The following is a 52,028-nucleotide window of genomic DNA, read 5'->3' as shown; positions in this document are numbered from 1 at the left end:
CTTCCGGCTGCCCTTGGTTCCCTTCCCTCATCTACACGGGCCAGCCTTGCCCAGAACCTGCCTTGCAACACTCCCAATTGGAGAGGGTCAGCTCTGGCTCTGGCCCTAGTTGAGTCCGGGACAGGGTCCTCTCCAGGCTCCTAGCAGACAACTATTTCCAGACATGCACCTGCTCTCCAGACGTGGCTCTGGGGCTGCTGGCCAGAGCCCTGTGACTCTGCCCTGCCCCTCCAGCCCCTCCACCTTCCCCTTCCCTTGGGATCTCCTCTCTGGCCGCCAGGAGGCGCTGTTCCCTCTCAGACCCGATGAGACCACAGGCCAGCACCATCAGAGACCAAACTCATTCTAAAAGAGAACAGAAGGCAAGTCATTGTGAGGAGTGCAAGGGGAAGAAAATGACCTTTGTCTGATTACTGTTATAAATCTGACACTTCCCACACAGGACCTTACCTCATACTCCTGCCACAACAACGGGTATGGGCTCAGGGTGACTGCGGAGGGTTCTAGGTGACAAACGGAAACTGACCTCTGGCTCACATAAGCAAAAAATAAAAGTACTGTTCACAAAAGTAGCAGAAGAGACAGAACACGCAGGGGAAATGGCAGTCATCCAAGGAAGACGGCCACAAGGAGACAGCTAAGATCAGGCTCTCAGTGCGGTTTGAACAGGATGCTGCCCCCGGCCTCTCGGCTCCCAGCTGCCACTGAAAATAATCTCCAAGGGTTGCTGGTGTTTGTGGCACTGCATCCTTCTGTCACACACCCTCACCCTAGCTGACATGAGGTCTGGTGTTCTCTGCACCACAGCTCAGGGGAGCAACCAGCTCCTGCCAAGCTTTGGTCACTTTCACCCCAAGCTTAATCCTTCACTCATTCAACCACCACTAGGTCCCTTGTCAACATCAAGCACCAAGGACCTTGGCTCCCAGACTCAGGCAGGCCTGACTTCTCTCTAAAGCTGCCACTCTCACTGCTGACTGGCCAGTGGAGCTGGGCACTGAGGTCTGGCGACACCCTAGCTGCTGAGGAACTGGAGTCGCATGGCCCCCTGGGGCGGGGGGAGGTCTTTGGGGAATAAGAGGGCCATCTTTCCAACCAGAACTGGCCTGCCATGGGCCCTGTGCCCCCCCCCCATGGACAGACAGAGGGAAAGAAGCCAGCTCCTGTCCTTAGAGAGCTCACCCGTCCCCAAGACACCCACAACCCAGAACTCAACTCTGGGGGGCTTAACAACCGGAGGGAAGGAATACTTTCCTCCGGGCTCCCTGAAGCCCACTGAAGAAGGGCCCTCCAGGCCTCATTCCTGACTCAGGTGGCTTCTAGAGCCTCCTTCAGCTCAAGGAGGGTCTCCTCCCTGCCCAGCTCCACTCCACTCCCAACCAAAAGAGGGGTCTTTTCAAAGCTCCCCTAATCTCCCACAGGGACAGGTGTTGACACACAGGTGTATTCACAGGTGCAACAGGGCAGGAGGATTTGCATGTGATTTGCAAAACCTTGACCCCCAGCTGCTCTCACCTTGCTGCCCAAGCCAGGCAAACCTCCTGCTCCTTCTCCTTGCCAGTCCCCACCCTGGGCCACGTTTCCAACCTTTGCACCTCAGAGAACCCCAGGATGCTTTTTCTTGCTTTCCCCCAAACAGTTCCCATGAAGAAGCCCCAACAGCACCAACTGGGGCTTCCAATCTGCGAGGCAGAGCCTGGGCACTTCTGGGTGGGGGTTGGTTCAGCTCAAAGATGACCCCTGGCAGGTGAAGCTCTCCGGGCAGCACTGAGGGTAGGCATCAACCTGTAAGAGGGTTTGTGAGGCCAGCACTCCAGGAAGCTTTGGCCCTGCCCAACCCCAGGGGCTCTAGGGCCTGGAGAGGAGTAAATACACCCTCAATATTTGGTGAATGGATGAAGGAGGGTTTGAATGTGTCAGCCACTCTGTAGCCAACCGTAGGGACAGGCACAGACAAAAGCCTCAGGGAGGTGCACTGAATACTCACAGGACAACAGGAGAGGGCCAGGACTACACAGCCTGTTTTGGGACTCAGAGCAAAAACTCTCTTCTGCCTGCCAGTGAGCGAAAGCATGCTTTGTGCCAAAGCACTGTGCTAAATGATCAGCTTTACATCGTCTCCCGTTAGCATCACAAGTACCCTGTGAGGTGGGCCTCTCATCCCCATTTTAGAGATGAGGAAACTGAGGCTAGGAAAGGTTAAGTGACCTTTGCTTACAGTCACACAGCTGGGCAGGAGTGAGGCCAGGACTCTAACCCAGACTTGTTAAAATAAATTGGGTGATAATGATGCGGTGGCATTCTGGGTCCTTCCTCCCCTACCCAGGATCTGGTGACTGAGTTCCCTGACAGAATCCCTCTTAAGTTTCTGTATCTGCAAAACAGAGATAATGATGATACTTACTTCAAGAGTATATTGCAAGGATTAAATGACTATTAGGACACGTAAAGTGCTTAGGATATTGTCTGGCACATTGTCAGCCCCATATGAGTGTTGCCTCATTATTGGTTTTTTTAATTATTATTGATTGAAATTCACGTTATTCATCCCACCAACATCTGAGAACACTGCATTTCAGCCTCCAAGAGCAGATCAGGAAATCCCCACCGAGGGGCAGTCAGTGAGTGCTGACAGGGCCTGTTGAGGGGCCCAGCAGAGGGGAGTGGTCTAGCCTCGGGATCTGGAGAAGGTCATTGCAGGACAGAAAGCAAATTCTCCACCTGTAAGCAGGAGTATCTCTCTCTTTTTTTTTTTTAAGTTTATTTACTTATTTATTTGGAGAGATCAAGAGTGCACGTGAGAGCAGGGGAGGGGGCAGAGAGAGAGGGAGAAAGAGAGAATCCCAAGTAAACTCTACACTGACAGTGCAGATGTGTGGTTTGAACTCACGAACCATGAACCATGAGATCACAACATGAGCCGAAACCAAGAGTCAGAAGTTTAACTGACTGAGCCACCCAGGCACCCCAGGAGTGTCGTTTAAAAATTCAAATGCAGGGGTGCCTGGGTGGCTCAGTGGGTTGAGCGTCTGACTTTGGTTCGAGTCATGATCTCGTGGCTTGTGGGTTCCAACCCCGCATCGGGCTCTGCTGACAGCTCGGAGCCTGGAGCCTACTTTGGATTCTGTGTCTCCTTCTCTCTCTCCACCTCTCCCCTGCTCACGCTCTCTCTAGACTTCAAAAATAAGTAAACATTTAAAAAATGTAATAAGTAAATTTTAAAAAATTCAAAGGCAGAGAGGCGCCTGGGTGGCTCAGTGGGCTAAGTGCCCGACTCTTGATCTCTGCTCAGGTCTTGATCTCAGGGTTGGGAGTTCGAGCCCCACACTGGGCTCCGCACTGGGCCTGAAGTGTACTTAAAAATAATAATAGGGGCGCCTGGGTGGCGCAGTCGGTTAAGCGTCCGACTTCAGCCAGGTCACGATCTCGCGGTCCGTGAGTTCCAGCCCCGCGTCGGGCTCTGGGCTGATGGCTCAGAGCCTGGAGCCTGTTTCCGATTCTGTGTCTCCCTCTCTCTCTGCCCCTCCCCCGTTCATGCTCTGTCTCTCTCTGTCCCAAAAATAAATAAACGTTGAAAAAAAAAAAAAAAGAAAAAATAATAATAATAATAACAATAGGGGCACCTGGGTGGCTTGGTTGAGTGTCCGACTTCAGCTCAGGACACGATCTCACAGCTTCTGGGTTTGAGCCCTGAGTCAGGCTCTGTGCTGACAGCTGACAGCTCAGAGCCTGGAGCCTGCTTCGGATCTGTGTCTCCTTCTCTCTCTGCCCCTCCCATGCTCACACTCTATCACTCTCTCTCTCTCTCAAAAATAAACATTAAAAAAAATTTTTTTAAGAACAATAAATAAATAAATAAATAAATAAATAATAAAATATTCAGAAACACACAAATGCACAGCTGGACCATGGTAAAACCCTCAAAGAGCCCAGTGTCTCTACCTGGGGAGGAGCTGCACAGACTCTCAAGGTCTGCTCTGCTTCAGGGCTCGGCCACCCTGCCCTGCCCCTCACGCCATCCTGGCCTCCTTCCCCTCCTCTCAAGTTCAATTCCTTCCAGCTCCAGTGCCTTTGCTCCTGTCATCCCCTCTGTCTCCCCCCAGGCTGGGTCTGAACACAGGTGAGGAGGGCTCCTCTGCGCTGAACCCACGGCACACCTGCACATCCTCTTGGTAACGCTCATCACCTTGCTCAACATGTGTGCCCCCCCAACCAGAACATTCCAAGAAGACAGGGACCGAGGAGGAGAGAAATCTGTGCCATGAGGGCGGCACCAAGACGGCTTGCAGGGATGACAGGTATCTTGACCAGTTCATGTCATGGACTTAGCTCTGCATTCTCCCACTTCAGGGAGGTTCTAAATCAGGCAGCCCAGGGGCGCCTGGGTGGCTCAGTCGGTTGAGCGTCTGACTTCAGCCAGGTCACGATCTCGCGGTCTGTGAGTTCAAGCCCCGCGTCGGGCTCTGGGCTGATGGCTCGGAGCCTGGAGCCTGTTTCCGATTCTGTGTCTCCCTCTCTCTCTGCCCCTGCCCCGTTCATGCTCTGTCTCTCTCTGTCTCAAAAATAAATAAAACATTAAAAAAAAATTTTAAATCAGGCAGCCCAGTACCTGTGACCTTTGCGGTCAGGGGACTGGCCAGTTAACCCCTGTATAGCGGGGGAGGACCTGTGTGTGGGTGGACTCAGGTCACAAGAGTGGGGTCCTCCAACTCCCCAGCGGCCTTTCAGTTGGCCAAAGCCACAAAGCCACCAAACTGCCACCACCAAGACTTCTACCACCATCATGTCAGAAACAAAGACTAACTTCCTAGGACATTTCCCTTGAGCAAACTGGTACCGTGAAAGGAAGAGACCTTAATCTGACATCAGCAATGCTTGTGCATAGTAAGTGCTCAGTAAATTTTAGCTGTCATCATCAGTAATGATAATGAAGTGCCTGGCACATAGTAGGTGCTCGGTAGTTCTCTGGTCCCAGGGGGTCACCAGTTGGAGGCAATCGGCAGCCACCTCCCCTCATCCTCAGGGCCTACACTTTTGCACAAGGAGTCAGACCTGTAGGAGACCCCCAAATGTAGCCCTTCAGCACATAGGTGGGGAAACTGAGGCCTAGACAGGGAGGACTTGCCCAAAGTCGCAAGCAAGATCTGTCCCTAGAGCCTGGGTTTCCCAGGCCAGCACCTCATCCTCATGATAAACTCTGCAGCCCAAGGATGGAGGTTTTCAACGTGTGACACCTCTAGATTCAAGTGGACACTGCTTACTCTCAAGGACAGCTTTGTAAGGGTGGGAGTTCAGGTTCAGGCACAAGGGCTTATCTGGAAAGCCAAGGCTTCAGGCCTACATGAGGCAGGTGCAGCTTTGTGACTTGATGGAGCCCATGGAAGCCTGCTCCCCTGTGGGTCAGGAAGGGAAAGAGGCCACAGGAGAGGCCCATCCTGGTCCCTGGTTCCCTGAGCTTCTAGCAGCTATGGATATCAGCTTGGCCATCCGGCCAAGCAGCCCCTGGCTTTGAGATATCAGAGGCCACTGTGGCTTCTTGCTTTCTCCTGGTTTCTGCCCTTCTCTAGGTACTCCCAGCCGCTGCCATTGGTCTGGTCTCCCTGGTCACTTTCCCTCAAGCCCCCCGTCTACTGCTTCCACCCCTCAACCCAGCCCTCGGGTCTGCGAGACCCTGCAGCAGGGCAGTGGCATTCACACCAGGCCTGAGTGACCCCAAAGCCATGCCTTTTCCACCTGGTCTCATTGCTGCCCAGGTGTCCCCAGGTGCTATTTCCTGTTGGTGCCACTCGGCCTCTTTCCCAGTGACCTCCCCTTCCACCTTCCACAGCCTCCTTCTGGAGGAGGCTCATTCCCCAAGGGCCTAGCAGGACCTCCCCAGTGGGGGTGGTGATGACAAGGCCGAAGCATATTCCCGAAGCAGGAGGCCACCTGAGGTGCTGTCAAGCAAGGGCAGCTGCTCACAGTCAGCTTGGCCTGAGCACCTGCTCCGCAGGAAGTGCAAGGGGACTTTGCTGGAAATCTGCCTTTAATCTTGGCTTCCTGTTTTCTGCCCTGTGGGACCGCCCAGAAGTTCTGAGTTTCAAACTATTTCACACCAGCTTCTCTAAACTGTCATCTCAGAGCAAAGAGGCTGGGGGAGGGGAGGAGGCAGGACGGAGGGAAGAGAGACCCTTCCCTTCCCAAGGGACCGACCCTGGGAACACAGCAAAGTCCGCCCATAAAGGTGGTTAAGCTCTGGACTTCTGGCAACCAATGACCTACCCATCTGTGCATAGCGCTGGTCTAGCTCATACTGTTCAGTGCAGCCCGAAGTCCTGACCTCCACCCTCCACATCCAGGAGTCTCCAGCCTCTCTTCTCTGGACTCCCTCCAGGGTGGCAACAAGTAGCCCATCCTGGGACAGCTAGCAGGAGCCTCCCTGGCTATTTGCCCAGATGCTCCAGCCACACCCAAAGATCAGGCCTGCTTTCTCCTGTGGCCTTACTCCCCACAAACAGCACCTAAACAAGAGCTGTCCCATGGCTCACCTTTGTCCACAGGAGCCCAAGCCCATCACCACTGGCTCCCCATTGGCCATATAATAAAATCCAAACTCATGTCATAAAACACCTGGCCCCCAAGGGCCCCCAGGATCTGACCCCTTCCCTGAATACCTCCCTCCCCGACCTGCAGGCCTCACCACCTTGGCCTCCTGACTGTTCCTGAAGCTGCCGAGCCTGTGTGCCTGGCTCCCGTAGCCTGCGCTCCTCCATCCAGAATTCACTGCCTTCCTGCCACAGTGTCTGATCGCCCTGTTTGTTTATCCTGCTGGGCAAGAACCGCGGTGGCCTTGCCTACACCTTCATCTCCAGCATCCAGGACGGCGGCTAGCACTTAGTAGGTGCTCAATAAGTGTTTGTTGAGTGAGTCTGTGAATGAATAAGTGACTGAACATTGACTGGCTCTTCCACTAGAGAGGACACCTAGTAGGGCAGAGTACTTATTGATCTGCCTCCTGGGCCTAGGGTTCAGGGAAGTTAAAACACGTATTTCACTGTGCTATGGAGAGGTGGAGCCAGGATTCAAATGCAACTCTGTTTGACTCCAAAGTTCACACTCCTTGCCACAGCAAACCAGGGGAAGAAGTCAAATGTGTTGGAGGCAAACGAAGATGGGTCGGTAACCAAACTGGGACAGGAATTAGAGCATTTCCCCCAAATGCCCACAGTCCCTTCCCCTTTTGCCAGCCGACTCCATCAGAGGAGGGGAGATGTCAACTTCTCCCTTTCAGAAGCCTTTGCAGAGCTATTGAAGGGCCTTCCTTTAGGCTGAGAGAAGGCCCCATCAGGCACTATTTTATCATTCCATCTTGACCTCAGAGGAAAGAAAGGGAAACCAACTGAGCTGAGAACCCTCCCCAACCCCACCCCTAGAGCTGTTATCTTGCTGAATCTGCAGCATCTCTCATGAGCAGAAGTATATTTTGAGCCTGATGTTACAAAAGAGGAAACTGAGCTCAGAGACCTTAAGTAACTAGCCCAAGGTCACACAGCTAGTAAGTGGCCCAGCTGAGATTGAACTTTGAGATCTGAACCCCCAATCCATGCTTTTTTTTGCATTACACCATAGCAATCTCTGGGACCTGATGTCTCCTCAAAGGGTAGGAGTGGGACTACTTCTTCCCTCCTTTGAGGAGCTAGTCCCTCACTGGGAAGCTGGCCCAGGGGTGCACTGCGTCACAGAGCCAGCCTGTGGTTTGTCTGGGGAGTCACACCCAACTCCTGCTCCTGACATTTGAGGCTCTATGCAAACTGCAGCCACACTCTCTCCAGCCCACTCTCCGACGGGCCCGTTACTGTCCCTCCCATTCCGTAGGTCTGGGTGGACTAGCCTTTGTCAGGATACCTCATTTCCCCCACCAGACAGTGCCCCTCCTCTCTGCCCACCCAGCCCCGTCCCTAAGAAGTGCCTCGATGCCTCCGACCTACACCCGAGTCTCTGGTCTCTCCTCCATCACTAACCTCCCCCACACCACCGCCACACACACACACACACACACACACACACACACACACACACACACGGTCTGCTCCTGCAGCTGAGAGCAGACCACTTCCCTGCTCCTCATTAACCATGATATGTAACAGTGATACTTAACTGAGGGCTGATCAGGTGCCAGCCGCTGCATACTAAGCACCTTAGATGAATTAACTCATTTCCTCATCACAGAACCTTAAGAAATTGGTGCTATTATTTTCCCCATTTGGTAACCATAGGACAGAGTTTAAATAGCTTTCCCAAGGTCACAAAGCTACTGACGACTTCCTCATTGCCTCCAGGCTGAAAACAAAGCGCAAGAAAGTCCCACAAAGTTCTTTGGATCTCTCTCGTCCCTGCACCTTGCAGGGACCCCGTCTCCCACCACTCTCCTGAGGCCACACCGCAATTTGCAGCCATACTGAGCTATTTTCAGTTCCCAGAGCCGTCAAGGCTCTCACCATTCTCTGCCTTTGTTCATGCAGTTCTCCTGCCTGGGGTCCCAGTTCTATGAAGTCTTCCCATTAGCCCTCTCCTCTTTTCTGCTTTCTGTGGACCTTGTACACCATGTCTCCACGTTTATCAGTTGTTTCTTTGCACTTGTGTGTTGGCCTGTGAGTTATCCCACGGAGAACTCCCTGACAGTAACCAAGTGGCCCAACTCGTAGACTTCAGAGCCCGTCACGCTGTCAGAGCCAGGAAATGTTTTTGAATGAATGCTTACTGCTGCGAAGGAGGCCCACTCTCCACAAAGAGATCCGAGGAGACAGGCCCAGGTCAGGCCTCAATTGCTGCTACATCGGGGGAGTCTGCGCCCAGAGAAAGCTCGGAGCAGGCTCCACGGCGGCCGGGTCAGCCCTCTGGGAGGGACCTTGGGGAGACTTCAGCGCTGGCCGGCAGGTGGGGGCAGGGCGTGGGCGCGGACACACCCCCCGCAGTGCCCCCGGCGCCCGGCAGGGGGCGCCGCTCCTCCGGCCCACGCCCCGCCGCGCGCCGGGCAGGCCCCCCTCGCGCAGGCGCGCTGCCGCGGGCGGAGGATCCGGGCCGCGCTTCCTCTCGCCAGGCCTGCGAGCTTCCTCCCAGCGGAGCCCCGGGCAAACGGAGCTTGGCCGCCGCCGCAGACACCGCCGCCGTCCTCCCGCTCCCGCCCCACCCCGCACCCTGCCCGGGGGGCCTGCCGGGGTGGGGTCCGAGCGGGGCGACTGCCCGGCCGCGCCGCCGTCGGGGCCGTCCCCCGGCCAGCCGTCCCTCCCGCCCCAGCCAGCCTGTGGCCGCCAGAGCCTCCGGGGCGTGGAGCTCGGGGAGCCCCCGCGGCCCCCGATCCAGCGTCCGGGGCAGCCCCCCGGCAGCCGGCGCGACGTTCCAAACTCGAACCTCGGTGGCGGCGTTCGGAAGCGGAACTCTGCCGGGGCCGCGCCGGCTACATTGTTTCCTCCCCCCGACTCCCTCCCGCCCCCCTTCCCCCGCCTTTCTTCCCTCCCCGACCCGGGCCGCGCGGCCATCCCCCTGCCTCTGTCTGGCCGTCCCTCCTCCCCCTCTTTTCGCACCAATACCTCTTTGTACCGCACCCCCCGGGGACCCCTGCGCCCCTCCCCTCCCCCCTGGCCGCATGGACCGTCCCGCAGGCCGCTGATGCTGCCCGCAGCGAGGTGGCCCGGACCGCAGTGCCCCGAGAGAGGTGAGTGCCTGGAGGGCCTGGAGGAGGTGGGCGTCCAAGTGCTTCTCGAGGGGATGAGGGTGGAGGTCGCGCGTCCCGCTTCTGTTGCTTCCGTTGCAGCTGCGGTCACGTCCACTCCCATCCCCCACCTCCCTTACCCCCTCCTTCCCGGGTTCGAATTCTCCCGGGAGTCGATGTCAGCCCGACTGGGAGGGGAGCTCACCAGGGAGGTACTGCCCTGTGAGCCCCACAGACTTGTCTCAGGCCACTCCGAGTCTGTCCCCTCCTTTCCCCGCCGTGTTGGGGCTGGCTGGAGCCTGGAAGGAGGGGCAGCATGGGCCAGGGCCCTGGAGAGTGGGCACTTTGCCATTCCCTGCCCGGGCCCTCCCTGCAGGTTCCCTGGCCTGCCTTATCCTGCACCTTCCCTCATCCCCCCACTGAGAGGAGCCGGCTGGCTCTATGAAGTCCAGGGCCCAGCCACCTCCCTGGAGCCAGCCAGAGGTTGAGCCTGTCTGCCTCCCAGAAGACAAGGCCTAAGCCAAGGGACCTGTGACCCTTGGGTGGGGAGACTGGGCAGGGCCTCTGTGTGGGTGGACGTGACACTGGGCATCAGGACCATGCTCCCACCTCCTGGCAGCCTAGTCAACTCATTCTCCCAGGCTTCTCAGGGCCCAGGCCAGGTGTCAGGAAGAGGCGTGTCCAGCCACCAGATTCTTGGAGCTTAACTGGGGGTTCACCTCCCCTCCCATTTTGTGGACCAGGGTACTGAAGCTCAAAGGGGGAAGTTGCTACCTTAGGCCTCTAGCAGGGCCGGGCTGTCTGTCCTCTGCTCTACAGAGCTGGACTCCTGTGGATGGAGGGAAACCAAGCAGGGACCTTCACCCACCAAGGACCCAGGCCCCCAGCCTGACCCAAGGGACTTTGTGGGGTGAACACGTGCTTCCCTGCAGAGGGCTTCCGGCCCCAGCTCTGCCTGGGTCTGGGCTCAGGCAGCATCAGCACTGCCCATGGGATTTCCCCTTGGTGCCTGAGGCTGGGTCCCACTGACAGGATGTGGTGGGAGAGGGGCACCTTGTCTGGTGTGGCCCTGGCGCTAAGTTGAAACAACCTGGTAGTCAGTCCTGACCCAAGCCTCCCACACATGTGGTCTAGCTGGCACAGAAGCAGCCAAGTTCAGAACATGAATGGGATCCAGATGGGGAAGGTGAGAGCCCTGTTTCCACAGCCTTGGCATAGGAGCATTGTCAGAGTGGGGACACCCAGGGGGCCTGTTCGAGCCCCCCACACTTTGGTGATCCCAGTGTCTTTTCTTGGAGGGGCCCCAGCAGGAACAGGGCAAAGGCAGCAGGAGGAAGGTTGGGAGTGTGGCAGGATCCTCTTGCTCCCTGGAGGGATAGGAGGTTCCTTGGAGGATGCTGAGCTGTGTCTGGGCCCCCTTGGGGCCGCTGGTGGTTTCGTCCTGTTCAGGACGCTGCTCTTGATGTAGGGTTTTTTAACGGTTGCCCCAACATGCTTGGTGGAAGGGACCCAGATGTGGTGGGCCTGAGAGACTCCCGTCACCCAGCCCCCCACCCAGCCCTAACTTCCTTTGCAGCCTGAGGGCCTGGGGGCCTGGGGCTGAGGCCTGACTGTTGGGCACTTTATACCAACCGTGAGCTGTGTGGGTGCAGCTCCAGGGTCCCAAGGCCTTTGTAGAAAAGGGTTCTGGCTTCAGGCTAGCACATGTGCAGAGATGTGTTTTTTATCTGGTGAGCCTAGTGCCTTCCTCCCTCTCAGAAGTGGCTGCTCTTTTCTCTGTGTTGGGTCAGGGGCAAGGAAGGACCAGATGACAGTCTCCGGGGCCACTGCCGAGGGCACCAGGCCCCAAGAGGTTGAGCTACCATTGAGCAGCCCAGAGTACAGGCAGGGGCTGAGGCCCAGGATACACAGTGTGATCCAGCCACCCAAACAAGCTGCCAGCTGGCCTGATTGGGCAGAACGGCCTGCGTCCAGTTCTGGGCCCTACCTTTTGAGGCATTTGAAAGCCTTGACACATAGTCCCCAAAGAAAGAGGTGTTCGGTCTGGGAAAGAGAAGGTAGGGAGAGACCCTGAGGTGCCTGAGGGGCTGTTCCATATCAGAAAGGCCATCCCACGGTAGATGATGTTCCAGACATCAGGGCCAGAGCTGGGGGCCACATGGGTCCCAGGGAACCAAGTCTGATCTCATGGGAAAACTACATACGGATTACTTTCTTAATGCATAAAGTAACAAAGCAGCACTATAGGAAGACTTAGAAAACAAAACAGAAATCACAATTTCTTCACCAGCAGTGACCGTTTGCATTTTAGAGTTCCCTGCCTGTCTCTTCCTGATTCCACCCCCCCCCCCCACTTCATCTCTGTTGTCATTTGAGTATGCGCGCCATGACACCTTTTTTCGCTCATTCTGTGTTTCTGGGCATTTTCTCAGTCTGTGTAACTTCACCTCTAAGAAGCTACACCGCATTCCAAGTAGCTCTGCTGCAGCAGCGTCGCCCAAACCCTCGTACTAAGCGCGCGCATTGTTGTTCCCATCTGTCGCTGGTATAGCTGTTGTTACTACAGGCCCCAAAGCAGCCTGGGGTATTGGAAAGAGTGGGCAGCTTGGCACCCATCCGATGTTCCCCGCCCAGTTGCGCGATTTAGGCCAGCACGGAGGGGCCTTGGACAGGTCACCCTCTGAGATGGGGTTCTTTTATGTACACAAAAGGATGGCTTTACCTGGGCCAGACGGGAATCTGAGGAGAGTGTGCATGAACTAACCGAAGTACTTAGAACGTACCTGGTGCAGCCCCGGGCCCCCAATAAGCACTTTGTAAGGGGAGGTTAGCGTTCACAGGGGACCCAAGTGCAGGCTGCCTTAACGTGTGGGGATGACACCTGGGCCAGAGTTGGCTGGTGGGTCCACCCAGCAGGGCGAGGCTTTGCCCATGGAACCCTTCTGAAACTCTCTGTTCCTGAGGTACTGGGCTATGGTTGGGCATGGACCTGACCCTGGGAAGATGGGCTGCTGGTTGGTTTCTGGGGCCTGACCCTCCCCATCCCCCTTTGCCAGCACCAGAGCTGACCGGACAAGGTCTATCCTCTGAGAAACCGGCCGCTGCCTGCCCCTGGTTTCGGCTGCTTCCTAGGCCACCCCTGAATTCCCCCCAGTGGAGACAGAGGCCTACTTTCCCTGGGAAAACCAAAATTTGGGCAAGGAGCCCAGGCATCCTGAGCCCCAACCCAGGGACAGCATGCCAGCCTCGTCTCCCTACCCTTTCCCAGTGGTGGGGGGAAGGGAAGAAAACTGGAGGTGGGGGTAGGGCAGGGATTCCAGTCTCCCAGATGGGAGTTGGAAGGGAACATGGATGGTCCACAAATCACTGGGAAAGTTTCGTGCATTAGCGGCCTCCTCTTCGGCAGGTGTTCCGGGTCTGACCTGAGCACACCCCCTGCTTCCCCTTGTTCTGCTTCTGTGGAGACCAGAGTAACTGGGAATACCCTCCTGGGGCCACCCCATGGGCAGTAGGAGGAAATCAGTCTCAACCTGGCACTCCTGGGCCTAAGAGACCATAGCCCCAGATGACCCTAAGGCAGCCCGATACTCACGGGAGGCCCTCCCCCAGGTGAGCCATTCAATACAGAGATCCCCAGGCACATGACCTCAGATTCTAGCCACTAGACTTTTGCCTGTGGAATGTCTCCCTCCCCTGTCTTGGCTCAGGGGAAGTGGGCATTACAACTGCCCTCCTGTCCCACAGTTTGGGCTGGGATGAGGTCACAGGGTGGGGTCCCCTGCAAGATGCTGGCCTGGCTGGGGCAAACCCTTTGGGTGTTTCTCATTCCCCCCTGCCTTGGTTGGGGACAGGATGGGTGGAGGAACAGGCTGCCCCCCATGCCAGGCAGGGAGCACTGCCTCCCTTCCTCCTCTCCTGTGGGTCCCTTCATTCGAGGGCTGGAAATAGAATCCGCTAAGTAATGATTAAAGTCAAATTCAGACCTAAAAATAAAGAGCTGGTGAAGGAAGAGCTAGTGTGCTCCCTGTGTGGCTGAGGGGAGAAGTGAGCAGGGCGAGGCTAGCTTCAGAGGCCAAGCCCCTGCTTCCCAGGAGAGGCCAGAGCCCACTGGGGGATCAGGAGTCCTCCACCAACCGGGGGGCGTCTGTCTTATCGGCATGATGCAGCCTGCACCAATCAGGCAGGCTGGCAGGACCAGGGAGAGAATCTCATTTTTCCTGTGGGGAGACTGAGGCCCAGAAGGGGAAATGTTTTGTCCAGCCACTGTCCCGGAACACCCCTTGGCAGCCCCCCAGGGACCTGAGGGCCCCACACAGCCTAGCTTGCCCTTTCTGCCTGCTCAGTTTCTCTTCCTGGTTTTGAGGTACTGTGATGAGAGGAGCTTCTCATCACACACTAGCTGTGTACGCCTCAGCGGGGCTGGGCCTCCAACCGCAGCTTCCCTCCGTCCCCCTGCTCCCCCCCACACCCGCCCCTTCCGTGTGATCTGGGCCCAGAGCTGCAGGAACAAGCAGAAGAGAGGCGCCCCCCTGCCTGTGCTGCTCTCTGCACAGTTGGAAGCCTTGTGGGCGGGTGAGAACCTGGGTGTCATCTGACGCCTGCCCACCCTGGCTGTTGCTTCTCGGCCCTGTCCAGCCCCACACCTGGTCTTTACCCAGGCCCCGTCATCCTATGCTGTCATCCTGTGCTGTCCACGCTGCAGGGAGACTGGAGGGCAGAATGAAGAAAACCCTGAGAGCCCCCCTGCTGGCCAGTAGAGACGCAGAGAGGAGTCAGGGGAGGCCTGTGGTTCCACTTCCTGGCAGGGCTGGTGGGAGCTCGGAAGCCGGGGAGCTGCGTAGGCTGCAGCAGCCAGGAGGGCTTCCTAGAAGGGAAAGGCCATGAAAATCAAGAAGTGTTTGAGTTCCTCGCTTGGAGCTTCTGCCTTCCCTAGAGTTGTTGGCTTCTCTAGTTGCTTTGTGGCTATGGACAGACTGTTGGCCTCTCTGTGCGATGCAGGGTATGGCAGACGAGCAAGGATTGGGCACCCATGTAACTTCTGCTTCCCAGAGCAGGAGGGCCAAGCTCTAGGCAGACCTGCCTTCAGCCGCCCGCTCTCACCTAGCTGCCCTTTTTCCGAGTGTCATCCGTCCTACCCAAGGAAAGGCTGGAGGTTTCTCTCTTGACCAAGTTCAGACAGATCTTAGTTCAAATCCCTGCTCTACCCCTTGAAAGGTGGGTGTCCTGTCAGCCTGGTTCCTCCTCTATCAGAGATCAACAGTAAAACTTCACGGGGGTTTTTGAGGATTAAGTAAGTAACATAGGGTTGGGTCAGTGGGCTCTCATCCCATACTTTCATTTTTACAGCCCATCCTGCTAGGGGAGGAGGTTCCTCCCTCAGGTGGGTAGCAAGACTGGAAGTCCTTCGCGTTGGGCCCCCATAGCTTTACCTTCTGAGTTCTGTGTTCTGTGGGTCCCAGTTCTGAGATGGAGAGACCAAGAATCTGGGGGCCAAAGTTGTTAGTTCATGGGCCTCTGGCCTGTAATGTGTATAGGAGGCTTCAAGGTAGGGGCCAACACTCATCATTTTTTTTTATCGTTTTTATTTATTTTGGGGGGAGGGGGGAGTCAGAGACAGAGTGCTAGTTGGGGAGGGGCAGAGAGAGAGGGATACACAGAATCTGAAGCAGGCTTCAGGCTCTGAGCTGTCAGCACAGAGCCCAACGCAGGACTCAAACCCACGAACCGTGAGATCATGACCTGAGCCAAAGTCGGACGCTTAACCGACTGAGCCACCCAGGGGCCCCTAACACTCATCATTGTTAAGTGTCTGTTGGAGGTCAGTGCTGAGAGGCTATACGTAAATGTAGGCAAATGGACACGCCAAGGCTATAGCCTGTGCTGGGGGCAGGAGAACAGAGGCCTGTGTTAGGGCCCTGGGGAAGCCCCAAGTCCCTGCTGCCCAGTGCATGTAGGTAATTAGGCTCCTGAGCGGTAATTAGAAACCTTTCTGGGCCAGGAGTGTCAGCCTCAGGCCGCAGTGGTGCCTGGGGGAGGAGGCTCCCCATTAGCCTTCTGTGACTCCAGCCCCCACCTCTCCCAAACCACTAGATGGGATTTCCGGTCCCACAAGCCACTAGAGGCAGGAAAAAGCCAGTGAGTTGCTGTAATTTAGTTTTAAACATTTGTCAGCCGTTAAACTCACCCCTACCCTTGGGGCAGGGGTGCTGAAGGCTGAGGGAGGCCCGTGGCTGGCAGAGGGAGGGTCAGGCAGCACACTCTGGAGTCGAAGTGGGGCCATCCTTTCAGCCCTTTCCTGACCCCCAGGAGGTTTAGGCATCTCCAAGGGTCTTGTGCCCAATTCTGCAGTGCCTGACCCTGAGACGTGCAGTGGGTATGCTGAGCGCTCTGGACTGCCTGCCTGGGTCAGTGGGAGCCCTCCAGCCCCACAGCCTGGTGTGTGGCAGGGGGTGGGAGGGGGAGAGCATCACAGTGCCTTCAGCCCAAGTGTCCTTTGCAGAACTAGAGGTGGGGCTGATTTTACTGCTGCCAAACCAGCCTGACTGCTGGCGGTGCCCCACCCTCCTCAGGTGCACTGCTCTTTCAGAGGGGCGTGCCCACATCGGAAATTCAGTTTTACTTATTATCTGTCCTGTGACCGATCAGAACTTCCGGGCTGGTTCAGAGCCTATGTGGACCCCCACCCTGAGCCTTTTTCTGCCTTAATTAACTCCCTCCGTATCCCAGTTTTGGAAGCTTAATTCTGGTCTGGTCTAGCACACCCCCCTCCCAATTGCTTTCACTGAAATCCTCCCACTTCCCCTCCCCTTCTTTCTGGAAGCCTTCCCGGGTTGCCCCTGTCTCTCCTGTCTGTTGGGTCACTGAGCATACCTGGCCGTGATCGTCTGGTAGCCAAGAGGACAGAAGCAGGACTGCATTTTGGTGGTGGCCCTGGGCCGGGCACAGAAGAGAGACAGATGAGTGGAGTTCTCAGAGCCCCCTGGCGTCTCATGGGCCCTTTCCTCCTCCTGTCCATCCTGGCCCACCAAGCAAGGGGCTGATTGCACAGGGAGGCTCTTGAAACACTGGCTCAAAGAATGAGAAGGCATAGTGAACATGCCTGTTGCTCTGGTGGCCACCCCTGCCCCCCCCAGACACTCCAGCTGGGTCCTGTGGCAGGACCGAAGTCTCTGGGGGCCACAGGGTCCCTTGTGCACTTCCCTTTTCGGTGGGTATTTTTAGATGGGTGTAAACAGTTACTGAAGGCTCCCACGCCCCATTAGGCAGTGGAGTTTTGGTGAGGGGGGCAGGGCAAGGAGCCCCTTGACCTGCCCCGGCCTTGGACACATGATAGACTGTGAGGGCTACAGCTGCCCCCAGGGCAGGGAAAGGGCAACCGAGGAGTTTCTGGGCTCCCAGTTCTCCTTTCTTCTCCCCTCCCCACCAGCCTGGGCGACCAAGAAAGGCCTGCCTGAGGCTGCAGCCGCTGACCTCAGTGCTTGGGCATAATGCCCGGCCTGTTCCCGGGACCCCGGCACAAGGACTGCTGGGAGCAGGGTTTGGGGCAGGAAGTCAGAGTGAAACGCTGACTTCACAGAGTTCCAAGCCCCCTGTCCCCTAGTCCTCTGTGGGTGTGGTGACAGCTGCTGTCCCTTTGGGGTTAAATATAGTCCCGTCAGTTATGGGACCTCGGTGTGATGCAGCCGGCCTTGCTTCCTCCTTTCCTTTGTTGGTTCATTCATTCATTCAGCACTCATTCACTGAGCTGCCACTCTGGGCTCAGCCCTTGCTGGGGACATGAGTCAGCTCCCGGCCTTCCCCCTGCAGAGCTCCCAGGCCAGGATCAGTGAGTTTCTCACTGGAGCGCAGGGATGTGTGAGAGGCTGCAGAGGCCTGGAGCAGCCAGCACAGCCGGGGAACTAAGGAATGCTCCTGGCAGGGGTGGTTTTCAAAAAGTGAGTTATTTTCAATCTTCCTTTTAGGGGGAAGTTAGTAATAGATACATGTGGTTTAAAAAAAAAAAAAATCAAGAAGGACAAAATAGCAAATGCACCGTAAAAGTAATTTTCCCTTAAACTTGACTCCCCCCTTCCTACCCCAGAGGCAACTGCTGTTGCCCGTTTTCTCTTTCAAAGATAATCTGTGCATGTCTGAGTTACAGAATGACTTGTGTGTCCCCTTAAAAAACACAACTTTTAACATAACATGGAAGATGGGTGTCCTGCCCCTTGCCTTTTGTCACAGCCTTTAAACGTGGAGTGTTCCAAACCTACTAAAAAGCTGAAGTAGGGGCCCCAGGCCAGCTCAGTCAGTAGAGCACGCGACCCTTGATCCCGGGATTGCGAGTTCGAGCCCCACGTTGGGGGTAGGGAAGACTTAACAAAAACACAATAATAATAAAAGAAAAGGCTGAAATAATAGTATAACGAATACCCATGTATCCTTTACCCAGATTCACCAAGTCTTAACATTTTGCTGTGCTCGGTACCTCTTTTGTATACCTACACATGTGAGTATATGTGGTTTTTTGCCAGTTTGAGCATTAGCGTGAGCATCATCTTTCATTTCTAAGTACTTGAGCGTGCACCTCTTACATAATCACAGCACCATGATCACACTTAAGAAAATTAACATTAAAATTCCATAATATTACCTAACATTTCCATTTTCCTAACTGTCCTCAAATGATTTTTATAGCTACTATTTTTTCCCTCTGAGCCAGAATCCAGTTCAGGATCATTCATTGAATCTTGTTGTCATGTTCCTTTCTCCTTTTTTTCCAGCTTTACTGAGGTGTAACTGACTTAAGATGTTGCATAAGTTTAAGGTGTGCAGTGTGGTGATTTGGTGTACCTGTATTGCTAACCAGTTAACCACAGTAAGGTTAGTTAACACCTCCTTCACCTCACATGAATACCATTTTGTTGTTTTGTCCCATTTCTTTAGTGTTCTGTTTAATCTAGAACATTCCCCAGCCTCTGTTTGTTTGTTTTGTCTTTTGCGACATTTACTTCAAGAGTCCTAGCCAGTTGCTGGGGCTGTGCCTGACTGCACCTTCCTGATGTGAGTCGTGTTAGCCGGCTCTGCCAGAATACCGCCCAGGGACCCTGTGCCCTCCTCCGTTCGTCGTAGCAGGGGGCGCTCCACTCTGTGTTGTTCCTCTCACTGTGGGTGATGCTTATTAATTCGATCGCATGGTTAACAAGGTGTCTGTCAGACCTACCTGTTGTGCAGGTGCTTTTCCTTTCGATTAATCTGCGGAGTGGTCTTTGGAAGCCGTGTCACTGTCTCGCTCCCCCCAGCAGCTTTTCCTTCGGCGACTTGAACTGGGGGGTGCTCTGTGTCAGCACCTGAAACTCTGTTTGGGCCCTGTCACCGCTGGAATTTTCGTTACGTTTTAGGGATATCGGGCCATTTATTACTTGATCCCTTACTGATGAACATGAAAGGTTGTCTCCCAGTCTCTTGCTACCACAAACGGTTCCACAGGGATTTTTAGGCACATGTGAAACAGAAGCGATTCCTCAACTGCATCCCGGAGGTTGAGAGGAGGTCCTTGGGCAAAGAAGAGAGAAAGAGTAGAGAGGGAGCAATAGGCAGGGAGGTGGAAACAGCAGGTGGGACACAGGTCTGGCGGAGGTGCTGGAGAGCCAGCAAGTCCCAGAAAAGCCAGGTGACTCCCCCAAGGTCACACACACAGCAAATTGGTGGCAGAGCCAGGACCAGGACTCAGAGCCTCTGACTCCACAAAGTAGCTTGAAAGCAGGTTCACATAACCCAGAAAGGACCCCTGTGTGCCCGGCCCAGGCCAGACTAGAAGCCTAGATTCCTTATGGTTCCTCCAGCCCTTCTGGCTCTTAGTCTCTAACCTGGAGAAGGATGGCCCCTGGACCCTCGGGGCCTTAAGGAGGGAGATTACTGAGCCACCCTGGGCTTGTGACTTCACCAGAGAGGAGCTGTCAGAGAGAGCCCACGGCTTGCAGTGGGCTCCCGGCAGCTCCAGTCCTCAGAGCAGCCCCAGGTGTTGCAGGGTTATCACTACCCCAGTGCAGGGATGGAAAAACTGGTCCCAAAGTCATTGCCAGTAGAAAAGGGGAGAGGAGTCAGTTCCTCCCCCTGCTTTCCCGATCTGTGGTTGTCATAGCCCAGCCCCTCAAGGAAGCCCCGCCCCCAACCACTCTAGGTGGGCTCGTCCCCACTCTGGGCACCGCTTGCTTCTCTTCTGCCCTGCATTGTCCTTTTTCTAGGCCAATGTGGCCCCGGGACATGGTGCTCCCAGGGCATGGTGCAGGGGCTCAGGCATCTGACACCTGAGCAGAGCAGGATGCTTACTGGAGGTATAAACCTCAGGCAAGGCCACTTTGCCTCTTGACCTCGCTCAGGGTCCTCATAGGTAAGATGAGGGTAAGAATAGCGTCAGTTGTTAGAGGATTTGATGAGCCATTACGTGCCAAGGGCAGGGCCTGGCACAGAATAAGTGCTCAGAAAACAGGGCCTGTTATTATTTTTATTATTATCATCAAGTCAGTGGGGAGGCGGCAGCAGCAGCTGCAGGCCGGGAAGGGAGTGTTTGCAAACTGACAGCAGGGAGGGTGACTAACGGTGCCACAGTCTCCACACCCTCTGTGGTGGCGTAGTGGTGGCGAGTTTGGAGGGGGGGGTGGGGTGGGGAGAGGAGGCATGGGAATGTGGAAAGCTAGCAGAGCCCGTGTTCAGAAATCCTGAAGGTCGAGGACCCAGCCAACCCCAGTGGAACCCTGTCGCCTGTAGCCGTGTGACTTCACACAAGGTGTTCAACCTTGTGAGCCTCAGTTTCCGCTTTTATAGAACGGGGGTAAGACAAGCTCACAGCTCACCACCGCTTGTGGAGCCCAGCGGGTGGTTCCTGACCCCAGCCCAGTCACCTGAACGTGTTTGATGGTGGGGGGAGGTGTCTAGGCTCAGCCTTGGTGGGCTCCCGTCTCCCTGTGCTGACAGCAGAGGTTGACGGGCTGGCGTCCGGGGATAAGAAGCACTGTGTACCCTGGGAGGAAGGGAAGCCGTTTTGTCTGGAGGAGAGGGAGGGGGTTTATGGCAAGCCCTGTGCCAGACCCTCCCAGTCCAGGGCTCTCCTTCTCTCCCTCCACAGCCTGCTTGCAGGGGAGGCCGGCCTTTCAGGGCGAGGGATCTGAGGCTCAGAAGGGTTGAGTCATTCTTCTGAGTTGCACACTCCACAGAGCCAGGTCTGCCTGACTTGAAGCAGGAGTGAGGCCTGGGAGTGGTGGTGGCACTCCCTGGCTTCTGCTCTCCTCAGCCGCGCGCTTCTTGGCTGAGGTCCCCAGAAGCAAACCCCGGTTCCTCACATTGTCATTTGAAGCTCCTGCCACCCTGCAGGGTTTATGCCAGGCAGGCCCACCTCCAAACCGTCCCCTGACAGCAGACTGGTAGGGTGCTCAGATGGTCAGGGTCTGCTTCCCACCCTCCCTCCCCACGAGCTTGCAGCCAGGCCAGTTCCTCACGGCTGTCCCTGTCTGCCTGGACACCCTTGCTCAGCTGTCACACCAAGGAGGGGCGCCTTCTCCGGCCAGCCTTCTTGCCGTCTAAGCCCTCCACTCTTTAGGGCTCGGCTCTGGGGCTCCAAGAAACCCGCCTACACCCCGCAGGCCTTGCCTCACACCCCAACCCCTCTAAGATGTGTGCATGCTGGCGTCTCTTCCCACTGCCTGGCCTGGGGAAGGTGGTATTACAGCCGGCCCTAGACCTGGTCCATCCTGTCAAATGAGCCTGGGAACAGGGCTCATGGAGTTCTTCTTCTAACACACTGTACACACGGAGAAGTCACTGGCCCTGTCTACACCTCAGTTGCCTCAGTTTCCCCATCTGTAAAAAGAGAACAGGAGCCCTAGCCTGTCTACTTCCTGAGACAGGTACACAAGGGCTCTGGGCTTTGGGAAAATGCCAGCAGTCCAGGGAGCTTGGAGCAGGGGGCGCAAAGTATGTGCGGGACGGATTGGCTTACTGCCCTTGGGGTATGCATTGGCTGGGGTAGCTTTTTTGGAGGGGCTTGACTGTATTGAAGTAAACCTACACACCAAAAAGTGCACCAATCATAAAGGTGCCACAGAGCGAACCCCCCTCCCCCACTCCCAGTCACGCCGCCCCCTCCCGAGGGCACTCGCCATGGTGCACCGTGGATGTGGCATATGCATTGTGAACGGGGTCACACGGTCTGTCCTCTTCAGTCTGGTGTCTCGGTTACTACTACTCGGGAGTTTGTCCTTGTGCTCTTGAACATCCACGTCCACTGCTATGCGGCGCCCCACTCGTGACCGTGCCACAGTTTACCCATCTGACTCTTGATGGGCATCTGGGCAGTTCCCAGCGTGAGGTTGGTTACAGTCATCCTGCGTGAGCGCTCTCGTGCCCATCTCAGAGGACACCAGCCCTGTTTTCTCTTGTGGGTGCACCTAGATGTGGGGCGACTGGGATGTACATTTGGCTGTAGACGTACTGCCCGGGCACGTTTTTATAGGCAGAGGAACTATGAGGCCCACAGAGAACAAGTGACTTTCCCAGGTTGCACTGCACCTTCCCCAGGTTCACACAGCTGCCCTGGGCTCCCTTCCCCCACAGACCACATAAGTCACATCCGGGCCTGGGGCTCGTGGGGTGGGTGGCACTGGTGCTGCTCACCTCTGAGCTTCCTTTGCCTGTGTTGGCCATTCAGTTGGGCTGTGAGGCCCCTGTGGGCTTAGGGTCGGTGACCCCTCTGTCCCTGAGGATCCTCTGCCTTTGTGCTCCTGCTTCCTCCCTATCCAGTGCGCTCAGCCTGCTGAGACTGGAGAGGATGGCCCTGGCCCAGCTTCCGGCTCTGGGGGCCTTTGGTACCTGTTCACATTGCTGCAGGGAAGGAGTGGGAGCTCCGTGAGTCGGGGAGACCGGCTCCTCACACCCCTCCCCAATCTTCCCTTTCTCCCTGCAGCTCTCATGGTACCAAGTGACAGGTTGGCCTTCCTGTGACACGGGGACGCCAGATCTTCTGAGAAGATGTCAGCAATACAGGTACCATGGGGGCAGGGGTCTAGGGCAGTTGAGGGGGTGCTGAGAAGAAGAGAGAGAATGAGGGCTCACATAGACCTGCTCCCCTTTTCCCAACCCTGGCTTTCAACAAGGGAAGATTCTAGGGTGCGCTGTTAGACCCAGGACCCTGAAGATGGGAATACAGATCTGGGAGAGATGGGGGAATCTCAGCTGGAAGGCCCCCCGAGTTCTCATGGGGAGGAGCACCTCACTCAGGCTCACAGAGGCCAACCAGGAGGCTGTGACTTCAAGAGTGGGTGGGCAAGTGGGTGGAGGTGGGCCCCGGGCTGCATCCACCCGCCCACCTGCCCCCTGCCCCGCAGGCCGCCTGGCCGTCCGGTACAGAATGTATTGCCAAGTACAACTTCCACGGCACTGCCGAGCAGGACCTTCCCTTCTGCAAAGGAGACGTGCTCACCATTGTGGCCGTCACCAAGGTAATGAGGGACCTCACGTGCCCACACCTACCCCCTCCCACCTCCGGGTATTCCTGCTGGGTCCGGGCTCCCCTGCAGGGTACGGTGGGCCTGAGAGTGTGTCTGGGCTCCCATCTCCCCAGGACCCAAACTGGTACAAAGCCAAGAACAAGGTGGGCCGTGAGGGCATCATCCCAGCCAACTACGTCCAGAAGCGGGAGGGTGTGAAGGCAGGCACCAAGCTCAGCCTCATGCCGTGAGTACTGCTGAGGAGCAGTTGGGGTCTCCCAGTCTGGGGAGGAAAGACGACAAGAAGGCCTGGTTCCCCTAGAAGACTCACAAAAACAGAGGCAAGAGTGGGGGCGGGGGGGAAATGTGTGAAGGCTTCTCAAGATGAGGGGAAGGGTGTGGGTACTGGACCTCAAAGGCGGGGGGCAGGCCCAGGAGGAGGACTGAAGGAAGAAGGGTGGGAGGCAGGACATAAGGGCCTCTGATACCTGACTGAGCCGGTGGGGGCCGTGGTGCGGTGTCAGCCAGAGCCGGGGACCTTCAGAAAGTGGAGCCCGGCAGATGTGTGGGGCAGGGGTCAGTACCCTTGAGCCACCACGAGCCCTGGCCTGGCCTCCCGCAGCTGGTTCCATGGCAAGATCACACGGGAGCAGGCAGAGCGGCTGCTGTGCCCACCGGAGACAGGTCTGTTCCTGGTGCGGGAGAGCACCAACTACCCCGGGGACTACACGCTGTGCGTGAGCTGTGACGGCAAGGTGGAGCACTACCGCATCATGTACCACGCCAGCAAGCTGAGCATTGACGAGGAGGTGTACTTCGAGAATCTCATGCAGCTGGTGGAGGTGAGCCAGGGCACCCGGCACAGCACCACCGCTTCTGGCCACGTGGCCTCGGCACATGCAGCCTCTGAGAGCCTGTGTTTCCTCACGCCTTGATGAAGCACCTGCTACGATGCCACCACAGGGAGAGTGGCACTGTCCCCACTTCACAGGCCGGGAAACAAAGGGTCAGAGCAGTTAAGGGACCTGCTTTGGGTCACATGGTTATAAATTAGAGGTGCCAGGACTAGAATCTGAGTCTGTCTAATCCCAGAACTCGGCCTCTTTCCAGGCAGTCCGAACTACATGCCCAAGTATGTGTATGTAAGCATGTCCTCATGAGCTACACCTTGATGGCTAGGGTCTGCCAGGCTCCTACACCTACATGGATGTGCCCACGTGTCCCTGCAACTCCCAAGGCCCACTCTGCTAGCCCTGTTCAGGCCACAGCTCGCTTCTGGTAGCCCCAGAAGTCTCCCAGTGTCTCCTGCGTGCACTCTCAGCTCCCTTCCCCCTGCTAGACTGGCTTGGCCTGTGGCTGGGAGGGTCCTTGCCACATCTGGCTAGAGGCTAGTGTATGTATGGACTGAGCCAGGGCTTACCTTCTGCCTCGGGATGCTGGTGAGGCCCGGAGTGGTAGCAGCAGCCCGCTATCCGTCCAGCACCTGGATGTGAGGTGGCATGGGAAATGGGTCAGGGATCTGAGTCTGGGCCGCCCTCGTCCCTTCCCCTGTGGGAAATGAGGAGCCCTCCCAGCGCAAAGCCGCTCCAGGCTGGGTGGGATCGGCCTCCGCCGCCCTCTGGTGGTCAGAGCCGGGCAGTGCATGTGAGCTGTTGGCGCTCGGTGGGCTGGCCCTCGAGTGCCTGTCCTGCCCTCCACAGCACTACACCTCAGACGCAGATGGACTCTGTACTCGTCTCATCAAGCCAAAAGTCATGGAGGGCACGGTGGCAGCCCAGGATGAGTTCTTCCGCAGTGAGTGCCATCCCTGCCCCCAGTCCTCACTGGCCTGCCTGCCTCCTCCCACCCGGGCTCCCTGGCACTGCCCCCATCCCAGAGGCTCTGGATACCTCCAGGGCACTCCACACACGTAGTCCCGCCTGTGTCTGCCGTGGGCCCTGCCCTGGCTTGACCTCTCACCGACACCCTTCCCCCCACCAGGCGGCTGGGCACTGAACATGAAGGACCTGAAGCTGCTCCAGACCATTGGGAAGGGGGAGTTTGGAGGTGAGCGGGAGGGGGTGGCAGCCCTGGGAGGGCCAAGGGCCCGTGGAGAGTCTGGGGGACAAGCTCCAACCTTCCTCCCCCAGATGTGATGCTCGGTGATTACCGAGGGAACAAAGTTGCTGTCAAGTGCATTAAAAACGACGCCACCGCCCAGGCCTTCCTGGCTGAAGCCTCGGTCATGACGTGAGTCGGGGCCGAGGGTGGGTGCGGAGGTCACCTCCCCGGGATGGGGAAGAGATGGGGAGGATTGACTGGCAGGCTCTGAGCACGCCATCCTGCCCTAGGCAACTTCGGCATAGCAACCTGGTACAGCTCCTGGGCGTGATCGTGGAAGAGAAGGGCGGGCTCTACATCGTCACTGAGTATATGGCCAAGGTGTGCACCTGCCCCGAGATCCCATCCCCACTCCGGAGCTGAACACTTGGGCTTTCCAACTGCCCCAAACCCCTCACCACGTCCTCTGGTCCCTGCTCCCCCAGGCCCCTCTCCACAGCTGAGCTCTGAAGTCACCAGGCAGGGCTCAGCTTTTGTCCTGACTCATCATTTATTCCCTATGACCTTGGACAAGTTGTGTCACCTCTCCAAGCCTCAATTTCCTCATCTGTGAAGTGGAGATCGTAACACAGTTTACCTTAGAGATTTATGCATGAAAACTGCTGAGTGCAGTGTCCAGCTTATAGAATCTGATATTCAGAAGTGATACCCCAACCCCTCCTTGCTCCTTCCCTCCCCTTGTATATCCCTCAAGTGCTTACTCAGCCCCAGCCCACGATGCCAGAGGGCTGGAGGGCAAGTCTGACCTGTGGGGCCGGTTGGTCTGTCTGTCCCGCCCCAGGGAAGCCTAGTGGACTATCTGAGGTCGAGAGGTCGGTCGGTGCTGGGCGGAGACTGTCTCCTCAAGTTCTCACTGTGAGTGAAGCAGCACCCTTTGGGGGGGCGGGGGGCGGACCCCGTGCTGCCGTGGGAGCCCTGTCTGAGGGGACATGTGGCTGGGTCTGTCCCAGAGATGTCTGTGAGGCCATGGAATACCTGGAGGGCAACAACTTCGTGCACCGGGATCTGGCTGCCCGCAACGTGCTGGTGTCTGAGGACAACGTGGCCAAGGTCAGCGACTTTGGCCTCACCAAGGAGGCCTCCAGCACCCAGGACACGGGCAAGCTACCAGTCAAGTGGACAGCCCCAGAGGCCCTGAGAGAGAAGGTGAAGCGGGCCTCTCCCCAGAGCCTGAGGAGCGGTGGACGGGAGTCCTGGGTCACCCCTTCCCCCCACAGCCTCCCAGGGTCTGACACTGCTTCTCCCATCTACGTGGCAGAAATTCTCCACGAAGTCTGACGTGTGGAGCTTCGGAATCCTTCTCTGGGAAATCTACTCCTTTGGGCGAGTGCCTTACCCAAGAATTGTGAGTTGGGCGCTGGGGCCAGGGCATGGCTGGGGCTGAGGGTGAGGCTTAGAACAAGGGAGGGGGTGGCAGGGGAGGGGGCCCTTTCCGGGCCCTGCCTCCCATTCTGAGGCCTAGAAGCCACAGGCCTGCCCTTGGGACCTTCCAGGTGACCTCCTGGGCCAGGCTCTGAGGCCCAGGTCTGAAAGGGATCCCCGAAGCTGAGTAGGGGTCCTCTTGGGGGTGAGGCCCCGTGTGGACTTATACCACCCACCCGCCCACAGCCCCTGAAGGACGTCGTCCCTCGGGTGGAGAAGGGCTACAAGATGGACGCCCCGGACGGCTGCCCGCCCGCGGTCTACGAGGTCATGAAGAGCTGCTGGCACCTGGACGCCGCCACGCGGCCCTCCTTCCTGCAGCTCCGGGAGCAGCTCGAGCACATCAAAACCCATGAGCTGCACCTGTGACCGCCAGCCGCCGCCCAGGTCTCGGGCCTGCGGGGACTGAACCTGGATAGATTGTGGACCCGGTGCCCCCACTTGCCGGGCCCGAGCCTGAACTGAGCCCAGCGGGCTCTGACCCAGCCTGCGCCCCCTCTGGCCTCCCAGAGACCCTGCCTGGGCCTGGCACCTTTTCTCATGGACCCACCTGTGGGGCTCAGGAGCCCCACTGAAGGGGCCAAGAAGGGAGGGGGCTGAGGAGCGTGAGGCAGACGCCCCCCGTACCGCGGTCAGGCTCCCCCTGGCCTCCCATCTCTCGCCTTCTTAGAGTTTTATCCCTTTCCTTTTTTGAGATTTTTTTCCTGCGTGTTTATTTTTTATTATTTTTCAAGATAAGGAGAAAGAAAGTACCCAGCAAATGGGCATTTTACAAGAAGTACGAATCTTATTTTTCCTGTCCTGCCCACGAGGGTTGGGGAGACCAGGCCCCTCTCTGGGGACCCATCGCCCCAGCCTTGTTCCCCATTCCGTGTGCCGTGTCCCGTGTCGCCTCGGTCGCCCGTGTTTGCGCTTGACCATGTTGCACTGTTTGCATGCGCCCGAGGCAGACGTCTGTCAGGGGCTTGGAGTTCGTTCATGTGCCGCTGCCGCCCACCCACCTGCCTTGTGAGATGGAATCGTAATAAACCACTCCATGAGGACTCCGCTGCCCGGCCTCGGCGCTTCCTCCGCCGAGCCTGCCCGTCCCGCCCGGCCCCCTGTCCCCGTGCCATCTTGTCCATCCCCCTGTCTCTGTGAGCGGGGCTGTGCTTGCCCTGGGAGTGGAGGGGGGTGGGGAGCACGGCCGGGAGATGTAGCCGCCGCTTTGTGTCAGCTGCACGAGCGAGTGTCCTGTGTCTGCCGTGGGGGAGCTGTCGCCACCCGCCCTCCCCCACCGTCCTGCTGGGACCCAGTCCACAGGGTAAGGTCTGAGGGTCCCAGCCACCTTGGCTGCCACGTTGTTCAAGCACAAGGAGGGCAGAAGCCGAGCCTGACTGGATGGAAGTGGGGTCCCCCTGGTAGGAGGCAACATACGTGTCTCCTGCATCAAATGTCTCCTGACCCTGGAGAGTGAGGGAGGGGGAGGCTCTGAGCTGCCGGTGGTTCTCACAACTCACCTACGATGTAATAGCGCTGCCCTGTCCCCTCACGTGTGCCCAGCCCTGTGCCTGAGGATACAGAGGTTGGGGGGGGGACTTCCCCACCCCACCTGGGGGACCACAGATGGAGAGTGAGCACCAGCCACCGTATTTCCTCCCCTTACTCAGGTTCCCCGGGTGCTGTGGTCAGTGCGGAAGCTATAATGGTTGGGGAGGCTCATTTCATTCCCCGAGACTGGCAGCTGAGGCTCTGACCCTGTCTCAGCCCTGTCCCAGCCAGCAGGACCTGAAATCCAGGGAGTTCTGACTTTGTAGTGTGCCTCGTGTCTGCTCCTCAGCCCCCTGCAGCCCAGCTGCCAGTGTCTGCCCCCACCCCTGCCCTCCAGCCCAGAGCAGGAGCCTCCTCACCTCCCCCAGTCCGTCCCTTCTGCACACTGCGAGGCTCGTTTTTCTAAGACCAGACCATTCGTTCAGTGACATTTGAATACCTGCTTTGTGCCAGGACTCGGATGCAGCAATGAGCAAAATAGACCTGGTGGAGTTTCCAGTTGGGAAGACAATCACTCAGACAACTACAAACTGATAGCGTGCTATGGAAAAAGACATGTATAACGTGGGGGTCAGATCTTGTCTGTAGGTCAGGAAGGGCTTCCCGGAAGGGGCAGCACGTAAGCTGAGATCAGAAGGATGATCAGGAGGTGGGGGGTGGGGGGGGGTGGGCAGCAGCATTCCAGGAAGAGAGGCTGGGACAGGAGGCAGGACAGCTTGTTCTGAGGTCTCCGGGAAGATGGTGAAGATGGGCGGTGAGCCTTGAGGTGGACAGGGAGGCTGGGGCAAGGGTTTGGCTTTTATCACACTGAGAGCCACGGGGAGCCCGTGACAGTTCTGAGCTCCTGGTGAAGTTCCTGGGAGCACAGTGAGGACTGATCAGTGTAGGAGAGGACGGTGGGAGTGGATGGCCTCCAGAGGGATATAAGGGAAAGCTGAGCGAACTTGCCAATGGATTCATAATGTAGGCGAAGGAGGGAGAGGAGCCACTGTGACCCCTGATAAGCAGGATGGCTGGGGGTGGGGGGTGCACCAGGAGACTCCTCTTCTGGAGGAAACATCTTGAGTTCTGTTAAGGACGTGCTGAGTTTCAGGCGTGCCTGTGAACTGCCAAGAGGCAATGAGCAAGTTGTTGGAACCCAGAGGCTGGAGAGGGGAATCTGAGAGTTATCAGCGTGTGGCTTGGATCTAAAGCCGTGGACAAGGAGGAGGTCACTGTGGGAGGACGTGAAGAAGAGGAGAGGTCCCAGGACCATGCCTGGGGGAGCGCTTAACATTCAAAAGCCTAGGAGAGGAGGCTGACCAGGCCAGATACAGAGAGGAAGGCAGCAGAGTGCCCTGTGACAGGTGAGCGACAAGCCAGCAGGTCCCCTCTTCCCAGAAGACCGGAGCCCGCTGCCGGTGTTAGCCATGAGGAGGTTGCCAGTGACTTCAGCAAAACCTGAGTTTGCAGGGGTGTAGATTTGAGGCCTCACTAGAGGAGGGTGCGAGCGATGTGGGAAGGTCGCCAGTTTTGGGAGATCCAGCTGTAAGAAGAGGAAAGATGATGAGGTAGAAGATTGGAAGGAGGCAGAGGCGTGGGCAGATCCGATGCCAAAGGAAATGACATTTACCTTCTGGCCGCACCCATGTGCTGAGCAGACAGGGAAGACAGAGGTGCAGGGATGGTGATGATCGAAGGGGAGCCTTCCTTAGAGCACAAGGGCGTGTGCCTGCAATGGGAGCCCGTGTCCTGATGAAGGACAGAGGGACCCATGGGCGACGCCCCGGTGACAATAATAATCAGGGAGTGGCGTGGCAGGGAGTTCTGGTTTGGAGTTTGCTGATCCCCGTGGCGTACTCTCACCACGGCCAATGTCAAGCTCCCAACCTGACTTCACTGGAGGCACATTTGACCGTTGGCTCGGGTTCAGAAACCTGCAATGGGCCACGGGATCAGGAGCAGGAAGCAGGGAGGGGCAGGAAGGGGCAGCGTCCAGCAGATGATGGGCTGCGGGAACGCAGGCCCAGGTAGCCAGGTGCTCCCAAGCTTTCTGCCTGGTGGTATGAGTCCTCCCCATCCCTTCCTTACTTCCTTTCTCTCTCTTGGTTTATGGCTTTTTTTGTTCCCTCCTTTCTTTTCTCCCATCCTTCTCTTCCGCTCTGTGCTGGACGCTGGCGTATCATAGATGGGCAAAATGGAGTTCTTACCCTCAAGTTGTTCGTGACTAATAGGGATCCCACTCAGGCTCAACTTGGTGCCCAGAGGTCTGGTGAGGTGGAGGAGGCGAGAGGCGTTAGGTGGCTTCTCAGACATGCAGAGGTCAGGCAGGGACAGAGAATGAGGTGTTTCTGGCAAATGAGGGGCACTGCCCAGGCCAAGGTGCTGAGGTGCCCTGGCCAGATGACGTGCTTCAGCGTGGCTGGGCCCAAGGAGCCAATGAGGGTCTTTGGGGAGGAAGTAAGTCTGGAGAGAGAACAGGGCCCAGGCCCACCTGGCTTTGCAGGCCCCATGAATTTAACTTCATACAAAGGTGGCCAGGAGCAATTGTGTTCAGGGACAAGCAAGGAGTGGTGTGGTCAGATCTGCATTTTAGAAAAATAATTCTGGTTATAATCTGGCCCTGGGGGTGGGAGCGTCCAGAGGGGGGACAGGGAGACAGCGAGGAGACTATGGTGGCCAGGCAGGAGGGGACTGGTGGTGGCCTGGACTGGGGAAGCCATAGGAGGTGGAAGGAAGGTGAACACAGCTGACGTTTTACTGAGCTGAGTGCTCAGTGTCTGCCAGGCCCTGTGTTCTAAGCACATTAGACATATCGTCTCGCGTACCCCTCCAGTCGACTCTCGGGGCCCCATTGTACAGATGAAGAAAAGGCTTGGGGATTAGAGGATCAGGTAAGGCAATATAAGAGTAGCAAGAACAAATTGAAGAGCTTGCTCAGGCTTGACAAGGTGGGGGTTGCCATCCATGAGACTCTAGCCCTGGACCAGGATGGGCCAGAGGCTGGAGAACACGAGTTTCATTTGGACATGTTGTCTGGGGGCCTTTGTGACATCCAAGCAGAGAGGTCCCCTGCAGAGTTAGACATTCATTCAGGCCTGAGGCTCTGGGAGAAGCCGGGTTGACTGTAAGAGGTTTGGGGATCCATGGCTAGAAGCCATGGACGCAGGTGAACTTGGCCAGGGAGCACGTGGAGAGTGAAGAGAGGTGCAAACACAGGGAGCCCCGGTGTGTGGGGCCAGGAAGGAAGAGCAGTGGCAAAGGAGCAGCTAAGGGGGCCGTCAGAGGTAGGGGAGTCCTGCGGGGCACGAGGAGGCTTCTCAGAGCACAGGGGAGGGGAGACAAGGAAGCAGATGTTCACGTCATCCCTCATTGCACAGACAGGTTGAGAAGTATGCACTAGAAACAAAGAACAGGGTCACCGTCAGGCCTGCTGGAGTGGTTTTCATGGGGCAGTGGGGGCCGGAGCCAGAAGGGGACTGAGTGACAGGCGAGGGAGCGGGACCAGACTGGGGCCTGCCTGTCCGCAGCATGGCCATGGAGGTGAGGGGCGAGCGGAGGGAGGCAGCTGAGGGCTTACTTACTGTTGAGAAATGAAGGTTTGCCTTTAGCATGTCCTAAAATTTTCCATTTACAGCCTTGATTTTAATTAATTGGTAGAGCTTCGGTAACTCCATCCTACTGGGAACTTACAAAGTACAGTAAAACTTCAGCTAGCCAGAATTCTTGGCAAACGAGCCACTCAGGAAAACGAACATTTATTGGCGTGAAAAGATTTGAAATATAGGGTTTCTTTTTAAAAACATTTTTCGTATGGATATAATCACATAAATATATGCAGTAGGGAGAAGACTGTAATGAACCCCCACATCCTCACCATCCCACGTGAACAGTAGCTCCAGACCAGTCCTGTGCCCTCCACACCCCGCTGCCCCCAAACTCTGGGACACTTGGAAGCAAACCCTAGACATTTTATCACTTCGTTTGTACAGCTTTGGTACGTTTCTCTAAGAGACAAAACCCTTTTTTAAAAACTGTGACCACAATACCATTATCACGCCTAAAATCTTTAACAATAATTCCTTAATTTAATCAAGCATTCATTGTTCGGATTCCCCAACAGTCTCGTTTCCCGCCCCCCCCCCCCAGTTGGTGGGTTAAAATTAGGCTCCAAACAAGTCCACACATGGCATTTATTTGCTCTGTCTGTTAAGACTCCCCTTCTTCTCTTCGTGTCATTTGCGTGTTGAGGAAACCGGGCTGCCCAGAGGCATGTGTGTTTGGGGATGTGGGACAGAGCTGGGCACCACAGCGGAGCGAGCAGGACGGGGAAGTCCGGGGTTGGCAGGATGATGACCAGATAGTCGGGGCACCTAGCTGCGGGAAGGAGGCAGGATGTGGAGGCCCGTCCTGAGCAAGGGGAGAGGCCAGGGCTGCTGAGGGCTGGGGCCTGTCCTCATGATCCCTGAGGCCTTACGGCTGCCAGAGCTGAAGAGAGGTGGAAAGATGGCCAGGGCCCAGGAATGGGGCAGAGCCAGGTGGGCGACAGGTCAGGGGTCAGGCTGGAGATGAGGAAGGGGCTGGGCCTGAGGTCAGGCCTAGAAGGAACAGGATGTCTGTTGGGGCTGAAGGGAGAGAGGGGAGTGCCAACAGAAACCAGCTCCTCCCCACCTGGCCCCGTCCCCAGGCCCCTCCCCTGGCCTCCCAGCTGCGGCTCCACTCAGGGGCCCAGACACCAGTTCCCTTCACAATGCTGGTGATCAGGGGCCCTGATCCCTTGTTCTGCCTTCTCCTCCTCCTGCTCGTGGGCCCCCACAACCCCGTGGGGGCCAGTCCTCCTCAGAGAAGGTTTGAGTATAAGCTCAGCTTCAAAGGACCAAGACTGGCGTTGCCTGGGGCTGGAATACCCTTCTGGAGCCATCATGGAGGTGAGGGGTGGGGTGGGGACCAGCCATGCCCAGGGTCCCTCATAGTGCTGGAGGGGCTGACCAGCTCTGGGTGGCTGTGACTTGGGGAAGAGTGGGCCTGCCGGTACCAGCCTCTGCCCAAGACGGGGCCAGGCCTGGGGCAGGCAGGACCTTCGCCCCGGGACCCCTCCCAGGCTTGTCTCCCGTTCCACCCACCACAATCCCACCCCATCTACCGGCCTCCGTTTCTCCTCTCTGCCTCTCTCGTTCTCTGCCCTAGGATTTCTCTCTTTTCCTTTTGCCTCTCCTTGGACCCCCTGTCCTTCCTCTGCCCCTTGGACCCGTAAACACACACATGCTCACGTGCTGAGTCCCAGACACGCAGACGCAAGGCAGCTGGGACCAGCACCAACCTCCCTTCTCCCTGCTCCTTGCTGCCCACGAGAACGGGGGGACTGCCCGAAGGGAGGCACCCTCGCGGCCAGCTGCTTTGCCAGAGAGGGCACCAGCTCTGCCCTGTGTGTGTGCTGGGTGGAAGCAGGCACGAGAGCATCTTAACTTCAGGAACTTCCAAACCCAGACCTACAAGGAGTCTGTCTTCTACTTGATCTTGTTCATTAAGGATTTTTGAGGACTTACAAGGACCTATGCAGTAGAGAGGAGCTTAAATTAGGAATGAGCAAGAAGAATGAGACTTAGGGTTAGGGCCGGAGGCATGAAATGAATCCAGGAACAGGGCTTGTGGCCAAAATATGCTGTGAGGTCTGCCCACCCTTCAGAGTTGGGCCATGGATCTGGTTCAGAGCCACCTAGCGGGCAAAACAAAAAGAGAAAGCAGATTCGTTATGTGTTTCTGTGTCTGTGAGATGTAAGTTCTGAGAACGGCATGATTTCTGATTGGGTCTTGGCCCAATCTTCCCTCACAGAGGCACAGGAGGTAAACAAAGGAAGGGGCTGATTCTCACAGCACCAAGCCAGGCCCTGCCTCAAGCGTAGGATGGCAGGGCCTGTACAGCACTCACTGCCGGGGGCCTTGTCAAGTCTGGCGTGTCACAGACCACAGCGGGGAGCAGAGGCACGTTCTCCAAGATCACGCGGTGATATGCTTACCGTCCATTCATTCACTCCTTCACTCACTCATTCACTCACCCTTTTGTCGGAATTCTACCACCATGCCCCTCTGTGCCCAGGCCAGAGACACAGGGCTGAGTCAGACTCAGGGAGCCCACACTTTGGGGTGAGGCCTCATGAACGATCCACATAGAGCTGAATGCGTAAGTGTAGTATACAGTGGGCAATCCTTGCCTCCCACAAGTCACTTCGGAGGCAGTGGTGGCTTCTAAGGCCCCCCAGGACTCCTGACCTTGTAGCCTCCGAGCCTCCCTGCCCCCAACCCTGGCCTTTGCTGAGCAAACAGCCTGGATTAGCAGTCTCCGGAAAGTCCTGGCAGGGACTGGGCCTTGGGCCAGGTTCCAGGCTGGCACCAGAGGGGTGGGGAGCCAGCTGGGGTGAAGCCTCTGATCTCCCCTCTGATTCCTGCCAAACCTGCCTCAGTTTCTCTCCCCTTTCCTTCGCCTCCCCCACCCCCCGCCTCTGTGAATTCTCTCTCACACACACTCCCTTTCCTCACAGTCCTGTCAGCCAGTTGTCACCTTTGCTTTCAGGCTTTGGAATGCCCCCTGGGGACCTGCACCCGGAGCCCCACCCCACGCCCCCGCCTCAATGGGCCACACTGGAGTCTCTCCATGCTTCCACAGCCTGGAGTCCTAAACCCCAACGTGGTTGTTCTCACAAAGTACTCTCCTGTGTCTGGTGGCCTTGGGCGTGTCCTTTTCCCTCACGGGGCCTGTTTCCTCCCCTGAGAAACAGAAAGGGGTGGACGCAAATGTCTCTTGTTGGAGAAACGTGTTACGGCTGACACCCGAACAACGCAGGGGTTAGGGGCGCCGACCCCACACACAGTGGAAAATTCGAGCATAATAATAACCCGGCTCCCCCAGAGCTTAACCGCTAACAACCTGCTGTCGACCAAAGCCTTACCAATAACATAGACCGTCGAGTAACACGGTTTTTTTTTATGTTGTATGTATTATATTCGGTATAAAGTAAGCCGGAGAAGAAAGGAAAATGTTATTAAGAAAATCCTAAGAAAGAGAAAATACATTTACGCTATCGTACTATATTTATCGAAAAAAAACTCCACATGTGGGGCGCCTGGGTGGCTCAGTCGGTCGAGCGTCCAACCTCGGCTCAGGTCATGATCTCACGGTCCGTGAGTTTGAGCCCCGCGTCGGGCTCTGTGCTGACAGCTCAGAGCCTGGGGCCTGCTTCGGATTCTGTCTCCTTCTCTCTCTGCCCCTCCCCACTTGGGCTCTGTCTCTCTGTCTCTCAAAAATAAATAAAGGTAAAAAAAAATTTTTTTTTTAACGAAACAAAACAAAACAAAAAAAAACTCCTCATGGAAGTGGACCCGTGCCATTCAAAGCTATGGAATCAGATGGAGCTGAGTTCCAATCCACTCAGTTCCTTAACTTCTCTGAGCCTCAGTTTCCTCATGTGTCAGGTGGGGTCTTAGAAAAGCAGGCGGCACGGATTTGTGGTGAGGCTTATGTGAGAAGGCATCCGCCCCCTGGCAAAGGCCCTGCCAGCCCTGCTGGGCTCCGTGTCCCACTTCTCCTGCGTCTGACTGCCCACCTCTTAATGGCAAGCCTTGATGTTACTTTCTTCCTACCCCAGAGCCCAGCCCAGGCCAGTGAGTGAGACTGCTGGGGGCGTAGGGGATGGTGGGGCCCTGGTCCTGAGCTGCCCCCGTCCACAGATGCCATACTGGGCCTGGAGGCAGTGCGGCTGGCCCCATCCATGCGGAACCGCAGCAGCGCCGTGTGGAGCAGGGCCCCTGTCCCCTTCTCTGCCTGGGAGGTGCATGTGCAGATGAGGGTGACCGGGCCAGGGCGGCGGGGAGCCCAGGGCATGGTGAGTGGCCCCAAACCACACTCGGCAGAGGGGGTGAGTCAGGGAGGTGGGTGGTGAGCCCGAGGTTCAGTGTCCTGCAGGCCCCCCCTCCCCGGGCTGAGCAGCTGGGGACCCACAGGCCGTGTGGTACACCAGGGGCAGGGGCCAAGTAGGCTCTGTCCTGGAGGGGCTGGCCTCGTGGGACGGCATCGGGATCCTCTTCGACTCCTCCACCGAGGATACCCAGGTGAGTAGTGATCTCCTGTCGCCCTCCCCCCCTTCCCCCTCCCCCTCCACCCCGTGCCGACGGCTCAGGTTGCTCGTCACCTCCCATGCAGAACAGCCCCATCATCCGTGTACTGGCCAGTGATGCGCACACTCGCTACGAGCCGCGTGGGTAAGGGCCTGTCCGGACACACCCCTACCCCATTCCTGGGCCCCAAGGGCCTCAGCGGTGACCCACACTGTGTACACAAGCCCCTGCCCCAGCCTCTGACGGGGACTCATCAGAACTGATGGCTGCTGCCCTGGAACCGCCTCTCGCTTGTCCCAGCTGTGCCTCCTCTAGGACAGGGACCAGAGTCTGCGTGCTCTTCCCAGGAACTGCCCCACTGAGTCCTCAATTCATTCAACCTAACGCCCCAGGTTGGGGGGCGGGACATGAAACGACACAGGGCGTAGCCTGCACTGAGTGTTGCCACTCACACCGTCTCATCTGATCAGCAACACTCTTGAGAAGGGGAGATCATTAGTCCCCAACTACAGGTGAGGGCATTGAGGCCCAGAGAGGTGGAGTGAATGGCCCAAGGTCACACAGCCGTTGGCAGAGCTGAGCTTTGAGGTCAGATGGTCCCCGCCCTTCCCCTGAGCCAGCCGCCCGCCTGCCAGAGCCTTCCCTTTCTCCCCGATGACGATGACGAGGCTTTCCATCCCACCCAGGCCCGTCGTCAGTGTCTCCCAGCACGCATCCCTTAGCTCATAACAATTAGAATAATTGCTAGCATTTATGGAGTAGAGCTTACCTGTCTGCGGGGCACAGCGCCAAGCACTTTACATTCATTGTCTTAGCTAACCCTCATAACAATGTTATGAGCTAGTTCCAATTATTATCCTCATTTTAAAGACGGGGGAGCTCGGGTTTGGAAAGATGTGGTCATTTGCCCAAGGTCACACAGTTAGAGTGCAAATCGCAGAGCTGGCTTCTCCCTGCTCTGTGCGGCCTCCCTCTTAGCCGCAGGTGGAAGCGCTGTCTGTCTGTGTGCCCAGAGAAACCTGGGACCTCTCGGGCCCACAGAACGCGGCTCCCGTCCTCTGTCCTGAGTCTGTCTGCTGCAGTCTGAGCGTGGCAGAAAAAAGAGGAAAGAGGAGCCCTCCCCAGAGGCACAGGGGAACGAGGAGTCTGGGTGGGGGTGGGGGGGGGGACAGTGGGGGAGGTGGTGGGCCTGGGGGGTTGAGGGCAGAGATCCAGTGCTGCTCCAGGCTCTGTCCCCCTAGGGAAGAGTCACAGGAAGGCCCTGGCGTCTTTCTGCCAGGCAAGGCTTGCTTTCCAGCTCCCCTCTCTCCTGCTAAAGAAGCAAGGGAGACTCATGCTAGACAACAGGGACACGTTCCATCCCGGGTGACCCGTGGGGCGGGGTGGGGGGGGGGTGGGGGCGTGCTGTAGGCCTGGGCAGAAAGGCCCCTGGGACGACCCCCACTGTCCAGGCCTTGCGTCCTGTGTGGCCTGGCTGAACTCCAAGTGCCCACAGGGATGCAGCCAGCGGGGTGCTGGGCTCCTGCCGCCGGGACTTCCGTAACCTGCCGAACCCCCTCAGAGTTCGGATCACCTACTGGGGGCAGAGGCTGAGGGTGAGTAGCCCTTCCTGCTTTCTCAGATTCCCTGGGCAGGGAGTGCAAACTATAGGACTCAGAGCTACAGAGTTGCTATGTGAGTGCCCATGGTCCCAACACACCCGTGCCTGTGACACCACACAGGGGCCCGACACATACAGGTGGCACCCACACGGGACCCTCCTCCCTGCACAGACTCCTAATCCCAGAGCACATACTGACGAGGGCTAGCGTGAGACCAGGCAAGCGTGCCCCTCCATGCCATGCTGACACCAAGCTGGGTGGCCGCTTGCCCACCTTTAGAACCCAGGGAAGCCAGTGAATCAAAGGTGGGGATGACAACCCGCTGCCGGGGTCAGGGGAGAGGTGGGGGGTTCCAGCCGCGAGGGGCTCACTCCTCTGTGCCCCTCAGGTGTCCTTGAACAGTGGCCTCGCTCCCAACGACTTAGATGAGGTCTGTGTTGACGTGGGTCCACTGCTTTTGGCTCCTGGAGGTTTCTTTGGGGTCTCGGCAGCCACTGGCACCCTGGCAGGTGAGGGCCTTCCTTCTGAGCGGGTGAGAGCAGAGGAATGGTACCTAATGAAACACCCTGAGCACACCTTCTAAAGAGCTCTGGGTGTGGGGCCAGCCACTTCCTCTCTGTGTGGTCTGGGCAAGTCATGAGCCCTCTCTGGGCCTCTGTTACCGTCGGGGCAAGGTCATGTCTGCCTTGCAGAGTTGCTGAAAGTCTCAAATAGGATAAAGCACAAGAAGCTTTTATTCCAGTGATGGCCCCATAAGTGCCCCAAGCTGGGAACTGTGGGGCAAGTAGAAGAGGGACAGCCATGAGGACATTGAGGAAACCGCAAAGGGGTGTAACATAATGAAGAGTCCACGGAGGGACCCACCGCTGGCAAGCAGGGTGCAGTCTGAGGGTGGGAGTTCTTGAAGGCTCGGACTTTAGTCTTTAGACTCTGAGCACTAGGGAGCAGTGGAAGGTTTCCAAGGAGGAAAGTGACACGGTCTCAGAGCCATGCTGAGGAGGTGGCCGTCATATGGTTGCTTCTGCCACTCTGGGGCCTGAGGGTGTCACTCATTCTGTTGCCATGGCTGTAGCCCAGGACTGTCCAGTTTTCCCAGTCAGTGTGGGCCCACCCTTGGCTCTGCGTGTGGGTCAACCCTCACAGTCCACCCATCTGCTTGTCTGCCCCTCACACCTTTCCCATGAAGTGAGCAAGACGAAGGTTAGAGAGGCCCAGAGTCACCCAGATCTCCTGCCTGCCTGGAATATAATAGAGCTGGGCAGGGGGACCGGGGGGCGGGGGGGTGAGGGCTGAGTGAGTGGGCTGCTGGGCAAGGGCGGGGGTCTTACCTTCCCTTCTCTGCCCCCTCTTCCAGATGACCATGACATCCTGTCCTTCCTGACCTTCAGTCTGAGTGAGCCGGATCCAAAGGTGATACCACCCCTGGGTCAGCCTTCAGGGATTGCTGGGGGAGACAGTCCAGGGACCCCTTCCTGCCCCAGATGCTTCTATGTCATGGTGTATTCAGCCCTGTCATTCGAGCCGCTATCTCTACTGATCTCTCTCTCTCTCTCTCTCTCTCTCTCTCTCTCTCTCTGAGTTGCTCAGACCAGGCCTTGTGCTAGGCAGTGTGGGGGGCCAGAGGTGACCTAGAGCTAGGCCCCGTTCCTGAAGCACCTCCCAGGCCGTCAGGGGGCTGTGGGAGCACAAAGGACGGGTCCTGACCAGCCAGGGGAGCAGGGAAAGCCACCTGGAAGGCATGAGCTTGAAAGGGCAGAGAGAGTAGCTGAGTGGAGGAGCAGCAACAAAGGTCTGAGTCCTGGGCGAGCCGCTGGGGCCTGGGCGGCAGCTGGAGACATAAGCGTGGGGGATCGGCAGCAGCAGAGCCTGAAACCACAGGGCTTGGTGGCCGGGGTGCTTCTTCCCTGGGTGGGATGCGTGTTTGGTCCGGGAGCGGGACTGGACTTGTGGAGGCCCCGTGGGAAGGCTCCCCTCACCCGCAGCTCTCCCACGGGTCTCAGGCCTGAGTTTGGTCTTCTTTCTCCAGCCTCCCCCACCGCCCTTTCTGGAGATGGAGCAGCTCCGGCTGGTGAAGCAGCTGGCAGGGCTTCGGGCAAGGCTGGCCCTGGGCACCAGGGAGGATGTGATCCCAAAGCTGAGCTCCGAAGTCCAGGAAGAGGGTAGGGACCCAGGGAGCAGGCAGGAGAAGTAGGGGTCCATTTGAGCATCACAGGATCCTCTTCCCTTGGAATCAGGGGTGCTTTAACCAATCGGGAGACGAAGGTTCGAGGGGGCCATATCTAGCAGACCCCGGGGCCCAGGCTCTGTCCGATCCCCACCCCACCACCCAGACACAACTTTCTGGGGGCGAGCTGGAGGCAGAAGCCATGTCTTTCTGCCCCTCGTCTCCAATAAGCCCCAAAAGATAGGATCTGCTACCCCACTGCAGTGGGCTACCGGGCCCAGCTCTGCCCCAATCTCCAGGGAAAAGGATCCTTGGCCTGGAAGAGACGCTGGGCAGACACCGCCAGATCCTGCAGGCTCTCCATGGTCTCTCCAGACAGTTGGCCCAGGCCGAGAGGCAGTGGAAGAAGCACCTGGGGACCCCAGGCCATGCCAGGCCTGAGGGAGCCTGGGTGAGTGGCCCCTTGGGCACCCAAGGCCCTGCCTGCAGGCCTGGAAAAGCAAGCTCCCTAGCCACTGGGTTCCTGGCACCGGTGAGCTCCCTCTGTCCAGAAAGAGGAGCAAGCACTATACTTAGGATCTAGTCTCCCCCAAGGTCTGGAGGGAAAGGAGGGCAGGGGTGCAGTGCTGCAGGTTGCAGGAGGGGGTAGACCTGCCAGGCGGGGGAGCACACAGGAGGGTAGCCCTGCACGAGCAAATGCCCACGGATCCACGCGGCCGGGGCTGGGGAGAGGAGATGCCAGGTATTTGGACACGGGTCTGTAGACAAGCGCCAGAAATAGACTGGGTGCTAATTTGCATGTAGCTCCACATGTGATTTGGTTCCCATACGGCTTGCTTAATGCTCAGACGCACCAGAATCCTCGTTTTTATCTCCACTGCCATCCTGGCTTCTCTTCCAAACAGTCATGCCCCGTGGCACGCCCAGCCTGGGGCCCGAGAGCTGAACTCAGTCAAGCTGTTAGATGCCAGGCAGAAGAGGCCGGCGGCTCCTGTGGGCTTTGCTGGGCTCTGGCAGCTCAGGGTTTACATCTCGTGTCCTCAGGCCAGAGCAGCTGAGGCTGGGCTGCTGGAGTGGGGGAGTGGGGACGGGGCCACACTCCACGGCTAGGCCTCTATGATCCTACTTCCAGGCCCAGAACTCTTGCTGCCAGATTCTCTCCACCCCAGAGAGGGGCAGCCACTTCTCCAGGCCACTCACCGAGACAGAGGCCTAAGCATTGAGAGTTGCTCGGCACTGGCCCCATCCTGGACTGTGCCCTGCGGTTGGGGTCGGGGAGAGGGGGGCGGTAGGTAGAAGACTGGACTGGGCCTCTGCCTCCTTTAAGGGCAGAACCACTTCTGAAAGGGGGAGGAAGCCCATGACCCTCAGGGGGAGGGATTTGAGAAGAGGGGGAATCCAGAAGCCCAGATGCACAGGGGATAAACTCAACGTGTCAGATAATGTCCAAACTGAGGAAGAGCCAGGTGAGGTGGTAAGGCGTTCCAGAAGGAAGAGGGCTACAGTGTCCTCGGGAAGGTAGACTCTGAGAAGAGAAGGGCTGTGGCCTGGGCCCTGGAGAACAAGCTGGCCCTGCTACAGGATTCTGCCAAGGTCAGCGCCCTGCTCCGTGGACAGAGGACTCTGCTCCAGGACCTGCAAGAGATGAGGTAAGGGCACCTGCGAGGAGGGGTTCTGGGGAAGGGGCAGAGAAGTCCGGCTCCACCCACTTGCTCAGCCTCAAGTTCCTCCATTGGCCCCCTATTCCTTTCCTCACTTCCTGAGCATCCAGCACAAAGCCTGGCACACAGGGAGGGGCGGGGGCAGAGTTAAGTCTGTCCAGTTGACCTGAATTTAATTGAATCAAGTTTAAAGTTTTGAAAATCCTAATTTAAAAGTAACTCTCCCTGGGGAGGGACACAAACCCCCTCCCCAGGGAGAGTTAGTAAATCTGAGCCTTCCTTCAGGGACGGCTCCTGGAATGAGGGGATGTTTTGATGGCGTTCTTGGAGGAACCATAACCAAGATCAGGCCGAGCTGAAGAGGGCAGTCCCTGACTTCTTTTTGCCCCCCTCCAGCCTCCCAGCACCCCACCCTAGGCCAAGCCCAGGGAGCTACCCATGGGGCTCTGGGGACAGGGAAGTCACCCTGATGCTACAGAGCAGGGAAGCTTCAGGCTGGGTGCTGGATTCTGGGTCCCTCACCCACATCTAGATGTTTGGGGATGGGAAGATGGGAAGAGGGAGAGGAACCAAATCCCCTGGGGCCTGGGGATGGAAAACAAAGCCCAGGGAGCCTGGAGTTGAAACAGACAACGTTAGGAAGACCCTTCTCTGAGCTAAAGCTGTCTGAGGATATAGGAAGAAGGTTTGGGGTAAGACCAGCCCCTAAGAAGGAGCCCTATGGATGGTGCCTGTTTCCCACCAGGTGCTGCCGTTAGGGATTGTGAGAAATGGTTAGGAGGCCTGGGTACAACCAGAAGAGATAATGAGTCATCTCCCTTGGTTTCCACCCCCCACCAGGGATGCAGCTGCCCACGTGGTCTCAAAAGCCCAGCTCTTCTATCTGCCTGTGGGCACCAAGCATCATTTCTCAGAGCTGGCCCAGATCCTGGGCCTCCTGCAGAAGGACCTTCGGGGCCCACTGGTAAGGGGGAAGGAAGGGGTGCCATGGGGGCCCCATCCTTGAGGTTCTGGCTCAGCCCCCTTCTTCCAGCACTTCTGCGTCCCCAGGCCCCTTCTGCCCTTGCACTCCCCTCCCGGGACTGCTGACAGGCACACCTGTATCTGTGCCTGTGTCTGTGATACAGATCTCACCTTCTCTCTGCCCTCTCTGCACTCTGGAGAGTCCCACAGACTCTCAATGGCAGCAGGGCCCTGGGGACCACTTGGTCCAACCCCTTCAGTGACCAGAAGGGAAATGGCAGTACTAGAGATCGATGGTGGAACCTTCTCTTCCCCGTGTCCCTGGCCCATCTTGCTCCTACCTTGGCCCTCACCATCACCTTGTCTTTCACTCTATTTCTTTCTCATCTCTAGAGCCTTCAGACCCCTGGTGATCCCTGGCCCCAGTCCTTCCCAGCCGTCCCCACAGATGGAGCCAGGGGAGCTAGGGTTGGGGAAGTAGCTCCCTGGATGAGAACCAGGGTGCCCCAAGCCTGGGGGAGGGAAATAGAGCCCACACATGGCCCAGATTCCAGGTCCCCTTTTTCCTTCTGGGTAAGAAGCCGATCCAGGACCTTAGAATGTCCCCTTTCAGAAAGCGGCAGCCAAGAACCGCCGCCCACCTGGCCAACCCCCAGGAGCCTCCTCGTGCCTGCGGCCCAGCATCTTCTTGTTCTTCCTCCTCATTCAGACTATAGGCTTCTTCTGTTACGTGCACTTCAGGTGCGTCTTCCCATGACTGAGACATGCTATACTACTTGACATCTCTTGATTCTGGGTCATAGCCATTCGATTGGGACATGGGGCACTGAGGCCCAGGGGTAACATGCCTGGTCTACCAGGGGCAAGGAGCAGCACCCAGGCTAGGACCCATTTTTCCAACAAGCTCTACTGGCCGCCTGCTCAACCGCTTGTCCCATCTAAGTCCTGCCCTCACAAAACTCACTTGCTAATGTGAGAAACCGATGAGTAACTGATAGTCACACCCTATCTGGTCAGTGCCATAATGGCAGGGAGCTCAGGGGCTGTAACAGTATGGGAAAAAAGCACTTGACCCAGCTTAGGGAGATCAAGGAATTGACTAGAAGGGACATTGGATGTGGGTCAAGATAACTAGGAGTTTTCTAGCCTGACAAGATAAGTAAAGGCATCAATACAGAGGAACAGGATAAGAAAAGGCATGGAAGCATGAAAAAAAGCACAATATTCTGGAGAAAAAGTGTCAAGTTCAGTGTCAAAGCAAAAGGTGGGACCAGTTTGTGAAACTGGGCAAAGAGAATTTAAAAGAGAATTTAGAAGAGAATAAAAAGGAGGTCACTAATTCTGCTTGACGGGTGTTTGTTGAATGAATGAAACATTTAGAGATGGTGAGTGTGCTAAGGTGCTCAGAAATTGGACTGACAGTCCTTATTGGTGGAATGTCAAGACAAGAAGAATCAGTGTGGTCTGGGATGCTCCTGGAGGAGTGAAGCGTGCTGAGCTTTAAAAGCAGAGTAGAAGGAGGCACAGCCTCCAGGTAAAAATAGCAAAGGTACCAAGTGGAAATGATGACAAGCTTATGCATTATGTACGAGTTCGATGGTGGCCATAAGGCTGGAGCCACCTAGACAGGCCTTGAATGCCAAGGAAAGAGTCTGGTCCTGATGGGGCAGGCCAAGGGAGCCATAGAAGGTCTTAGAACAAGGGAGGCTGTAATGGAGAGATGGTAGAGAGGTGAATGTAGAAGCCTGGTCTCAAGAGCCCTGAAGGAAGAGATCCAAGTAACCTTCTTCTCCTTTCCCTGGCAGTAGGCAGGAGCTGGACAAGAGCCTTCAGGACTGTTTGTCCACAGGCAGCCCTCCTCTGTGTCCTGCACCACGCATTCCTGGGGCCCTGGGGATTCTGAGGAGGCAGCCTCTCTCCTCCAGCATACACGCATGACTCACCTCAAAGCCCTGAAGGAATCTCCCCAGGAAGTGGATGGTGTCCAGGGGGTGAGGGTTTGGCCCGTACTTCTCCTTCTGGGTGCCCAGCTCCTGCCCACACCTTAGCTTTTGGGTAGCTCCAATATTATTAAAGGTGATTTCCATCTCCCCACGTTTTGTTTGATATGCTCCTTTACCTTCTGGCTTTACCTTAATTTCTCTGAAGGCTTTCACCTTCTCTGGATAGGTAGCTGGGAGTGGGCTCCAAGTGGGCAAGGACATCAAGGACTGGTCTGATTGCCAAAAGACCAGATACCCCACAAGCCTCGAGCCCTGGACTGTGGATCAAGAGGGAGTCACAACTGTGGTAATTCTGTCCCCAGAACAAAGAGTGGAATCTCCAGGTGCCCCTCTTGGCCCAGCCCAGCCAGCATCACCATGAACAACTCTCTCCCTCCCCGCTTCCTGTAGCTCTAGGGGTCAGCAGAGCTGGCATAGGAGGGAGAACTCTGAGGCAACCCATGGAGACATAACCGGGATTCCCGCTTTCTGGTCTCCCTTTCCCAGCGCCCAGCTCTTTGGGCAGCTGCTGGGGCAGCGGGGTGGGGAGGATGGTGTAGGGCCCAGGGCTGGATCTTTGCCCCTTGCTGCCACTTGGATCTGCCAGCTGAAATCCTGGCTATCAGCGACCTGGGAGAGGAGGAGGTGGGGGGAGAGTAGGAAACAGGGTTCTGGACGTGCATCAGTGCAGCCCCTTTCCCTGGGGAGCGACCCCACCCCGCGCAGGCCCTAATCCGTTGTTAGCAATGCCCAGGCGGAGCTTGGCGTTGAAGGAGGCACGTGGGGGAGGCGGGAGTGCGGAGCGGGCACGTGGTCCAGCCTCCTCAGCCCCGTGCATGCCCCCCGCCCCCCGTGAGGAGGGGTTTGGGGAGGTGGGGGCGGGCCTGGGCGGGGGCGGGCGGCGGGAGGCTCAGAGCGTGGGGCGCGGGCCGGCGGCAGGAGCTGTCCGCGAGACCTAGTGCTGAAGTAGGTGCGGACGTGCCTGGCGCCCGGCGCCCGGTGCCAGGGCCAGCGAAGACCATGGCGTTCATGGTGAAGACTATGGTGGGCGGCCAGCTGAAGAACCTCACCGGGAGCCTGGGGGGCGGCGAGGACAAGGGGGACGGGGACAAATCGGCGGCCGAAGCGCAAGGCATGAGCCGAGAAGAGTATGAGGAGTATCAGAAGCAACTGGTGGAAGAGAAGTGAGTGGGATCCCTTCCTGGCTCCAACGACCTTCCCCCCGCCCCCACCCCCTCCAGCTACCTGGCCCACCTCTAGGGCGGTTTCAGACCCCGAGCCCTCTCACCCTACTTTTCTAGATGCGGTAGGAGGCTGGGTTGTGCTTTCTAGGCTGCCCCCAGAGCCGCCCCATCTCAGACCCAGGACCCGGCCCCAGCTTCGCACTCAGGGCTCAGAGGGAGTGGGGGCAGGGGCAATAGGGACCTGGGATGGGGTGGGGGCACGTGCATTTCTGACGAAACAAGTAATCCCTTAATCCGATCTGGTCCTAACCGTCTGCATCTTCCAACTGGAGCTCCTCTAAGCCTGAGGCTCCGAGAAAAGTAATGAATCTGAGGGGGCTCAAAATCACGGAGACAGATCTTGAGATGGGGCACTCATAGATACTGAGCCTCAGTGTCTTCTTGTGTGCAGGCAGTGCTGGGACAGAGAGGCAGCTGGGGTGGGATAAGGAGCTGGACCCCAGAGTTAGGTTGCTTAGGTTTAGATCCAGGTTTCGTGTCTGTTTAGCTAGATGACTTTAAGCCAGTTACTTAAACCTTTCTGTGCCTCAGTTTCCTCTTCTGTAAAATGGTGATGGTAATCATAAAGCATGCCTTATATATGTATAAGAATTAAATTATTTAACGCATGTTAACTTCATAGCACAGTGCCTGGAACATAGTAAATCATTAAATATTAGCTATTATTTTGCTTACTCCTGATAACAGTTTTTTTGTAAGTTGCAAAAGAGGAAAATAAGTGACTTATCCAAAGACATACCGAAAGTGGTAGTGCAGCCAGGACGCAAACCCAAGTCTGCCCCGAATACTTTCCCCCACAAGACACAATCTATCAGGAAGGGAAAAGACAGACGGAGTTGGAGGCCGCGAGAGACACCCATTAGGGTCTGCAGAGTGAGCCAGACCAGCTGACTCTCCAGCCCCATAGTCCAGTGGCCGGTGCAGAGGCAACAAAGGACAGTTATGATGGGAGAGAGGCAGCAAAGACTGACGGAGGCCCGCCAGGTCAGACACACAGGCTAACAGGCTGGAGCAAAGCGGTCGGCGCCGGGACACGGAGACCCCGCCGGCCCTTTCCTCGCAGACCCCGCCCATTCTCTCAGCCCTTGAGATGACTCCGCCCCGGTGCCCCCGCAGGATGGAGCGGGATGCGCAGTTCACGCAGAGGAAGGCAGAGCGGGCCACGCTGCGGAGCCACTTCCGAGATAAATACCGACTGCCCAAGGTAAGCTTACGAGCCTGGGCTGGCAGGTACATCTGGGATTCTGAGCTTGGGGCTCCCCACTCTTTCTCCCAGCACAGCTGGGCACCACAACTTTCAGCTCCTAAAACTCATGGAGACGAGTTCTTGGTTGGATCCTTCCTTCTCGGACTCAAAGCCCAGTCTTCCCAAGGCTGATAGGTTTGTGTTTCTGGAGCCAGTTCAGGCCCCTTCTCTCCCCCACCTACCACTCTCCCAACCCCCAGTCAAGCCCAGGCAGATGAAGAAGTGGAAGGCAGTAGATTTTACCCCAGGGTTGAGTACACTCTGAGCTCCCGAACACCCATGGAGGGTGGGGTGGGGTAGAGAATGCACACCCTCTGTGTGCCAGGCCCTTGACCTTCATGCCCTTATGTAACCCCTCAATAACACTTCCAGGTAGCTATCACCCACACTACAAATAAGGAAACTGAGATTCAGAGAGGTTGAGGGACTTGTCAAGGCCATACAACCAGCTAGTAATGGAGCTGGGGTCAGAGCTCAAGCCTGTGAATACTGAACCTCAGCTTGCTCCAGGACTCCTGGCTGGCTTCCAGGGTGTGGTGTCTGTCTGCAGAGAGCAAAATGCCCCTTGGTTGGCCAAGCAGCCAGGAAGACGTCTCCCATAGGCACTACAGCAGTACATGGGCATGTAAGTGTTGCCTAAGGAGAGAACTGAGGCACAAGCTACTCCCAGTGCCTAGAATCTTCCACTTGAATTGAAAGATCAGACATGTGAACATTACATTCACTCATTCAACAAATGTTTACTGATCCCCTGGCTGCCTCTGACGTTCCGCAGGGCACCAGCCTTCTGGAAGTCTCTCAGAGGGAAAACCACTCCAGAAAGCCTAGAAAGCTACTGAGTTAAACCCAGCTAAGAATGGAGTCATTAAAAAAAAAAAACAAAAAAAACAAAAAAAAAAAAAAACGACCAGGAATGGAGTCATTCCTCAAATGCTTGCACGAGCCACATTAAGAGAAACAACTCCTGCCACCAGGAAACTCTGAGTCTAGTAGAAGAGGGAAGACTTGGCGGTAACTGAGTAGGACATAAAGTGGAAAGCCCCAGGGTTCCCAAAGGGAAAGAGAAATGCAATGGCAGTCAGTAGGTGTTGTGCAAAGAGAGCACAGATGTTGGAATCCATGATGTAGGTTTAAAACGAGCGTCTGTGCTTCCTAGTTGTGTGACCTTGCCCAAGTTGCTTACTTGAGTAATTTACTTAAACTGCACCTCAATTTCCTTACTTGTAAAATACAGATAAAAATACCCACCTCACAGGGTTATTTTGAATGTCAGCCATACAGTAGGCATTTGATAAATGGTACCCATCACTATTATCAGTAACGTCCTCCAGTGTAGTTAATGATAGTCAGCATGTGACTTGGCTGATTAGCACAGTTTGACTCCTAAGTATTTTCATTTTGCTTTATTCACTATGCTGGTGTCTTCAATATCTCAGAGTGAAGTAAGGTGGTATAAAAGTGCAAGGTCTCCATGTCCAAGTGTCAAAAGCTTGATCCTGGGATGGGGGTGGGGGAGTGGGTGGCTGAACTCACCAGAGTAAGTTCTCATGCGGCTCGAGAATCTAGGGGCTGGGAGCCCAGTCCAGGCCTCCTCCCTGTCCCTTCAACTCTGGGTCTTCATGGACCTCCAACCACACTCCACCCTCCCCTCTTCCCTTCAGAACGAGACAGATGAGAGCCAGATTCAGATGGCAGGTGGAGACGTGGAGCTGCCCCGGGAGCTGGCCAAGATGATTGAGGAGGACACAGAGGAGGAGGAGGAGAAGGCCTCCGTCCTCGGGCAGTTGGCCAGTCTCCCTGGCCTAGACCTCGGCTCACTCAAGGACAAGGCCCAGGCCACATTGGGGGACCTCAAGCAATCAGCTGAGAAGTGCTACATCATGTGACTACTTCCTCTGGGGCTGCCCGCTGGGGTGACCAGAGGGCTGGGCCCACATGAGGGCTAAGAGCATGTCCCAGTGTTCAGGGACCCATACCCCATCTTAGTTTTGTTCCCCCTGTCCCATGCTAGCTCAGGACCCTTCCCATCTGTGGCCCAAGTCTGCCTTCTGGTCTTTCTCTTTCCACTAGGAACAAAGTCCCCATTCCTCACCCTTCTCCTCAGGACCCACCCTCTCTACTCAGCCTGGAGAGGCCTCCTAAGATTGTAGGAATAGGCCCATCCCTCTCTGGCCATTGCCCTAAGTTCCTGCACACAGGATCATGCATAGAGAGACCCACAGAGGGACATAGAAGCTGTGGTATGTGCAGAGGCATATGCCACAGCTGCATCCTGGCACACCCTGGCACACCCTGGCACAGACGCACATACACAGGGTCTGTGGGCAGATACCCTCAGGAGACAAGAGGCCCAAGGTTGAGCCTCCACGTTCATTCTCCTTGAAAGCCACTGCTCTTTCTGGGTCTCATTTCATCATCTCTAAAATGGCGATGGACTGGCTAACTTCTAAGACTTTCTGGCTTGGCCTCCCTGGCCTTCGGAGCCAACCCCACACCACTCCTTGGGCAGGACAGCAGCTGTAGCCGTAGCCTCTACTGTGGGCTCTGGCTCTCAGGAGCTGAGCGATGCTGTGTGAGGGGCCGAGTGCCAAGGACGAAGCTGGCACTGAACGGTAGCCCAGGCGGCTCTAGGCCTTTTCTGGACCCAGGCCCAGGCAATTTCTGTTCTGTTCCCATAGAACTCTCTCCGGATTCCATAGCTGGATCTCTTCTCTCCGCTCAGCGAAAAATAAAAATTTGAAAAGATGTACCTATCCTCCCACTTCTTATGGACCTCCAGGAGTCTTGGGGTTCACAGCCCCACAACCCTCCTCAACCATAGCTTCATAGGAATGCCAGCAAGCTCTACCCTCTGGGGGCCCTGGGCAAGAGCGGGGTCCCCACACTGCCCAAGCACCAAGTCCAGCCCGGGGCCAGAATAGGTCTGGGCTTTGAGGAGGATGTGGCAGCCAGCCGGATGGGGATGCACCTGGAGAAGGTCAGGCCTCCGGGCCACTACTTGGAACCACAGGAGGGGCTGTGGCTCAATCACAGCTGTCTCTGGCGCCTGCGCCTATACCCCCTTCTCACCTCGGAGATGGAAGGTATAACAAAAAGAAGGCAGGGCAACCGCTTTCCAGTCCTGGCACTGCTGTGTGACTTAGAGTAGGCCCCTTTCCCTCTCGGAGCCTATTGTCCCTGCTGTGACATGAAGAACTACCGCCTCCCTAAATAATAATACATGTTTTAAAGCCGTCTGGAAAGCCTTTGGCACATGGTAGACCATCAATAAATGACAACTCATTCCTTAACAAAGAAATGAGGAGCCCAAATCTCATGCTACTTACTTGTGGGGGGTCCAGGAAACCAACCAGGCGGCCCCACAAGCAGACCTCCCAAGGGGCCTGAGCCCCAACATGCTACAGGCTAACCCCAAGTGTCCTTGCTTGCACCAGCCCGTGGGGAAGCTAGTCAAGATTTAGAGACCGAACAGCCATCTGAGGGTTTGGTTTCAAGGGCAGTTTCCATTAGGTGTCCTTTGTAAAATAAGGACAAGAAACATAAAACCTGTTCAGTAGGTAATGTGGGGAGAAGCAGGTGGGAGAGAGAGAAGAAAGGGAGGATGAGGAATTAGGAGAGTGGGGGAGGGAGGGACGCAGGCTCAGGACAGGGAGGCTTGGGCTGTCACGCTGGGCCTTCCCTCCTGAGCATCTCCGGGTAAGGGGCCTGGGCCCCGGGGGCAGTCTCTGGACAAAAACCGATCCTGACCTTCCGAGAGCTGGAGGAGACCCAAGCTGGGGCCCCAGGCTGGATGTAGGGCGGGGGGGCCTCCTCAGCAGCATCAGCAGCCAGGCCCACGTCAGCACTCCACCCTCCAGGGGCCTTCTGCCTAATGGGATTGGACAGACCCCTTTTCCCTCAGTGGTTTGCAGGACCCAGAATGAAAGAGGCAGGGAGGCAGGCCTTGCGGAGGTGGGCAGTTAGCACTCACTGAACCCTCACAAAATGAGCTGGTTGGGGCCTAGGGTCAGGGAGCGGGAGGGGGCTCAGCCCTCACACTGGTTTCTTATTCACGCCTGGGAACCCCAGGAAGCCCTGACGTGTCTGTGTATCCCTGGAATGGGGGCAGAAGGCTCTGGAGCTAAAGAAGCCAGCTCTGGGGCTCGGGCAGAGACAGACGAGGAGGACAGGCTAAGGGGTCCCCAGGCGCTGCTGGCCTCTCCCTGCCTCCCCACTTCCCTCCCCTGTTCTCAGGGTTTCTCTGTCAGTTCCATGTCCCTTTCATTTCTGTCTTCCCCATCTTCTGCCTCATTCCTGGCTCATACCTGTCTATACCCATGCCCTCAGCTGGGGGCTAACAGCCACACTGGGGCCTCCTCTGTACCTGCCGGCACTCCCAAGCCCTCAGCGCCTGTCTACGTGACTACTCTCTTCCCAGCCTGCTTCTTCCACCTGTTCAGTCACTTGGTCCATGACCGGTCTGCCCACCTGGTGTGATGTGAGGGCCACAAAGAAAGCCACTTGCCCCCAAACTTCCCTGTTCATAGCAAGCAAATCCCTGCCATTATGGCACCATCATTTAGTGTAAACCATTTACCTCTCTGGGCCTTTTTCTTTCTCCTTTCTTCCCTCCTTCTTTCCTCTCATGCTTGTAGGCAGTCTGAGGATACAGGAGATGTTGAAAGGGGACGAGACAGCCCCTGCCACCCCCCTGCACGCTTTCAGGAAGAAAGCAATGGCAAAGATGGCCGGCCTGCTCCCCTCACCCTGACTCCTGATTCTGGCCCCATAATACTGGAGACTTCAGGAAGATTGGTGACCCCTGCCCAACTCCAGTCCCTTTCTTCTGCCTTCTACCCACCCAGACAGCTCAGGCCTAGCTCTCAGAGGG

General features: G+C 56.8%; 3 protein-coding genes across 11 annotated transcripts; all 3 read left to right on the top strand.

Moving 5' to 3' along the window:
- Positions 1-9,358: 9,358 nt before the first annotated feature.
- CSK (C-terminal Src kinase) lies at positions 9,359-27,719 on the top strand. Its single transcript, XM_030317696.1, has 13 exons — positions 9,359-9,694; positions 22,632-22,711; positions 23,053-23,166; positions 23,289-23,401; positions 23,777-23,996; positions 24,855-24,948; positions 25,135-25,200; positions 25,284-25,383; positions 25,485-25,575; positions 26,036-26,109; positions 26,205-26,400; positions 26,513-26,599; positions 26,863-27,719. Exons 2-13 carry the CDS (start codon positions 22,697-22,699, stop codon positions 27,043-27,045), a joined length of 1,353 nt encoding a protein of 450 aa, XP_030173556.1. The 5' UTR covers positions 9,359-9,694; positions 22,632-22,696; the 3' UTR covers positions 27,046-27,719.
- Positions 27,720-28,857: 1,138 nt separating this feature from the next.
- Positions 28,858-45,687, top strand: LMAN1L (lectin, mannose binding 1 like). 9 transcript variants are annotated; one of them, XR_004343751.1, is made up of 14 exons: positions 28,858-33,113; positions 35,911-36,065; positions 36,184-36,291; positions 36,383-36,441; positions 37,793-37,892; positions 38,287-38,407; positions 39,253-39,308; positions 39,925-40,057; positions 40,362-40,513; positions 41,644-41,711; positions 42,564-42,687; positions 43,300-43,427; positions 44,492-44,677; positions 44,856-44,944. XR_004343751.1 is itself a non-coding variant. In XM_032593588.1 (13 exons), exons 2-13 carry the CDS (start codon positions 35,952-35,954, stop codon positions 45,048-45,050), a joined length of 1,389 nt encoding a protein of 462 aa, XP_032449479.1. In that variant the 5' UTR covers positions 28,858-29,552; positions 35,911-35,951; the 3' UTR covers positions 45,051-45,687. The 9 variants fall into 9 exon arrangements, 8 of the variants coding, with proteins under 8 accessions (XP_032449479.1, XP_030173547.1, XP_032449477.1 ...); XM_032593588.1 differs by lacking the exon at positions 40,362-40,513 and having other exon boundaries at positions 28,858-29,552; positions 44,495-44,677; positions 44,856-45,687; XM_030317687.2 differs by lacking the exon at positions 40,362-40,513 and having other exon boundaries at positions 44,495-44,677; positions 44,856-45,687.
- CPLX3 (complexin 3) lies at positions 44,928-50,437 on the top strand. The gene is made up of 4 exons (XM_030317697.1): positions 44,928-44,975; positions 45,639-45,852; positions 47,029-47,116; positions 48,820-50,437. The coding sequence occupies exons 2-4, from the start codon at positions 45,689-45,691 to the stop codon at positions 49,042-49,044; spliced, it is 477 nt and encodes a 158-aa protein (XP_030173557.1). The 5' UTR covers positions 44,928-44,975; positions 45,639-45,688; the 3' UTR covers positions 49,045-50,437.
- The last annotated feature ends 1,591 nt before the right edge of the window (positions 50,438-52,028 follow it).

Source organism: Lynx canadensis, chromosome B3 (genome assembly GCF_007474595.2).
Source record: "Lynx canadensis isolate LIC74 chromosome B3, mLynCan4.pri.v2, whole genome shotgun sequence".
NCBI classification, from domain to species: Eukaryota; Metazoa; Chordata; class Mammalia; order Carnivora; family Felidae; genus Lynx; species Lynx canadensis.
This window is presented reverse-complemented; position numbering and strand designations above follow the sequence as displayed.

Excerpts from the sequence above, each read along its gene's own strand:
- CPLX3 (XM_030317697.1), top strand. The coding sequence starts at position 45,689 with ATGGCGTTCATGGTGAAGACTATGGTGGGCGGCCAGCTGAAGAACCTC. Across the intron at positions 45,853-47,028 it reads AAGCAACTGGTGGAAGAGAA|GATGGAGCGGGATGCGCAGT; the intron begins GTGAGTGGGATC and ends GTGCCCCCGCAG. Across the intron at positions 47,117-48,819 it reads ATAAATACCGACTGCCCAAG|AACGAGACAGATGAGAGCCA; the intron begins GTAAGCTTACGA and ends TCTTCCCTTCAG.
- LMAN1L (XM_030317687.2), top strand. The coding sequence starts at position 32,798 with ATGTCTGTTGGGGCTGAAGGGAGAGAGGGGAGTGCCAACAGAAACCAG. Across the intron at positions 36,066-36,183 it reads GGCGGGGAGCCCAGGGCATG|GCCGTGTGGTACACCAGGGG; the intron begins GTGAGTGGCCCC and ends GGGGACCCACAG. Across the intron at positions 38,408-39,252 it reads AGCCACTGGCACCCTGGCAG|ATGACCATGACATCCTGTCC; the intron begins GTGAGGGCCTTC and ends CCCCTCTTCCAG.
- CSK (XM_030317696.1), top strand. Across the intron at positions 23,997-24,854 it reads ATCTCATGCAGCTGGTGGAG|CACTACACCTCAGACGCAGA; the intron begins GTGAGCCAGGGC and ends TGCCCTCCACAG. Across the intron at positions 25,201-25,283 it reads TGGGAAGGGGGAGTTTGGAG|ATGTGATGCTCGGTGATTAC; the intron begins GTGAGCGGGAGG and ends TTCCTCCCCCAG.